General features: G+C 42.9%; 2 protein-coding genes across 7 annotated transcripts; one reads left to right on the forward strand and one right to left on the reverse strand.

The window, feature by feature from the left end:
- The first annotated feature begins 8,962 nt into the window (after window positions 1–8,962).
- Window positions 8,963–16,178, forward strand: cfap300 (cilia and flagella associated protein 300). 5 transcript variants are annotated; one of them, XM_068575450.1, is made up of 8 exons: window positions 8,963–9,042; window positions 9,149–9,195; window positions 9,307–9,388; window positions 9,537–9,606; window positions 9,729–9,886; window positions 15,351–15,523; window positions 15,654–15,720; window positions 15,848–16,178. In XM_068575450.1, the coding sequence occupies exons 2-8, from the start codon at window positions 9,188–9,190 to the stop codon at window positions 15,977–15,979; spliced, it is 690 nt and encodes a 229-aa protein (XP_068431551.1). In that variant the 5' UTR covers window positions 8,963–9,042; window positions 9,149–9,187; the 3' UTR covers window positions 15,980–16,178. The 5 variants fall into 5 exon arrangements, with proteins under 5 accessions (XP_068431551.1, XP_068431552.1, XP_068431550.1 ...); XM_068575451.1 differs by having other exon boundaries at window positions 8,974–9,042; window positions 9,146–9,195; XM_068575449.1 differs by lacking the exon at window positions 9,149–9,195 and having other exon boundaries at window positions 9,005–9,042; window positions 9,255–9,388.
- A 437-nt stretch (window positions 16,179–16,615) lies between these two features.
- LOC137784627 (potassium voltage-gated channel subfamily KQT member 4) lies at window positions 16,616–59,298 on the reverse strand. 2 transcript variants are annotated; one of them, XM_068575447.1, is made up of 15 exons: window positions 58,579–59,298; window positions 33,235–33,325; window positions 32,099–32,225; window positions 31,805–31,980; window positions 31,046–31,171; window positions 30,404–30,514; window positions 30,201–30,296; window positions 30,015–30,103; window positions 28,873–28,998; window positions 27,810–27,863; window positions 25,921–26,144; window positions 25,735–25,831; window positions 20,879–21,010; window positions 20,609–20,747; window positions 16,616–20,140 (listed from the first exon to the last, which is right to left on the reverse strand). In XM_068575447.1, exons 1-15 carry the CDS (start codon window positions 58,878–58,880, stop codon window positions 19,943–19,945), a joined length of 2,088 nt encoding a protein of 695 aa, XP_068431548.1. In that variant the 5' UTR covers window positions 58,881–59,298; the 3' UTR covers window positions 16,616–19,942. The 2 variants fall into 2 exon arrangements, with proteins under 2 accessions (XP_068431548.1, XP_068431547.1); XM_068575446.1 differs by lacking the exon at window positions 27,810–27,863.
- Window positions 59,299–59,991: the final 693 nt, after the last annotated feature.

A 59,991-nucleotide genomic window follows, 5' to 3' on the forward strand; every position in this document is an offset into this window, starting at 1 on the left:
CCAGATATCAGATCAGCGGTGCTTCCGTTTGTGAGGTCATTTCTCTGAAAATAGACCGAACTGTGTAGACTGAGGACACACATGGCAACAATAGAGCCTATACAGCCACAAAAGGACCCTCAGCGGATGGACGCTACAGGGAAAGGCAACACACACACTCAAAAAAAGAGAGTTGTGTGCATTTACAGATGTATTTGTATTAGTAAGGAAACATAAGAAAGAAATATTAAACATTGAGTTGGACTTGACAGACACATGTTGTGGGCCCAACACACATAGACACACACACACACACACACACACACACACACACACACACACACACACACACACACACATACAAACACACACACACACACACACACACACTCCGGAGGAACAATCTCTCTCTTTCTCCCGATTATTGCATCACAATCCTCCCATGATGCAAGGCAGCAAGACCAGGAATCCCAGCTGCACCGTGTCAGGGTGGAGGTCTCCTCTCCTGACCCCATGGAGGAGTGGACACATGTCCATATCCAGCCCTCTGGTGCATTTCCTGTTCCAGGAACCTGCGGAAGGACTGCAGCCAATAGTTAATAAGAATATGTGTGCCGGCAGCACACGTGTGTACCGAGTGCGGAGCGCATCAACAATCGTTCTCTATTTTTCTGACGCAGTTAGCAGCAGGTGTATGGAAACACACACCCACATGGTCGTGTTGACGAGAAGAACAGACATTTGGGAGGCCATCATAATTTTCATGGTACTGTTTGTTCTTTCTTTTCTGCAGCTGGAGTTACGGCACTTGACAGTTTTGTTGCTGAGAGTAGTTAGTGTACTTTTGTTTGGCGGCTACTTGCCTCAAACAAAACAACCAAAACACAAACAACTTCATGGGCTGGAATATGAGACACATATAGTAGTCGCCTTTCTCTATGTAATCTTCTCACTCAGGTCAGTTTCTGGCTCAAATTCCTTCTCATGTTGACTAAAACAGGTGTCAATGCTTTGAGGGGATCTGCATTTTGCTTTTGTTCAGGATATCTCAAAGACAAAACACCTGTCCCTCAGTCAGTACAGATAAGAGTTGGATGGTCGAAGGAAGATCATTTAACTAAATAACTGCATGGATGTGAAGATCAATGTAATGTCGAGGTTAGCAGATTTGAAATGAAGCTAAGAAGATGTTTGTCAATTCCTGAAAATGACAAGGATGGTAACAACGAAGTAAAAACACTAGAGATACACACTGTGCGCACACATACACGTATGTCAGTATCAACTTTATTGGCGATGTGTGTGTACACCAGTGGCGGGCCGTGCATTTCCCAACGAGGCCTGCTGTCTGATATCGTATACATAAATACACGCATGAAAGGATGCTGTTCGTCTCCATCAATGTCGACCACATTCATCATCATGTGATGAAGAAATTGATTGCTCAATGCAGGATGTCAGTAAAGATCCGCCTGTCTGTCACCACTGCCACCCTCACACGTCATGTCTGAAATGGTTCAAATCAATTGCGAAACCACTGACTTGCAGATTGATTTTTGCTGACTGAGAAGTGACAGATTCATTGGAAAAACTGAATTGTGGAAAATCTCTGAACTTCCTTCAAGTCTGCAAAACATTTTTTTTTTTCTAAGATTCATGAATAACAAGCTCAGCAGATGCAGTTTGAGTGGTAGAAAGTATATGCCAGTCAGAGTTATACTCAAGAGTTAACATCACTTGTTACACTTATGTTTAGCACTGTGTCACTTAGCATCCCAGTTTAGGCATCAACCCAACACTTTATATTATGTATTTATCATTTAATGAGAAATAACAATATATTTTTCCATTGACAGTAATTTCATCACTTGCACAGCTTTCCTTGAAACACTAAAAACTCCATTCAGGAAAACACTCGCACTCATAATGTAAATCATAATCTTCATGCATCGTCTTTCCATCAATCAGAGAGCAATCCCTATAAATCCCTTCACAAATATATCGTTATTTTATTACTTAAAATTAGATATTGCCAGTGCCAAAAATGACAGATTAAATAAAGTCAGTGCCTTGAGGTGCCTCTTTGTCTAATTCAGTGCAGACATGCAACATTCTGTCGCCAAGTGTATAAATTACTGTATGTGGGATGTGGAGGCTTGTTTCTTTGATTACTTTGTACTTCACAACTGTGCACACACATCCCTGATGTATGACGTGTTTTAATGGAAGTTCTAAAATATTACGGATTGGTTGAACAAACTGTGTGGAAATCGCAACTTCTTAAGTGAAACATCAAAAATCAATTCAAAGACTCTTTTGGGGGGAGAGATTATTTGACGTCCAAGGGAGGAAATGTTACATTTGACAGAAAAGAAAACACTTGTATGAGGATCTGGCCAGATTTGAGATGCACATATCCTCTGGGAGAAGAGAGGAAACGCTCCTTGTAGATTCTCCCTCCAATACACACCCTCTCCCTGGCCTGTGATGTCATCACCTTGCTTTAAACAAAACAAGAGGAGGCATCAGGTGGTGCACCACTCCCCGGCTCCATCCAGCCACCCATCCATCTCCACAGGGACCGACCCAGCTGAGGTGGTCGATCAGCTCTGCACTCATCCATCCATTCACTGAAGGTACTCATCCCTCCTAATGGAGCATAATACATCCAGCAGGCCTGTCCTATGGACCACTTTAAAAAGGCTCATCAAGCATTTAAAACTGCAACATTTTGAGACAAAATCCATTCAATGGAATCACAGTTGGGGCGTGTCAAATCCAACTTTGGTAAACATTGACTCGGAAATGTGTGTTGTTGAGCAAGAATAAACCGTCTCAACACCGTTGACCTTCGACGTTACAAAGAGCAAAGTTGAGAAAGGTGATGTAGCATTTTACCAATGTCCACATTTATTTAACCTCTTGGAGTATGATCTGCTCCTAAAAGGAGGAATGTGCATAACAATTTTGCATAAACTGTTTGAATGTATTGTCCCAATAGCAGCCAAGCAACCAACCCAACTCTGAATAAGGGCTGGGAAACAATTAAAAATGCAGACTTATTATCTTTCTATATAATCATATCATGATGGAATCATGTGTCAGATCACAATTACGTTGCCGACATCATAGTACAAAGTAAAAGAAATTAAAAAAAGAACACAAAATGGTATTTTTGCACCTCATGGTGTACAAAAGTGCGAAGTCACTTAATCTTTATTAAAGAAAATACGGCCCCATCAAGTGATATCCTATGACTCATTGCCGCGTGACTCGTGTACAGCTTGATTTCTTTGAGACTATATCTTCCAGCGGGGAGGCGGGTTTGGCCTGGAGGAATGGATTGTGTTGTATTTGGAGCAGATCGAGGAGCAGAGGGCCAGCAGTGAGCCTTTAGGGGGCGTCGGCATCAGCAGCACTCCACACCTCTCTCGCGTTTATCATCTGGTTATCCTGTCTAACTTGCACGACTGATACACAACAGATCTACTGATCTCCACAGATATTCAACACCAAATAAACATCTCATGGTTTAAATCTATTTTAATGTTAATTCTGCTCAAATAAAGATTGTTTAAATGGCTTACTCCGTGTTATTTTAGGCCAATATAATAATTAATGTATTATATTTGATCTTCTTCTTTCTCCAGGAAGTTGTTTAAATGAACTCTGCCCTCAGTGCTTCGTGTTCAGTCACAATGGGAGTCATTGGCTACAGGAAGTGTGTGAGTGTGTATTAAATGAGCATACAAACATGTGTGTTGCTTCAGAGCGCTGCGTTGGGTCCAGGCAGAAGGCCGCTGACTGCTGGAGCACAGCGCTTGTTGTTTACCGGTCAGTGTCAGTTTCACAGCAGCGAGATTGTCGCCCTCGGAGGCGACAACAGGCTGGCAGAGGCCTGAGATCACATTCCTGGACGCCTGCGGAAAATCCTGCATCATGTTCCATGTCAGGCAGAACCGTCACCACGGAGACCAGGACAGAAATGGGCTAAACAGAAACGTCGAGAAGCGAGAGTGTTTGGGTTGTCTCACGAATGTCAAGAGGGTGAGAGTCATCGACTCGGAGCCCAAGAGAAAGTGTTGTTAATGTGAAATGCACTTAATGTAAAATGCAGTTTGGAGCCACATGTTTTTAAATGGAAAGCATAAACAGCCTCATGTGAATGAAACTAGAGCACTTTATCGCGACTTCAACTTCATCTCATGGTCACTGAGTGTTTGGACTCAAGATAATAACAACAACATAGTGACTCCCTCTGGGTTTTGTTCATTTGTTCGAAAGGATATTTCTGTTTGTTTCATTATTTGGACAAAAGAATGTGGAAACCTGATGAAAACGTTTTAGTGTTTGAGTTTATTTCACGGTGTAACGTGTAAAAAAATTTAAAAAAGTAAAGTCCCATTTCAAACTATTTTGTTATGTATTGAGGAGGTTTACAGATGTTTTTGTGATTATGTTGTTTTCTTTCCAGAAATAATGGGACACCTACTCACTACCATCCACACACCGTCTTGTTCTTTTCCAGAAGAATAAGACCCGACTGTATGTCTCGACTAGAGCAGAAACCGTGTACCTCATGAACAAAACATGTAATCTTGTGATGACTGGAAAGTGGGAGCAAACATTCAATGTTTTCAGAGCTAACTATAATTTCATGACGTGAATTTTTCATCAAAACATAAAATCTCTACATTGTACAAAAAATATTGCTGAAGGAGATTTTTTGAGAGCTTCTTAACCAATCACAAAAGGTATATTTAACGCTGTGATGTTCAGGTGACAGCAAATGTATAGTTTCAAAACTCTACAAATGACTACAGAACCATGTGGATTGACAAAACTCAAGAGAAAAATATATTTGTGGTTTTTGGAACACCATATATGAAAATAAAAACCCATTAGTCCAAACCCATGCATCTGCAACTGTAATGATCCTGACCTGTGACCCCTAAAGATCTGAAACCTCTTTGTCTGCAAAACCACATGACTAATCCTGTCAGACCCTCCTCACTGACCCCTTAGAGACCTCAGGACCATCACTATCTGATTGCAGCCCAGGTTATCCATCAATACATTTTAGGTAAAGTTCCTGCAGCAGAATTGGGTTCTGAAGACACAGTTTTGGTGAGTAGACACAGACCAGACAGTCTCACAGATGCTATCAAACGCAGACACATTAGCGAGCGTCTTATCTATCTTTTTCTACCTGTGGCCCCTTCCCTCTCCATCCCACCTGTCTACTCCTTCTTCTCCATATTCCTCCTCCTCGGCGTGTCACTGCACGACTCCTTCATGAATCCCAGAATATCTCACAGCCCAAATAAAAGAAGAGAGTGTGCTTGGAGGAAGCCATAACAAGGCAGTGCAGATGTCTGATGTTCCCATTCACATCACACCTACACTATGGCGGTGGTCTCAACCTTCAGAAAGATCCTAAAATAAATCTCAGGGTCACTAGAGGATTGCAGGGTGAAGACTATAAAACACTTTTTTTTTGGTGAAATGTTTTGGTGTCATTTAATGTCACGCTGAACATGCATTTCAGCTGCTTTCTCTGTCGGGTTAAGCTGCTCTAAACACACATAGACATATGCACATACACACAACCTGTCAGCGGGAAGGGGGTGAGGTGAAGGTGACGTAAAGGTGAGGTAAAGAATACTCGAGTTGACAGCAACTATAATTGTTTTTGTTTCTTTACTGAAACATTTGTGAGACCAAAAAAAAAAAAAATCATTAGCAATAAATCTGCTCAACAAGCAGTCATGAAAACAAAAGTGAAACCTAATTCAATCGGCGCTCTCTTTCACCACAGCCATGCTTACACAAACACCATCCAAAAGCATTTTCATTTATTTTTTACAAACAAGCTAAAACTGAAGCTGTCATTCTGTTTATCTTAGTTTGTTCTTGTAAAGTTATCTGCTGGCTGACACAAAGCAGACAGGAGCACAGAGGAATGCCTGATACTATCTCATGTCTGTGCGCTTCACAATTGATGATTATCATTTATAAACTTCATTAAGAAATGCTGTTTATTTTATTGACATGTTAGATTTGTTTCTCGTTACTTTATATTGTGCCTTTGCTGTTGTAAACATAACTGTCACTGCTCTAGAAACAATCTTTGGTGATATATAAATAATAACAATCATTTTGTCATGACGAAGAAAAGAGTATTTTAAAAAGTCCTTGCACTTTAATAAAATCATAAAGATATCTATTCTTACGTGAAGGCCACCGTAGTTCTCCGACATGCTTGGAAAGGGACGGGTGAGCCGAGGGTCATGTTGTTTCTTGCTATCTGCAACCTCACCACTAGATGCCACTTTAACTTTATCCCCAAGTGAACTATAAACACACGAACAACGACTCCCTGTTTAACCGAGATAAACCAGAGGGTCACTGTGTTAAGGTCTGTATTTCCTTTTGACATCAAACACACTAAAATATCACAAAATGCCATACAAACACAGGGGCCGAGCGCAGAGGGACAGAATAAGAAAGCTCCCTTTGGGACACACAGTATGCACTGCCTGACCCTGAAAAGAATGAAAAGAGCTCAGTAGCAAAGTTCACTCACCATGACATCATGAGGAAAAGTTTCAGATATGATACATTCATTATCTAAATACTCCAGCATGGTTTTTCCATTGCACTCCAAGCCTGGGCATCACTCTTTCCCTTGGTACTTCTCTCTCAATAACGGTTGCATAATGTATATTTGTGTACGGTCTACTTTCAAGCAGATCTAAAGATTACGAGAATATTGTACTAAAGTATTATTAATTCAATGCACTTCGATAAAAGTATAAAGTCCATCAGTTAAAATGTATTCTGAGTAAACAATACTGAGTTACATTTTTAAAAAGGTGTTAAAGAACATCTTTAGTGGTAAAAATAAATTGCATTAAACGTCAATAGTGGACCAGCATCAGCAACATGATCTGATGTCTAAACTAATAGTATCCTTTTTATAGACCGGTTGAAGAAGCTTGTGTATAAAATTGAATTTACCACAATTCTTGTGGTGCAAAGAAAAAAAGTATCAGAGTGAAAAAAATTTACTGACTCAAAAGAAATACAAGAAAGAGTGTGTCTCCACCTTAAAATGTGCAGAGGACATAACCTCCTTGTCACATTCACTTATTCCTCTCCATCGTGGAGATTATTTGGACAGACAATAAAGGCTGCTCTGACATGAGGCAGAAATGCTCCCACCATGCAATTGTTAGCATTCAACAAAGGTTTACATAACATTTGGAAGAGGTTCAATATCTGCCATTCAATCTGTGTAACTGTCATGAAAACATACGATCATAGACAGCAAACATTCCTCAGCTGTTACATCTTCTCACCAGCTTTGCCTTCCTGCCAGCCACGCTTTTCCGTTTTGATCCTGAAAGATCTAATGAGCATGAATCAAGTGCAATTACCACATAGCCATCTGCAGACAATGAAGAATAACACTTCTGCTTTAATGACTTGACTCAATTATGTCAGGTTATAGCCTGGCTGTACAGTATCAAAACATCAATTTGGCACAATTTTCTCTCCCCTTCAATCTCCTCTTTGGGCTGTAACAGCTGGATTTGGTCCCATATTTGGCCCATCATCCTCTGCATTAGGTTTGTCACCGTCTAGACAGACTACATTATCCGAGACTGTCTGTTTGTATTATGACAGTATAGCATTTAAATACAATTGAGTTCATTTCTCCAATTATAATCAGTATTTTGAGGATGGTCTAATATAGCTCATGGGTTCATACAATGGTCTTACATCATAATACGTTGCATGAGTCTAGGCAGGCAGCAAAGGGACAGTATTACATTGTAACATCTACAACCTGCAACTTGAATTAACTGTTAAATGAAAAGACCAACGGCAATGAAATTAAAGAGGCAACCCTACATGGTTACATTACCATGACTTCGGGATGTCCAGGCCGGATATTCTTGGCTCTCCTCATGGGGAATATCAGGGCCTGGGCGTCCTACTGGAATGTGGATCAAAAGGGCCCAACATCCTGCACCATCCTGGAATGTTTGGAATGAAATGAGGATTTGAGCCAGGATGAATAATAAAATGTAGGAATCTGTAGAAGGAGTAGTTGGTGTGTGGGGGTAAACATGTGTATGATGTACAAGCACTGACGCATTTGCAGCCTATCATCCTTATCTGGTGAGAGGTTGCAGAAAACACGGTGTCCTTTGGATGTGATGAGAAAAAAAAGCAATAATCTACGACTGCCCTTTCTGCTCACGAGGCGCAGGTGTTCTTGTGAGATTTAAGAGAATTTAGGGAACATTTAGTCGTCTGAGGCAAACGTAAAGCAAGGGGTTGGTAAAAAAAAACAAAAAAAAAACACTTGGAGTAAAATCTGTGCTTCGTTTGATGCAGCTAAAATAAAACTTTTTTTTTAAAAAACTACACAATAGCCAATACTGACTGAGAATTGATGTAAAAAAAAAAAAAAGGAAAAAAATAGGAGATGGATGTGAGAAGGCTATCGAGTGGATAAAGCTGTAACTGCTTTAACGCTTAATAATAAGAGAAATGTGCTGGACATTTTATTTTAAGAAAAATCGCCTGGTCTTGTGAACTGTTCAAACCTTTCTGAGCACAATAGTACGTTGGTGCTTTCGACTGTCACGTGGTCATCATCTGTTGATTTGATTGTTTTGTCAACATTGAATAAAATGTGATATATTTGTCTTTTAATATCAACTATGAGATCTAACTCGCACTATGACGTCAAATCCACAACCGGTTGCTTCTTAAGCAGGACAAGGGCGCCCTCTGGCGGCTGAGAAGACACGTGTCTCCTGTCCTGCAGGTGGACGTCTATTTATCCCGGCATATGCCGGTAATCAGATACATTTTAGAACAAAACACGACACAAAAAAACAACACAAATAAAGATGGAAGTATAAGTAACGACGGCTTCGCTTTTTGTCCTTTTTGGCCAAAAGCGTCCGTTGTCTTGGTAACAAGTACACGAGTCTCCGGAGACGAGGCGTCCCTCTGCTTATCTGGGAACACGAGCGAGTCTTCAAGGTTTGTTTTGTCGGCTAACAAACAACTATAAAAGAGTTCAAACATGGCAGGCGAAAAGTGGACGTTTGAACAAACCTTTTCTTTTAATAATCTTCCCTCCAAGAAGCTGTCCTTCCTACAGGACCGAGACGTTTCAAAACTCCTCATGAAATGGTGAAGTATGAAATGTAGCTATAACTCCATGCTCATGATAACTTTAGCTCTCTCTTCAGTCCGTTAACTAGCTCCTGGCTGTGTGGTGGTGTCATGGATGTGTGTGTTCAGGTCTATGCTGGGGAGGATGTCAGCTCAGTCTTACAGCTTTGACCAGTGCTTTCACCCGTACAACAGTGAAGCGTTTACACTGGTGAGACCCGAGATTGCAGTATAACTCCTGACTGACATGTTTTTTACATGAGGAATTTAATGCTGAATCAAGGTTGTCTGTCCTGATAACGTGTCCTTGTGTGTTCAATCATTGTTGAATGTGTCTGATGTCATGCTGTGTTATGCAGTGTTTCTTTAGAGATCCCAATGTGACATCCAGTCTGAGGAAGATGGAGGCCGGAGCCTGGGTGCCTCTTGGTATGTCGTGACCTCCAGAAAGCCTTTCATTACGGAGAGTAGGAAATTGATCTCATCTGCCGGACAATATTTGCTGTCAAATCTGTGCAGAATGTTTTGGACTTGTGTGTGTATATTTGTAGACAAGCCAGTGGTGTCTGTTGGCGTGGAGCCGGTGCAGTGCACTAAAGTCTCCATGGAGCTGTTTGACCCAATCTACTCTTGTGGGATAGTGAGGCCCTCCGGACATGTAGTGAAATGCTTTCATGATGTCTACTCCGACTATGATGAACTCAGACAGGTCACTCTCTCTTTGCTCATTCACCCGTCTGTCTGTGTTGCGATGACCGAGTGGCAAATTCAAAATAAACGCACTCTGGACAGACTGGAGTTGAGTTGCAACATCATTCTTTTTTTATTCTCCCCTTCACAAACAAATTAGGCTCCTTTTAAACACCCCTTTGTGACTAATTGGCCCAGACCATCTTCCAATAGGGCCGTCTCACCACCCAAAAATATGTGCTCTAAACATTTATGTTATTGTGATAACCCCGAAAATAACCCTACTAACTTTACTAACATTTAAACCCGGCATAACTAACATAACTTAAAACCCTTCTCATTTACGTCAACCAACCCAACAGTAAAACCTTGTCACTTGCCCCCTTCCTTTTTCCGCCACTTGGTCCCACCCAGAACTATACGTGGGTGCTTAGGCCTTGCAGTGACGACCCGTCGTCACACCTCCTCCTCCCTCTCCCGAGAGTACATTACCTCAATTTTCATGTACTCTTGAGAGACAGTCCGCTACCAGGTTGGCTTTCCCTGGGTGGTACCTTATCGTGAAGTTATATGGCTGAAGCGAGAGGTACCACCCTGTAAGCCGCGTGTTAGTGTCCTTCATCCGATTAAGCCATTGCAGAGCTCGATGATCGGTCTCAAGGACAAAGTGCCGGCCCAACAAGTAGTACCGCAATGATTCAACGGCCCACTTCATGCCCAAGCATTCCTTCTCCACCGCTGAGTACCTTGTCTCCCGGTCCAGGAGCTTACGACTCAGGAACAATAGAGGCCGTCTTTCTCCGTCTGTCTCCTGCAGAAGCACTGCTCCCACGCCAACCCTTGAGGCATCCGTCTGCAAAATGAATGGTTGGGAAAAATCAGGAGTGTGGAGAACTGACTCCTTTGTGATAGCCGCCTTGAGGTCTTTAAAGGCCCGGTCACATTCCTGACTCCACCTGACTTTGTTTGGCGCTGAGGCCTTGGTGAGGTCGGTGAGTATGGCTCCTCTCTCAGCACAGTGGGGAATGAATTTGCTGTACCAACCCACAAGCCCCATAAAGGCACGCACCTTCTTCTTTGTCGTCGGCACTGGATATGACTGAATGGCCTCCACCTTCCCCATTCGAGGCTTGACCACACCCTGTCCAACCACGTGGCCCAAGTACTCCACTTGCATCTGGGCAAAAGCACATTTGAGTGGGTTGATGGTCAACCCCGCCGCCTTGATCAGGTGTAGGATCTGTCTCACGTGCGAAATATGTTCCTCCCACGTTTGGCTGAAAATGACGATATCGTCCAAGTAGGCTGCAGCAAACTGTGGAACCTCCCTCAACACTTGGTCCATAAGTCGTTGAAATGTAGCTGGTGCCCCCTGGAGACCGAATGGCATAACTTTGAACTGAAACATACCATAGGGTGTCTTGAAAGCTGTCAGCTCCTTGGTTTCTGGTGCGAGAGCAAGCTGCCAATACCCCTTGCTCAGGTCCAGTGTGGTGATGAACTTGGATCTTCCGACTCTCTCCAGCAGCTCATCAATCCGGGGCATAGGGTAGGATTCAAACTTCGAAACTGCATTGAGGTACCTGAAATCAATACAGAACCGCAGTGACCCATCCTTTTTGGGGACCAACACCACCGGACTACACCACTCACTGATTGATGGTTCAATTATTCCCATCTGCAGCATAACCTCAATTTCCTTCTCAAACTTCGGCACCAGACGTTCCGGTATCCTATAGCACTTCCGCCGAGGAATGGCCCCTTCCTTCAGGTGTACTTTATGCTGGACCAGCGATGTGAAGCCAGGTTTTTGTTGGAACAGCTGCGGGTCGATTAATGCTTTGATCTCCCCCTTCCGTCCCGGATGGAGATGTGAAAGCTCAAACAAACTGGTTTCAGAGATGTCGCTGGGAAACGACTGCTCTCCCTCTTCTTTCTCCTCATCAACCGCACAGATCAGGAGCTGCTGCTGGACAGGCAGCTGATTTGGTGTTGCCGGCTCCTGAAACTCCTTCAACAAGTTTACATGGAATTTTTGATATTTATTCACCCTCTCTGGCATATAAAGTTCATAGGTGACCTTACCAGTCCGTCTCGTGATTTCATACGGCCCATGCCACTTGGTCAAGAGCTTGCTGTCCGACGTAGGCAGCAGTAACAGTACCTTCCCGCCCGGGCCAAACCCCCTCTCCCTGGCCTTCTGGTCATACCACGTCTTTTGCTTCTGCTGTGCCATCTTCATGGTCTCCTGGGCCAGTGCCGACATCTCCTCCAACCGGTCTCTCATCTTCACAACGTATGCCACAACGTTCTCCCCTTCCGACGTCGGACTTTCCCAGTAGTCCTTCAGGAGGTCCAGTGGCCCCCTGACATGGCGTCCATAAAGCAGCTCGAATGGTGAGAAACCAGTTGAAGCTTGTGGCACCTCCCGGTAGGCGAAGAGCAGATACGGCAGCCACTGGTCCCAATCTGCCCCTGTGTTAGATACAAACTTGCGCAGCATGCTTTTTAGTGTCTGGTTGTATCTTTCCACCAGCCCGTCCGTTTGGGGATGATAAGGTGTGGTCTTTATCCCTTTTACTCCTAGGAGCCTATACACTTGTTGAAGTAATTTGGACAGAAAGTTAGTTCCACAGTCTGTCAGGACTTCCCTTGGTATCCCTACTCGAGCAAACAATTGAACCAGACAATTGGCCACCTGTCTGGCTTTAACCGATCTGAGGGGAAAGGCCTCGGGATAACGGGTGGCATAATCACAAATGACCAAGATGTACCTGTTGCCTGCTGAACTCTTCTCAAGGGGCCCCACCACGTCCATACCTATTCTGTCAAATGGGGTAGCAATGATGGGTAATGGCTGAAGCTGCGCTCGGGCTACCCCCCTTTGTGACGTTAATTGACATTCCCGACATGATGCACAAAAACGTTTTATCTGGACATACATGCCCGGCCAAACAAATCTCCTGGCAATCCTGTTGAGGGACTTTTGAAATCCCAGGTGACCTGCCCAAGGGATAGAATGACCCAGCTCCATAACTTTTTGACTGAGACTCTGTGGCAACACCAAAGCTTCCTCCTTCTCCTGCCGCTGGTACAGAATGCCATTTTTAACTACGAAGGTAGCCTCTGCTAAGCAGTCTATCTTGCCTCGCCTCTCCCCCTCAACTTCTGTCACCTTACTAAACCACGTTTTTAGTGATGGATCCGCTAGCTGCAATGTCGCTATGTCCGACGGGATGTGGAAATCTAAGGACCGGGTGGGCTTTGTCACCATTTCACACTGTTTCCCGGCCGTAGCCAAAACCTTATCTCGCCTCCTCTGGGCTTTGGACTTAGGCTGCTTAACTGGCTCCGCCTCCCACTCAGCCTTGAAAAATGGTAACTCCTCCTGATCATTTCTGATTTTCTGTGCCCTAGTAGTGACCATGTTGCATGCCGTTAATGTGAGTGGATGGTCCCTCTGCTGCTCCACCCCCTCTATTGGCGCTACTATCCTTTGCTCTACCTGTACCTCTGTGGTAGCTTGGCCCTCCCCTTTAGCCTGCTGTATCAATTCTAACAATGTGGGGACATCATGACCCAGAATAACAGCGTAGGGTAACTCTGGAGCTAATGCTACTGACAAGAGGTAAGTCTGACCCCCTACTGTAAGATAAACATCTGCTACGGGATACTTTTTCTCATCCCCGTGGACACAACTAATGTTAGTAGTGGTCTCACTCCATAGTTCTCTAGGAACTATACTAGACCGAACCACTGACTGAAAACTGCCTGAGTCCAAAAGGGCCTCCTCACGCTGACCATTCACTAAAACTGGGGCCATGAGCGCTCTTTTTTGCACCGGGCCTGAGTGAGTGGGTCTGGGGACTGAACACAACAGCGAAGGCTTACTTTGTCTAATTGCTGGGCATGTGTACTGAGTGTGACCTAGGGCATTACACTGATAGCACCGTGTATCTGGCCTAGCACTGGAGAAAGGTTTTTTACTGGTATTGGGATTATTGGGAGAGAATTGCCTGCTACTGTATGGAGGCCTAACCTGAGCCTGACCACCCCTTTCACCCCCAATGGACTTACTGCGACCGGTGAAGTGGACATCACGGCCAAAGGTGGTTCTTCTGTTGCCGGCTCTGGCTGACAGGAACACTTCTGCGAGGCGGGAAGCCTCTTTTGCTGTACACGGATCACGTTCCCGGATCCACACCTCCAGTTCCGGCTCAACCATCCTCAGAAATTGCTCTAGAATCAAACACTCAGAAATATCCTGTACAGTGGAGCTCTCCGGTTTTACCCATTTGGTAAACATATCCTTCAAACGCACATACAGTTCACGTGGTGTTTCCCCATGACTAATGTCCAGTGACCGGAATCTTCGTCTGTAGGTGTCAGCTGTGATCTCATATTTAGCCAAAATAGCCTCTTTGACCATTTCATAATCTTCAGATTCTCCTACTTCCATAAGCACATAGGCACTGCGTGCTTTACCGGTGAGTAAAGGAACAAGATGAATAGCCCACTCTTCTTTCGGCCAATGGCAGACCGTAGCCATCCTTTCAAAAGTTGTCAGATAATGTTCAATGTCATCATCTGCAGAGAGCGGTATCAACCTAGGATCTCTGTGGATGTGTGTGGCTACCTCTGATTGTGGTCGCTCCTTCCGCCGGCTGGACATTTTCCCTGGACCTCCTTCCTTTACTTCATCCTCACTGCTTGGATTTTCGATTCTGCTCTCATACTCCTCCTTCATCTCCGTCATCTTCGTTTGCATCAGACGAACTTCGTGCTGCATACTTTCCCATCTTATGTCCTGACGTGTGGTCTCTTTTTCCATCCGCTCCTCTCTTGCTGCTTGGGCGTCAATCAGTGACTTCACCATACTAGTCAATTCCTCCATGTCCTCAGGTGTCCCAGCTGTTGCAGTCGGTGACTTCTCTGGCGACCCCTTCTCCGGGCTCTTTTTTTTTCCTCTCGTCATTGGTTTCTTCAATATGTCGAATGGCCTTTACCACTGCCACCAAATGTTGCGATGACCGAGTGGCAAATTCAAAATAAACGCACTCTGGACAGACTGGAGTTGAGTTGCAACATCATTCTTTTTTTATTCTCCCCTTCACAAACAAATTAGGCTCCTTTTAAACACCCCTTTGTGACTAATTGGCCCAGACCATCTTCCAATAGGGCCGTCTCACCACCCAAAAATATGTGCTCTAAACATTTATGTTATTGTGATAACCCCGAAAATAACCCTACTAACTTTACTAACATTTAAACCCGGCATAACTAACATAACTTAAAACCCTTCTCATTTACGTCAACCAACCCAACAGTAAAACCTTGTCACTTGCCCCCTTCCTTTTTCCGCCACTTGGTCCCACCCAGAACTATACGTGGGTGCTTAGGCCTTGCAGTGACGACCCGTCGTCACAGTCTGTCTCTATCTTCTTTGGCATGGAGTCAGTCCAAGTCTCCCTCTGTTCTCCTAGATGTTGCAGGAGGAAGACTCGGAGCACCACTGTGTGTTTGGTAAGGAGGAGCGAGGAGAGTTTCTGTTTCGCCTCTTCAAGCACTTGTGTGTCGGGGGAGAGCTGTGTCAGTACGAAGACACCATCGATGCTTACATCAGCACCACAAAGCAAATCTACAAAGACCTGATCAGGTGATCTAGATGGCTGCTACACTTGAATTCATTCTGTACAGCAATATAAACATGTTGACAATTATTGATCCGGTTATTAGACACGTCACAATCTAATAATAACATTGTAATTCTACCCTTTAATACACAGTGTTCAGAAGGATCCAGAGACTAAAAAGATCATCGTTGTCTCCACAGTCCTTAAAGTTTGTGCCTATGTAAGCGATTGGTTGAATGACTGTTTGTGCCACCTGCATGCAAATGCAAGAATGTAATTTGATTAAATTGGACTACACACTGTTCTTATAATTTAGACACATCTAATATATTGTTAATCCTCTCTAGGATGAATCTGGACGATGTTACCCCGAAAATCAAGAGGAGGAGCAGACGTTTGCCTATTTAATCGTCGACCCCTTCAAGCGACACGCAACCTTGTTCTCCCACTGCTACGGTGTAGGAAGCTTCACCTTGTGAGAGGCTCTGGAAGCTGGAAGTAGACTTTGTTAGATTCCTTGTGCACATGTGCTTGTAGAAACAGGTGCGCTCATCCTGGGAGTTGTATCCAGAAACTAGCTGTACATGAGGAATTCCAAGTTTGAGTTACGAAAGAGAAGGATTCATTATTTTGGTTTATTTAAATATGTCAATAAATTGCTTTTAAACAGCCTTAAAATGACTATGCATGACATCCTGCTCTAACTACTTGTTAGAAAGCTCAACAGTTGAACATAAGATATGGTGATTTAACATTACATTTCTTTTAGCTGACGCTTTTATCCAAAGCGACTTACAATAAGTGCATTCAATAATAAGTACAAACTCAGAACAACAAGAATCAACAAAATACATTTTCTTTAAACAAAAAAAACTACAAAGTGGTATATTTAAATTATAACATTTTTAATAAGCCTATCACTTTAAATCAAACATGACATATGGGCCCTTTTCAGAGCAGCCATTTTGACACCGCTCAGTAAAGGTAAACAGCTGTAATTGATCATCTAATTTGTGTCATGGCCACGCCTCTGAGCCAACATGCACAATCTTAAGGCCTCAATGGAACAAGGCCATAATTAATGTTATTAACTACACCTGTGTTTACCCTGCACTGACTGTCAAAACAGCTGCTGTGAAAAGGGCCTTTTGATTCATGAGAATAGTTGAGAAAAAAGAGCCCAAAGTCAATAAATATACAGTCCAAAGAACTTTATTGAAACAAATAAATTAATAAATTAGTCAAGTGCGCTAATTTTATCCTCAGCAGATACAATTTTTTGTATCTCTTTAAAAGATCAAATATGTGTGCATTTGATTAGAAAACATCATAAGTGCCATATTTCATCAACCAGTAGCTACGTCTATTGGAATCGGAAGACTTTGTTGGCTTTAGCTATTTTTCTTATTGCTTTGATCAGTTTCATTTTAACATCAGTTCCAATACCTAAGAGCAGTTAAAGGGCAACGAGCTGGAATGTCAAATGGCAGCAAGTCAGTGAATGATGGATGGTCACGCGTCATGAAGAAGAACAGAGTGAAAAAGAGAACGTGCAGATTGAGTCATGCATAGCATTCAGTCAGTTAGACAATCAGTGACTGTTCTTCATACTTGGTTTTCTAGACTAGCGCCCCTAGTGTCCTCAGAGGTAGTTGTGTGGAAGCCACACTTCTCTATATGACATGCTTATGAAAGGACGCGTGCCTGCAGAGTTTCCTGTGATGAAATGTCCAAGCCTCCAGATCTGACTGGTGTTAAATACTGTAAGGGTGTCGATGCGAGGAAGTCTGGGCAGAGTTACAATGATATGCTGAGCGTACGGTATAATTCTCAGAAAATATCAAAAGTTGCAGCAGTCATAAAAGACTAATACTCTAAAAAGGACATAATCAGAACAATGGTGATGGTGTTTCTGTAGTTAGATCAATGTGTTGAGAAAAAGCTATAATGTGATTCCAATATGAACCACTTCTTCAAAGCAGCTTTAATATTTAAGTTTGAGACAATAAGCCAGACCATATCAGTTAGAGAAAGAGGACATAGAAGGCACAGGTCATTTCCTTTCATGTCTTTACTCAAGACTTCACTGGAGACATCCAAGTTAGTTTTTTCTTCTATTACTGTGGCCACCACTAACAACAACATGCAATACAGTTGTCTCACATTTTCATGAAGCTCAACATTCCAGGTGACAATGAAGTGACAGCACTGTTCAGTCTAATAATGCCTCTAATAAGTCTGTTATAGCTCAGGCCGAAGAATGAAGCGTCTCTTTGAAATAAATGTGAAGAATGATGTTCCATTTATTTCCTCATGGCATAAATAAATCTAAATAGAGCGACCAATAAAGTACATTCACTGTTTGAAGTTGAAAAATGGAGCACCTGAGTCAACTGGTTTGACTGGAATAAATAAATGAATCACTTGCAGGGACGGAGTGTTCTCACTGGAAAAATACAGTATTGTGAATGTTTCCTTCGTTGAAGCTGGCAGCAATTATCTGATGACGTTAAAAATATATGTATGAGCTCTGCGAGGGGAGAGCCTGAACCTGATGCGCTGTGTGTAGTTACAGTTTTGTCATCCATGATTCGATTTGACAAAAATGCTATAACATGTATTTAAAGATCATATTTAACTGAAGTAAACATATTAACTTAAATCTTACATTCACTTTAAGAACCAAAATCATTTAAAAAAAAGAGCATTCTGCCATTATGGTAACAAAAAAATTGAGTGTTTTAACATAATTACAGTAATCAAATCAAAACACAAAGTTAAAATACAAAAAAGGTGTTATATTTATCAAGTGTCAAAGTATTAAGTAAAGGAATCGCTTTCATTGTGACTGTGTATATGTGTGTGCATTTGTGCACTCTCCAGTTTTGTCCATAAGCACAGAGCGTTAACTGTGCATCAAACATCTCCAACAAAGAACCAGAAAAGACAGAAGAGAGTAAAGTGGACAGGCAACGACAGTCAGTAACACCATTGGGTGTCAAACCTGCACCCACTGTTTGTAGTGAAGCTGTGGGTCTGGAACCATTTCCTAAGACAAGTGCATTCATGAGGATAACGGCCTGGAATTCATGCGTCGGGTCTGGACACCTTACAGGTTGTTTTCAAACTGGCCAAAAAAGTTCCTACATCATCTCCACAGCTGCTGCAAGATCACATGCCATCTGGTGACGATGAGAGTGAGAACCATCCTGTAAGAGAGATGGACCAGCTGACATGGTCAACCTGACTTGAGGCTTGATGAGTGATGAGGAGCAGTGCACAATAATGTGACATGAATGTCTACATTGGGGATCAGTGAGGTTTTATCTACAGTAACATGCATATCTGGCGGGTGGGCTGCAAGACAGAGAGGTAAAGTGGGCATGTTAAGAACACAAAGTTAGGTTACTGAACTACTCAGGGAGATACAGTCACCTTTAGAACAGTTCATGGGATTCTGCACCGATGAAAGGCTCTATCACATCCTAAATAAATAGGGGCGTTGCTTACTTAAATGCCAACCAGACAGGGAATAATGTCTTTGGGGGAATTTTTGCAAGTGGGCTTATTGGAGACAGAACTTCTGAGGGAGGAAATGGAGATGAAAACAAACAGCAACGCACACTCCACATCAGTCACTCCAATGTATTCTTCCAGCTCAGTTTTCACGCGGTATGTTTGGGTAATTAAAGCAGGATTTACACATTTAAAACTGGTTAAGTGTGAAGGTGTACTGTGGAGTTTTGGTGCTTTATGTCTGCCTGTTCAGGTCTGAGGGAGCAGATTATGTCTGTGTCAACGGCTCCTTTCGGTTCTTCATCGTATGTCTGGTGGTGTGAAATTTGTAGGTGAGACCCATTACATTCATCACAGCCATCCAAAGGTATTGGACAAATGACTGGCATGGCACTTGCAGCACTGTTTATGACAACTGAGTCAGCAGACTCTCATTCAATTGATTCAAGCAGCCAAGAAAAAAGAAAACTATGAGGGGGAAAAAACGACAAGATTTCTCCAAAAATTTACAAAACTTCAAAGCCTAAAGTCTGATTATCTACAGTTGACGCTTTAAATGAGACATATAGCATAAGCTGAGTGGGTGAACGTGGTTCAGTAGTCAAGTCATGTGCCATCTTTTCATCTTCCACCTTATCTAGTGAGTTGAGAGGCGTGTGCGGTGAGCAGCTTTGGCTGAGGCTCCTTGTCAGGTAGAGCCATCTGGTGGCCTCTGTTTGTATCAGCTCTGGAAACAAACTCACTTTGGGAAAAAGATTTGAGGGTTCAGATTTGAGATGGAAGGGTAAAAATCATCCCGGACAGATATGAAATTATTGATGACATTAAAGTCCGACTGCTCCGAGTGAGGACTCGGCTGCAGGAAGACATACTGTAAAGGGTTTTGAGTCTGTGTTCGAACAGTCCAGAGACAGCTCAGCTCACTGTCATTCCAAGTTGCCGCTCTCAGAGATGTTCAGAGTGTTAGCGGAGGGGAAGAGGTCTCTTTGGTCCGTGGGGCTGTGGTAGTCAGATGTCAGGTCGGGGTCCAGGAGGGAGGACAGGGTGAAGTGGGACGAGCCTTTCTTTAGGCACTGGGTGTAGAAGCTGAGCAGGAGGTCCACCTTGTTCTCTATAGACTGAACCTGAGCAAACACACACATACACGTGTCAAGCTTCTTTGCTTCTCGACTTCTTCAGTCTTATATCCATTCTTTTGCTTTACACCAGGAACCAAGAAAACACAAAGGTGTTCCTCTATGTACTGTAATGCACTGTACAATGGATGATAATATAGTTTCTCTTATCTTTGATCTTATCTTATGTTCAAAAATAAATGAGTACAAACACATTAAAACTACATAATTTGTCAGTATCTTAGCCATTAGCTGTTAAATCCTGTGTGGAACTGCAGAAAATAAAAATAAAAACCTGTAGTTGAACAGGGACTAATGCTAAATTACCTCATTTCCTGCTCTCAGTTAATTTCTTTCTATTTTTATCTACCAGGGTAAATGAAAGCAATCCAATGATATTTTAAAAATGATTCACATGTTAATTAAGAGAACACATTTACGCACATCACTCTTTAAATGAAACTCTTTCTTTCTTACCTGTTTCTCCACCTTGACAACACGTCCCATCATGCTTAGCTCATCTAGTGGGTCCAGTTCTGGCGGCGTTTTCTCTCCCTTTTCACTCCGCGTTTTCTTATCACTCTGAACGGCTCCTCGTCCAATTATCTGATCCACTCTTTCACACACCAAAAAAAACAAATAGATTACCATAACTATAAGAAGCCATTAGACTTACAGGACATATGTTATGAAGCCATTTTTTCAACACTGCAGTTTTCAAGCAGCAGTGCAGTCGCGGTAACATACCGCATCTGCAGGCTCTTGATACGGCCCAGCATGTCCAGGTGTCCAGCTGAGTACTGCTCTATGACGTCCTTCACATCATACGGACGCAGCGTCTCCTTAAACTTCCTCTTTGCCACGAGGAACTTTAAGATCCTACACAAACACAGCACACTCCCTGTTATCACTCCTCTGTGCGCCTTTAAAGTGCCGAACACTGCACACCCGCATATATGGATGGACAGTAAACCTTTGGAAAAATGCAAGAGAAGGACAAATGATGCGGGAGACCCTGAAAATAACAAGATTAATTACAGTCAGAGTGACCTTATCATTCACCAACAGCCCCATAAAGAGAGCAGAGTCGCCCCTCTACTTAACTGTGTGGATGTATTGTGACGATGACACATCTCCCAGAAACAGTTGCTTATCAGTGCGTGCTGTTTCAGCAATTAGCACAAATCCTAATGGGTAACACACACGCACAGCTCTATCGAAGCTTTCCTGCTCTTTTGTCAGTATGACAACCATGTTGGTGCCACTGGTGGACCACAGCTGCTCCTACTCTCAGTGCACACACACATCACCACCCACATTTCAATGTGGGGGAATCACACAAGGAATGTTGAGCCAGCACTTCTGCACCCGGCAAAGATATCACTGACATTCCTTTCTGCCAGAGTATGTCTGGCTGGGCGTCTGCAGGGAGTGGAGGATGTGCAAGCGATAATGGGAAGGGAGCAAAAGAAAGTCTAAGCGTGTGTGTGTGTGTGTGTGTGTGTGTGTGTGTGTGTGTGTGTGTGTGTGTGTGTGTGTGTGTGTGTGTGTGTGTGTGTGTGTGTGTGTGTGTGTGTGTGTGTGTGTGTGTGTGTGTGGCTTTCTTTGTTGAGTGGGTCATTTAATTCCCTTCTTATCACTTATGAGATGGGCAGTTTGGAGATGCTTCGTCTGCAGAAGCACCGGAAACATCAAATGCATGCGAGACGAAACACGCACACTGAAGCTGTCATCGCACCCGGTGAAGGATTGTGCTACAAGTCAGCTGAGGGAGAGGGAAGAGTGAGAGAGAGTGGAAGGGCAAGAAAAGAGGGATATTTTTGAAGAAACCCTATCTCACACAGCCAGATGACTAAGTCCACTATAATACTCCCACTTTCCTTCACAGGAGGAAGAAAAGAAATCACATCAAAGGTCGGGGAAGCAGAAGATCAGGAGCACTCAGCTGTTCTGAGAAAACGTTCCTCTTACACGCACATATCTGTGTATACAACCGTACACACATACACACACACACACACACACAAAAAAAGATAATGCCACAAATGCCTACACCAACACACCAACACAAAAGCATGTACACATTCACACAAGGACACACACCTGGGCTTAGTGGGACCAAGTGAAATCTGAACTTGAGAGAGGGGTCAGTTTCCTAAATAACTGTAACCTTTGTTGAGGTCTGCAGCGCTTGCACTCACAGCAGCCACATACGTACAGCGCATAGTTTTGTGGGATGGCCAGCGCTGCAACAAAGAAGGAGAGAAGGTGTGATTGAAGGAGAAGAGGAGCGAGAAAAGGAGGAGTGGTGGTCTATGGGTGGTGCCATAGCAGCCGTCAGCGCACTCTTCCCCCCACGCAGCACTCTGTTTCTTGATGACTCCTTCTTTTGGGGTATTTTTGCAGGCGGTCTTTTTCATATTTTGCTGATGGATGCAGATTTTTGCCAGGGTGGGTCTCAGGTGTGGGTAAAATAAAGGCTGTGGAGAAGGGTGGGTGGTGGGGGGACTTTGGGGACTTTTGATTTGGATCCTCCAAGGGTTTCTTCGAAATGCTGACTCTTTTTCTCGGTCAATGAAATGGCTATCTTAATACACGGTCTTACACCTGTGGTACAGCAGGCAGTGGCAGCTGGCACGGCTCACTGAAACATATTAAACCTTCCTGATGTAAAGAAGTTGGGACATAGAAACACAGCAAAGATTGGAGGGACAGGAAGTGTCATCTGTGCCCCAAAATGCTTGCATAGCGAGGGCAAATCTTTTTGCAATTCAGCAAAGGTTGATCCCTGTTAGTCTCCAATGGCAGGGTTTAATCTGTGACTGTTATGCTGATACCGATCCTACGTGGGCAAAGAAGGGTCTGATATCTGATTTCTACCTGCTAAGAGATCACAATCTTAGCACACAAGCTACAGTATGTGTCTTCAATTATTTCAACAGAGAAATTACAGCTGAAACGTTACAGAAACTGATGACGATGACTAAAAATCAAATGGTTATAAATTGTAAGCATGTCTAAACTATTTGTTTAATAAAATAGGAGCTTTATCTAAGACTGCAAACATGCAGAAATGTTTTTTGTGCATAAGAAGTCACAGTGGGGAGAGCACAGAGATATATCAGGCCTTGTGTTCCTCCTCTTCTTCTTCTCTTGCTCCCTCCGTACATAAACAGAACACTGTACGCAGCCAGGCACTGATAAACCACATGTACCTCTCTGAAGTGAAGGCTCAGCAATAAGGCCTGCTGCGAAATTCATTCATCATGAAACTCGCCCAGGCGGCTGCATGTGTGTGTGTTGCCTCAGTGTTGCACCTGCTGTTTACACACCTGTATTATCTATAGGAACTCCCTCTCTCCTATTGTCTGCAGCACAGAGCAGCTGAGGTCAGAGATATCTGCTGATTCAAGTGCAAATAAGAGGTGAGGTCATATAATACCCTATCAGTGGCATAATGAAATTAAGCGATTGTATCAGGCTGGAAAATTAAGATTTCCATTTGGTTTTGGATTAACGAAAATGTACATTTTTACCTCGCAGGAGACAGGAGTTGCTCATTATCTCCACCAGAGGGATAATGCATTTGGTATTGTGTGTGCTTTAGTGAGTGAGTGCACATCTGTGTCTGTCCACGGCAAGTCTTACATTCTGCTGCAGCAAAGTGCGTAATATTTTGGGTGGCCAGGGATAGCTGCATGCTTAAGGACCTCTTGTGTTTGCGGTGACTCACACTGAGTGCATCACCGACCCCCATCTGCTACTCTGCGCCCAGAGACACTGCAGGGACGTGGAGGAGGGGTGGGGCAGTTGGCATATTGTTAGTTGTCTGGACGGTGTGTCTGTCTAAAAGCTAAAGGAACTACCAGGACACACACTGCTGAGTACATCAACGCCACTAAGCCACGTGGTTTTTAATAATAATGGCCAGGATGACCCATTCAATGTATATATAAACACAGTTTATTTCCAGGCACGTACCCATCTTTATTCAAGAGCTTCACAGAGAGCATATGGAGCCACACACACACACACACACACACACACACACACACACACACACACACACACACACACACACAAACACAGCAGAGTGCCACTGAGACAAATGCTGTGAGGGAACAGCCCTGACATCAGGGACCCAGAAGATACTAGTCGATATAATCTGCTCTCATCAAACCTCAGTGGAGACCAGCCCGGCCCCAGTACCAGATGTTTGCTAGCAATTGTAGTTTTTTTCTGCCACCATCATTACAAAACTCTACGCTGCTATTCTGGGAGTGAGTGTGTGTGTGTGTGTGTGTGTGTGTGTGTGTGTGTGTGTGTGTGTGTGTGTGTGTGTGTGTGTGTGTGTGTGTGAGTGTGTGTGTGTGTGTGTGTGTGTGTGTGTGTGTGTGTGTGTGTGTGTGTGTGTGTGTGTGTGTGTAGGGGAAGCTGCATACGTGATATTGTTGGCAACCCAATGGGGTTATGTATTTGTGCATTTTACACAATGAGTAATGACTAATTATTTTGATTGTGGCATAGATTTGCCAAGAGAGCATTTCTTTACTCACACCCTGTCCATGATTTATGAGTACTTAGTTTATATGTGCACATCCAAGGTTTTGCTTCTCTTCATGACTGTACGCTGACTGTATTTAAAGTGTCTGGGCACACATTGTGTAAGGACATCCGTCACTGACATACTCCTGTGACATGACATCAAAGCTTGTAGTCGATAAAGAGATGACACAATGACAGAAATCAACATCAGCGATGCTCTTGATCAATTTCTATTACAGCTGTCCTTGTCTAACCTGTACAAGATCATTGGCCTCTGCACAGTCGTAATGTACTGTGATCCTCCATCTGTACTGTATTTGTGCGTATGTGTGTGGCTGTACTCTCTACTATCACACACACCAAACGTCCGGTCTGAATGAGCTGTGCTTTGCTGAGCGACAAGGTCACACAGGGGAACTAACCCTGGCTGCAGGAGGACTCAGTTACCTCTCCTAAGTGGATATTTCTACTCCGTCAGCAGAATCTGTTCACGCCAGGTCCTAAATGGACGTGGTGCATGTTCACCAAATATTGCAGGCAGTCAAATACCATGAGAAGTGCTCATGTCTGAATACACATGCATGGGTTGTTCATCTCACCAAAGTGACCTTATTCTATCAATAACCAGAGGCACAGTAGCTCCAGCTTGCACCTTAAGGAGCCTAGTGTGCAAAAAAAAGAAAAAAGCTTTTACTGCCCGAAAGTCCTCTGCTGGAGGTTTTTACATTTAAATACATTTGAAGCCTTTAATGGTACAATACTCTAAATTAGTTTTATATAATTGCATTCATATGTGTTGTATTTAACTCTCGTTAAACTAGTTTGATTTATGTTCCATGTTTTCAAATGTGAATCTTTGGGGTTAACTTTTGTAAAAACAAATCTTTTAACGTTCGTGCCCAAAGGAACTAAGAAATGTGGAAAAATAAATTCCCATTGCTTTTCACTGGGTGGGACCATTACGAGAAAGCAGAAGGACCAGTGTACGTGTACAACAATAGCAATTGTAGGTTTTCCTCTGCAGGTTTAACTATTATACTGTTGATGGCAGGACTCACCTGACAGCTCGTATGAGCGTCTTCACCGCTGGGATTACCTCCTCCATGGACACGTCACAATAGGGTTTGTCTTCCACGCTGTCCTCCCCAACCCCCTCTATTGAGCCAAGACAGAAGGAGAAGCATTGTCCTGCAGGAATGATCCTTGTTAGTGTAACGTGTTTGGATGCTGTGTCTGTTGCCTACCATCAACAGGGGGACGTGGTTTGAGGCGAAGGGAGGTGCGAAAGCGTGTGCGGTCATTAAAGCTCCAGCTCTTTTGGACCTTCGGGCTAGTGGCCTCGGGGACGTTCTCCTGGCTGGGGGAGCTTCGGACGCCCGGAGGCAGTGGTGACGTCTTGCTCCTAATGGTTTGGGATGATCGTGAATTGTTCATCCTGCTGATCCGATCCCGAAAGCCCATTTTACTGCTGATAGTGAAGATTACATCGTTAAACATCTGTAGGCAAAGTATTCTTTTTGGATCAATATAGGTTTTTGTCAACGATCACAATGTCCATGCCTTTGACCTTAATGGAAAACTAAGCCGTTAGTTTAGTGGAGGAGCAGAGCGGCAGTCTGAGCTTGTTAGAAAAGAGTTAGTTAGTTAAAGTGACACAATAAAACATGGCCTCTGATTTTTATCATCGGAGAAACTCATCAACAAACTGACAAAACAGGGACACAAACAGACATTTGCATTTTGTCTCAACAACAGACTAGCTGACATATCGTAAAGGCAGTTTTGTCCACAGGGACCACGCAATATTGCAAAATAACTGATTCTGCCGTGCAGATTTGCTAAGTTAATGTGCCTATCATAGCACCTGATTCAGCAAAATCGGATTGAAACCTGATTCAAGTCTTGCAGTAGTGCTGGGCCGGCGGAAAATGTTCCACCCAGCATCACAATAAAGACACGCTTTCTTAATCCCTTCAACGGAGTGAAAAAGCATCAAAACCTCGGCTTCAAAGTGCAGCCGTGCAGAAGGTATCTCTCATTAAGTACTCTATACCACTCACAACAACCCAACGCAGGCCGGTATGTGATGTCATCTATTTACAGGAGGAAAGCTATTTGGCACCATTCCCTTGAACAGAGTGACTCCTAACGCGGCTGTTATGGCATGCTCTTGAGACCACTCCTTCTCTGCAGCCACTTTCATGTTACACACCGTTACGGGTCCGTGAGGCGAGGCAAACTTCATGCACCACAGAGCAATTCCAGCCCAGTCGCTCACTCCCACATGTTTACGATGATATACTCTTTGTTGTGCGTGTGTGTCAGCTGGGCATTTAAATAAAAAATTAAATAGTTATGGGAGGTTAGTGGGAACAGCATTTCATACAACAAGTTGAAATGTTTCAAGTAGACCGGAGGAGGAGAGTGAAAGAGCCTCGCATGCTGTTGGGAGGGCAAGCAGATGATTTGTATACATTCAGGACCATAAACTTCACTGAATCTCTCCAAAAAGAATATTGCATGCAAACAGAAACATTTTAGCACTTAAAAACCTTTTAAAAATACAGCACACAAACATTCTGATTGTTTTGAAAGGTTACATGACTAATCTCAAATAGGAGATCATGCTGAATCATTTAAGCCTTTTCTCCAAGAAGGGACTATAAATGAGCCAAAACAACTAAACTGAAAACATAAAGCAAGTCAAGAGCAGGGAAATTCTTTTACGAGATGAAACATTTGACGTTAGCTCACTGGAAACAGGTGTTTTTGTCACATTGTCAGAAAACATTGAGGACTTTCATGGTGTTCTCATCACATGGCTTAAACTGAGTTTCAAGCCAAACCAAGCACGGTCAGTCCTAGTCTCTCCAGCAGGAAGGTCTGAGCTGGAACGCACGATCAGAAATGATGCTCACAGCATTTGTGGACCAGAGTACGGTGCCTGTTTGAAGTGTTTCATTGAGAAGTGCAGGATACGGCTAAACAGTAATCAAACATTTAGAAAGCCGCTGCCCTTGTCCACAAATGTTTGAGTGTTTCAGGCAAGGTGAGGGGGATGCGCGTTAAATGATAAAAAGTAGTGTTATAGATCTTTAGCGTGCCCCGTGCACAGGCTTGTTGCCATGGATACCTCTGCTTGCGGCCACCGTGAATCCGGAAGAGACCCCGTTTTTTAGAAAGTTGACTGAGGAAACACACAAGGCAGAGGGATAGAGGGTGAGGGGAGGAGAGGAGTGGAAGAAGGGAGGGGGGAGTGAAGGAAGACCAGAAGTTCTGGGACACAACCTGGGAGGATAAAATGAAGGATAACACCAGGGAGAGCCGGTGAGGTGTGTAAATCTCAATAATCCAAACAGCCCTTTCCCTTCCTGATCTTGTTCCTTAATCTAAAACTGAAAAATGTACTTCCGAGATGCAGTTTGGGATTATGGAGACGCAGCCGGTGAGAAGCGAGGAGGTGGGTTTGAAACAGGTGGGGAAGATTCATGCAAAGGGAGTAATGTTTCACCGGAGTATATTCATCACGACAGCCCGTTAAACATGATGGTGGGACAGCAGATCCTCAAATCGAAGACATTTTCTAACAGCTAAACATGTATCGTTTAGGTGCTTCTTTCCTCTAATGCATGCACAAGTCCACACATACAATGTACATAAGCCGCCCTTTGCTATCTTGGCTTTCGTTCATGGTTTATGCTAAAGATGTTATGAACCTAATGCAGCAAAACCACTCTAAGTATCAAATACCCATTAACACACAAGCACAGCGCATGACTTGAAGAACAAACCTGCAGGGAACTTCTGCCTTCCTGAGAACAGATGAAGGATGGAGGATGGATGGCATGGAAAGGACACAGTGGAAATAAAGGGAAAGAAAGAGGAAGACAGGGAGAGGCAACCAGTGAGTCAGCGGGAGGCGGTGGAGAAGAGTTTGAGCTAAGCAGACAAAGATGCAGAGAAGCAAAGGGGAGGGTCTGCAACACAGTGGTCTCAATCAACATTAGTGACACATTGTTAGATACACGACTCATCCATGCAGAAAGCTCCAGAAGCAGTCAGCGTTGATTCTCTTTGTACCCCTGTTGAATGTGTTCTTCTGTAAGTCCCTGTTGTTACTGTTTTGAGTGGAGGCAGACATTCAGCCACCTGTCTGTATGTGCTGTGAGGCTGTAAGAGGTGGCGGGGGTGCGTACCTGTCCCCTGACAGGTAGGGGAGGCTGTAGGGCCGCAGCCCAGACAGCAGCGTGTGGTAGGAGTTGTGGAGGACCTTCTTGGTGTTACGCTGTCGCTGGAGGTGACTGAACAGTAGCGTCAGTTCTCTGACACCCCCACGTGCACAAATAAACAAACAAAAAACACATGACAAATGAACTTAAAAAAACACATGACAAATGAACTAAAAAAAAACATAGAATAAAGAAAAACTCACAAAAAGGCCAAAGCAATGGTCCAAACACTCAAAAGAAGAGGGACACTTGAGAAAAAAGGAATTTTAATAAAGTATTGCAATGTGAAAGTTTTCACTTGATGTTTCTATTATGTTGGACGTTCTCATGTTCCCCTCCTTTTAAGCAAATCAAAATTAGTCAAATTAATACATGAATGCAAAATATAAAAAAACTGCATGGAACAAAAGTAATGAAAATCAAATTGAATAGTGGAGGCCAAAGCATTTAGAGGGATTACTAAAAAATTATAATTTCGAAATTAGAGGAAACACCATTCCTTTTTACTTAAAGGGACATATCAGACTTCTTTTTAGGTTCATATTAGTTTTATGTTTCTTTTACTTTGGCCCTCTGTCTGAAACGCTCCGTTTCAGCGCACCATGGCAGGGCGGTCCTCAAGCCGTGGATGCACACGCTCCATTTTGGACATTATAATCTAACGATTATAATCTAACAAGTCTGCATGTGACATCGGAGGGGGAAGCCAAATCTGAATAGTTAGCTGACCTAAGCAGCCCACACAACTGACTGGGTTGTCTTACATCAGTTTGTGGGTCGGTAGGCACCCCAGATACACAAATGTATGTGAAAACATGAGTTTTTCATAATATGTTCCCTTGAAACTACCACCACACAAATGTAACTGGATGTTGTTCGTCATGGACAAAAGGTTGTATTTCTGAAATGTGTTGTGTGTTTTAATAATATTGCGAAAGTATAAGCAGGATGAATAAAAACACTCCTTATTGGACACAATCCACTGTTACGTGATGCTACTCTCAAATTGCAGTTTGGATTTATTACAACACGTCAAAAGATTGACCAAAAACAACAACTGATTGCTGATGGTTGAATCCACTCAGCTTGTAGTCGGATGCAACACTCACCTGAACGTAGGCAACATGCTGTCATAGAAGTACCATGTAGCTGTCAGATAGGAGTGTTTGGCATCTGTAGAGTAGAGACGCCATGCAGCCTAAAGAATTACACAGATACACACAAACATGAAGGTAAATCTCAGCACTTGATTGCGACATATAAACGCAGCATGAATGGCTCACTGCAGCTAGTACCTGTATCAAGTTAGCAGCAGGCATCCTCCTCTTCTCAAAGTGCTTCTGTCGATGCTGCTCCTGCACCTTTAAGGCGAAGCCTGACCCCAGAATTCCCTAAGGGTCAGAGGTCAAAGTTAGGAGAGCAACTGTGGCAGAGTTGAGGGGAGCCGCTGACAGGGCTGTGGGTAAATATACAGATGTGAACATACAGAGGGACTTACAGCAGGCAAGGCAAAGAAGGAGACTCCCAGCAGAGCGAAGCCAGCAGCGAGGAGCCGTCCTTGCCAAGTACGAGGGGTCTTGTCACCGTAGCCAATGGTTGTGAGAGTAATCTGGGAAAATACAAAACAATTGGATAGGTCTTTGGGCATTTTGTATGAAAGTACAACAGCTTTACACCTGTGCTTTGTGTCATTTTAATTCTACGGGGATATTTCGTCACATGTTTTGTAAGAGTCTAGGGGTTGTTAATTCTTAAAAACACGTTACTGTTATGGATTTTGTTAAAACATTTTATAATCTTTCTCTTTGACTGAGCGTCCGTAATGATTCTCATATTAATCTGAAGTTTATACAACAGAAAACAATCTTAAGAGGTTTCTTCCCACATTTCCTGCTTGTATTGATACTACCACAATCAGAAAGAGAGGGGAAAAATGCCTAACCTCAGTTTGTGTAATAAAAAAAGAAAGCCTAAATCGGCCCAAAATGTGGCAATTAATTAATACAGCATTATATATAGAAAGAGTAGGAAGAACTATTCCTACTAAGGAAGAATATTTGCATTTTCTGTCGACCTCGCTTTTTGTTCATTTTGATGACATCCAGCCTCAGTGATGCTGTGTGTATTATGCAGTACTCACAGTCCCCCACCAGAGGGAGTCTGCATAAGTGTTGAAGTCTGAGTTGTTGTCTTTCTCTGCCAGGTACACCAGGAAGGAGGCAAAGATCAGGACCAGGAAACCTATGTACCAGGCGGTAATCAACTCCTGAGAGAGACACAGAGAGAAGGAATCAATCATCAATCTGTCAGCAACAACAACATCTTTAACATCACAATCCCTGCTGTCATTACCATATCTCTGTCATGATTATCGGCTAATTCCTCCATCATCATCATCACTTTTGGAATCTACTTTTGACTTGGCTACACAGTTCTGCTTTGACCGCTGATGCATCGATTCATCATCATCACCAACGTCCCTCTAACTGAGTTTTGCAGCTGACCGGCGGATGTCAGGTGTTTATGTCAGCACAAAGACCAACAACTAATTGCCAAAAATGAGCAGCAAAAGGGGAGTTTGGTGTCCAAGCATAATGAAGTTACAGCTGGTCATCATTAGACTCACCACATTTTCCTCAACACTGACAGTTATTAAGTTATTTATTCCATTAGTAACTCTCATGGCCGTTATCGTCATCCTTTCTATAGAACTCTCCTGCTGCTAAAATAATCAATAAAGCTGTACAGTGTGCGGCTACCCTGAATTATCCTTCTTTATGTATATGTTTACTGACCAGTGTCTTTAAATGTAGGGCATTCATATAAACCTAAGAAAGTGTGTCTTTGTAGTAGAGCATGTGTAAAAAGAGGACTATATTTAGCAGGCTGGCATTCCCACCTTGCTGTGAGCGTAAACCACTGAGCCCAGTAGTTTCCAGGTGCCTCCCCGACGGTCCATACGAACCATACGCAAGATCTGCAGAAAGCGCATGCTGCGCAGGGCTGACGTGGCAAAGATGTTGCCCTGCGTCCCAGCAGCTATCACTGCCAAGGATGCCACAAATACTATGAAGTCTGTGAAGATGTTCAGAAAGGAAACAGAGCGAAGAGGTGAAGACACAACTTTCTAATGAACGGGTATTTGACGTAAATTTGTGTACAAACACACACACACACACACACACAAACCAACCTATGACACAGAAGGGCTTCCTGGCAAATCTCAGCCGTCCCTTCCATCCACGATATCTGCAGCAACAGCCAGATGCCCAGACCCTGATGAAGTACTCCAACCCAAATACCACGATCATCACAAACTCCTACAAACCACATACACACACACACACACACACACACACACACACGGGTCAGTGACGTGCAGCAGTCAAGTGAGCAAAGAGTTTGACAGATCACCAAAACAAATGTTTCTCCACCTACGTGCACCTTTTTCTGGATGCATGTATCAGTTGTCTAGCATGTGTATCAATTCAACAGAAAAGTTATTTGTTATACTTCAAGCAAACATCCATGTGATTATGGCAGCGTAACAAGTTAGAAAGCGAACAGGAGAGTTGGGAAGTGCATTTTCTAATCTTTACAATAGCACACAAACACAGTGTGTTATATCATATAAAAGATAAAACATTAACTCTATATAATAACACTCTCAGCCTATTAACACGCCTCTCTGTTAGTATTTTTCATGACGTCTCTGTCTTTCTTACTTTCAGGTTTCTCGACCGTACAGGCAGTTTAAAGTACACTGAACCGATCCGTCATCAGGGCCAATGTTTGTGTAAGTAAAGCCCACTAACGGCTGATTGCCTGCTAATGGACGGTGATTGATCGAAGAGTGAATTGAAGGAATGTGAAAGGCAAGAGGCTGATCATTTAGTAGCATGTAAAGATGAGGACGGTGGGAGGAGAAGGGGGGTTAAAAGAGGACGAGTCAGGTTAAGAAGGAGGGAGCGAGCGTCCATTACTTTTCACTAAAGCAACTGGAGCAAGGAGTAAGAGGGGGATTTATGGGATAGCTATTAAGATGTGTGTGTGTGTGTGTGTGTGTGTGTGTGTGTGTGTGTGTGTGTGTGTGTGTGTGTGTGTGTGTGTGTGTGTGTGTGTGTGTGTGTCTGTCTGTGTGTGTGTGTCTGTGATTTCCTGCGCAGTCAACAACACTTGAATCCTCCCACCTGCTTACATGGCTTTCTGTGCCTCCGCTGGCACACAAAGCAAAACGTACGCTACCACATATGATCGCACTTCAGTGAGTGAGATGACGTGGACAAAAGGAAGGTGTTTGGAAAGAGAGATAGAGAGAAAAGGTCGTACCAGGATGAAGAGGCCTTGGTTGGCAAACTTCTGGTGTTCGGGGATGGTGGAGAACACAGACAACACCAAGCAGCTGAACACCAGCAGAAAACTGAAACACAGTCACACACGGGTCAGAAAAGACATTTCAAAACACACACCTCAAAAATCACATTCCTGGGTTTCATAAATCCCTGCAGGAAAAAAACAAACAAATAAAACTCATTTAAACACGCTTTGTTCACTCTTCGTGATTAACCAACAGAGAAAAACAAAATTGAACATAAGCAGGAAAATATTTGTTACGTAATAGAAGCACATCACACCAAGTCCAATATGGTCAGTTTCACAAGAATCAGAACAATGTCACCAAGTTCAGTTGTTTCATGTGACTGATCTTGTTTTTGCTGGATACACATGACTGGATGAAATGCAGCACCTATAAGTGTTGAACATGAGATCTGTTAAAAGGAAAAATAGCAACATGTAGATGACTTTTCCTTGGGAGACTGAGGCCCTGCAGCTCTACTGGGACAAGAATGATTGTCGCACATACGTAATGGCCACTTCAGTTGGAGAAGTACTCCAGAATAAAACACAACATAAATTCTGGTAAAATGTGTCTTGTGTTGGAGGTGCTTTCACGTTCGTATAAACACTTTGTCTCTTCCACGACACTGAGTGGAGACTGAACTCTGCAGTTTCTCATTAACTCGGGTTCAAAACGACGTGCATTACAATACTTTTGTTTCAGTTGAGGAACACACTTGTCAACATCTTATTAAATTGCCAAAACTATTCTTACATACATTTCTAGTTTATAATGCAATCCTCACGTACAGCTACTCCGCCTGTGATTTTAAAGCCGTGCGAGCTCCCTTGTGGTCAAATCTTTTTCGGGACAGGTTACAGGCCTACCTCACATGAACTACGGATGATGCATTAAGTATAATTTCAAAGTAAAAACATTTATGTTGGAAATAGTGAGCTGCTGAAAAAGGAGAAATGCTTGCACTTATGTGGCAACCGCACACTCTGTCCCACTTAAACAGTGGAAAAAGCCATTGTGAGATGTTTGACAGTGAGATTAAAGGAGGCACCAGACAGCAGTGAGGTTTTGCAGGAACAATTTGATTTCAGGCAGTTAGGATGTAAAGCCCATTTGGGGATTGTCTCTGTCAATAAAGGTATCAGTTGTGTCATTTTATGTTAGTTTTTATAATTTGTTCTTTTTTTATGGTTCTTTGTGTTATTTATCACATCAACTTCATGTGAGATGACGAGTAGTGGTTGGTAGGAAGTGGAAAGGAGGGATTAACTAAGAAGAAAAGATCACTGAGGGTCGAGAACAACACTGGGTCTAATTGGTGTAAAAATGTTTTAAAAATCTACCTAATATTCCTGTAAGTGACACAGCAAAATCATTATTCCGGCTAATTAAGATCTCAATAAGATCAAGAGATGCATGAAAACACTATATAAAGTCAGACAAAAACAGAAAAGCAGATAATGCATGTAAAAAAAAAAGTCAAATCAAAGTAAGTATGTGCTTCCTGTGGTAGATAATGCAGCAGCAAGTGTGTATATATATAAGTGTATTTATATATATATATATATATATATATATATATATATATATATATATATATATATATATATTGTTGTGTACTTCCTTTATTTTTTATAATGGCATTATCTTTTAGTTGTATCTACTTTTTTTGACAAGGACCGGAGCAGCTTAAGAACATATCTGTGACCTCAGCAGGATGTTGGGTGAAAGAACAAGAGAGCAGGAAGCGTGCACACAGACACACAGCAGCACTTCCTGCTTCTGTGCCATGTAAATCGTTAACAGCAGCGAGGGATCAGCCGGGCGACAGCTGCAGGTCCAGCTGGTCGAGAGAACACTTGTTGGACGCTAAACCAATTCTCATGGTCTCACACAATGGTGCCCTTTCTCTGCAATCAGTAATGCGATCAACTTACCATTACTTATGTGTTTCCTCTAATGCGGCCCACTGGAGCGGTTCCTAAATATGCGTCCTGACCAGTGCAGGAGATCAGCGTGCCTCATTCACATGTCCTCAAGTTTCAAACTTGTTGTGAAACTGTTGCAGTTTGGTTTAAGTAATAAAAAAAAAAGAGTTGGTTACATTTATCAAAAGATCATGGTGTGTGTTTAAAATAGAAGTAGAGATATAGCTGCACAGGTTATCTCAGGGTGTGTGTCGTGGTGGAGATGGTGTGTTGTGTAGTCAAGTTTGAGTCTTGGAAAAAGGTTGGAGAGTCATGCATTATATTTGGACTTTGGCCTTTGGCTTCGAAACAAAATGTGAATGTTGAGTTATTTTAACCTTAGAATCAAAGTTACCTTACTCAACATACTTAACTATGTCACCTACGCTACATGTTAGTTCATTACTTTTATCGGGTACCTAACTAACATCACTTACCAAACCAAACTGCGACTGTTTTGAGGACGTATCATAGGAGGTGTGTCTTGTGGCACTATGCACCTGCAGATAGACTCCTCACGGGACTTTGTCGCTCTTTATACAACTTCTAAATTATCTGACTCCCTCCTTTCCTCCTGTCATAATTACTACATGCAGTAGATTTCACTACCAAACAATAAACGTAATAGCTACAAGCTGTTTGTACAAATAAAGTATGGGGTTGTTTTTGGGGAGGAAGGACAGTTTTGATCAACAAGTGTCTCCCTGGGCTCATGTGTGTGAAACTAAACGTTTTTGAAGCATTTGCATTCAAAAGCTGTTTTAAAAAGGAGTGCAAAATGAGTGTGTAAATGGTAATCCAAATTAAACAGACAAATTTCAAAGAATAATCTAAAACTGACAGAAAAACAGGAAGTGGTTTTGCAACTGACAAACAAAGTAATACATCCGTCAGCAATCATTTAGAAGAAGAGGAAACTAAAGGAAAAGACTTTCCTCTCAGACTAAAACCCTGAGGGTTTAAAACTGTCTTCTCAACCTTTTAATGAAACATTAGGCTACGGACCCCCATTTCTCTTCAGGGACCTTCAATTGAAAAGTTTTTGGTCGTTAGATAAGATTAAGACCAGAACTATTTCATTGTGAACATTTGAGGAGAAAACCGAGAAGGAAGTTAAACGTATGATCAGAATTGTCTCTCTCCTTTAGAGTTAAACAGTGAACATGAGCTACTCCCCATTTTTCAGAAACAGTCTGAAAAGCCAGAATTCTGCTTGTTTCATCTCAACAACAAACCAAACCAGTGTTTGGTCACGTGTGATGAGTCAGTGAATGAGCAACTTTCTCTCTTTTTGTTTTGTCTAACTTGCTGGCACAGTTTCCAGAAGGCAAGACACAAATATAAAGAGTAAGTTGATCTCAGACAGCTAGAAAGACACTAAGCCTGTATAAACAGACACCCCCAGATAACGACTGTATATTTCTCAGATGCATGCACAGAGGAGGGTTTGTGTTTCTGTTTGTTTGTGAAAACACACTCAGAAAACTCTCTGCAAACAATGCGTGTTGGTCGTTCATCAACTGAGTAATGTGCTGACTAAACTGTCTCTCTTTTTTCTCTCAATTAACTTAAAGCGCTGTGTGGATTTCCATAAGGAGGTGATTAGTTGGGACATCTCAGGTGGTTTCTTTCACCGACTTTTGCTTACTGACAGGAAACAAGTCACAGATAGCCGGATCCACAGCTCGGCTTTTAGAAAAGGCAGACGCAACATTCCCGTAGAAGTACGTTATGAAAGAAACTCTTCATTTCCCTGAATGTAATGCTATCACTTCCCTACAGTAACCAAAATACCGCAATGAGTTACTACAAGCACGGGTCATAATATCTGTTCATGCAGCAGTTGGCATAATAACAATGTCGAAATCTGCTGGGTGTCGTGTAACAAACCCCTCAAACTTTATTTCATTCAGACCACGAGCGCGCCTCAAATCACAATATTTGCCAAACTCTGCAAAATATCATTTATGTTGAAGTCCTCCAATGTCAGTGTCCGGTGTCGTTTAAAGTGACGTATGAAGCTGCAAAAAGTCAAACATGACTGATGATTATTGACATGGTATTTCTACCACTGATGGAATGAAATGGGTTGTATTCTATATTTGGATTGTTGTTAATTCAAATCATCAAAATCAAAATGAGTTAATCCATCTCTATGGCTCGTGGCTCTCAGCTCTGAGGATTGTTTGCTCCTGAAAACATCTAAACTGCCTAATATTAGTTATTGTTGATCGACATCATTTCTGAATGGTAATTCACACGCGTTGTCCAATTTGATCACGTAGTGTTACGTGTTCAGGTGAAGCTCCTCATAGTGCATGTAGCGAAGTGACCTGAACAGCCACCAAGACGTCGCCTTGTTGTTTCCAATGAATAACATGTTTTACAAATAAACAAATACATTAACACATAAACAGACACACGTATTAAACGGATGAGGAGACATTTAGGCAAGTGCCCGATGCATCTGAAGACGTAATCACATTTCTGCTGAGGGCACACCTTCATCCCAGCACCCCCATCCTCCATCCCTCCTTTCTTTCAGGCGAAATGTCAATTAAAAGCAAAGCGTCAGTCGAAATCCACCAAATCAGCAAGGTTGGTCTCGTGGGGACATCGGGAAAAAAATCCGCTCAGCCCTGAGTGCTTTACTGACGCGCCTCAACAAAATATAAGATTAAGACATTTGGAAAGAATTCCAAATTCATGATATAGAGATGACAGAACTGAAATATCAGCATAAATATTGCTCTCACGGACAATACAACAATATAAATCATTACATATCTGTTGAGAAATAAAGATTACGATGCCTCGGCTCCGCCTGTTCAACACCATATAGAACATGTGACCCGACCTGGAGTGAAGTCAAAGTCTGTGTCTTTCTACGCATTAGGACATGTTGATGTGAAGATGGTGTAGTAAATCAAAAAGGCCGCCATGATTCAATGAATAAAATGTAACAGTCTATTGTAACAGTAAAGAGGTCTATGGTAAGGCGGTCTGCATAAGTAATTGCTCCAGAACTTTAAAATAGAATAATGCATGCTCTGCTTTACACAGAATATCTGACTTTCCTCCAAAAAGTCGGCTGAGCGTAATTTGTCTCATGGACACTGTGGAGAATCAGGAAAAATGCAAGCACAGTGAGACAGAGAGAAAGAAAGAATACACATAACTCTTCCTCTATACTGTACAAGTGTTACTCATTCACATCCTAGATGCAGTATCTCTCCCCTGAACCGCTACGCAGTACCAGACTGTTTGTATAAAGTGCATATACAACCTGGCTCATGGCCTGTGAAGCGCCGGTGGAGCCGACAACAAATAAATGTACAGCGGCCTAACAGGCAGCCAGATTGCTTTAATGGAAGCTGGGCCGGGTGCTTTTACTGCTGTTTTCCTGTAAGCATACACAAGTGAGACGGGAGGTCTCACGTTACTTAGACTGTGAAAATAATTTAGTGAGATAAATAGGCATAACCAATGCTAATAAACACATATGACATTGTGTATTGCTGCATTACACATTGTGTGTTTCTGTATGTGTTTTCATGCCGGTCCAGCGGAGCTGGACTGTGGGAGAGTGCACCTTTGATTCAATCACCACTGGATGATAAAGCAGCTATCAGTTACACACAACAGAGGAGGCGGAGGGAGAGAAGAGGGTGACGAAGAAGACTGAGAGGGGAGATAGAGAGAAACAGATGAGACTGAGGTAAAAAGATGTGAAGACAGATGGTTGAGGATTCAAAGAGAAAGAAAGAAAGATGCCACGAAAAGAGTAAAAACAAAAATCAGAGAAAAGAAAGAGCAGGTGAGGGATGAAGTTTAGCATAAAGTGAAAGAGCATCGCATGCAGTCCTCATTTTTACCTGTACCTGTACCACCTGTACATGTATGTACAGGTGGTACAGGTGCATGTACCTGTACCTACTGCATGTGAAAGTGCACGTGCATGTGCAGTGCCAGCAATGATCAATGAGGCTCTGGCGACCGCTTTCAGGCATTCAGGAATTGACCCGCCATCTGTGCACACGCTGCAGTTGCACAAACACGCAAACAAAAATACGACGGTCCAATTATTGAACTCACACTTGCAGTGACACCTTCCACAAGGACACACACAGGTAAACATATAGACCTAATTCAACAAACACACCTAACAAGCTGATTTAGAACATGGGCTTTATTTATAGCAGAAGCTGAAAGACATATACGTATGTCAAATGTCACCTTGGAAAGGCAAAACATTACACTCTTACTGTGTTTAAAAAAGTGCAACACACACACACACACACACACACTTCCGTTCACAATGCTAACAGAGGCTAAACGCTAACAAACAAGCCATGAAGAGAGGAATTATTGAGCTGTGTCCGGAGAGAGTGAGGAAAGAGGTGAGTAAGTGGAGAGGGAGGAGGACGAGTGAGTATGTTGTGAGCAGAGGGAGAGCAGGGAGGGAGAGGAGAAAGGTGGAAACAGTAGAAAGATATTAATAGCGTTTCTCTCTCCTTAAATAGCGACTGCAGTCGAAATGTGCGCAGGTAGCTGCAGAGCACATCGCAGCACAGCTCAGAACAGGCCAGTCTCCCGGCCCGTTACCCCCCACCCCCACCCTCTTCTCTCTCTCCTCCTCATCCTCCCCCTCCTCCTCCTCCTTCTCCTCCCCCTTCCTCTTCTGGGACAGCAAACTTTTTGCGGCGGGAACAAAAACCCAACACACAAACAAATCTGAGATGAAAAGTGCTTTTTCACGAGGAAAGAAGCTGAGTGAGCGATTCAGGGGCTCTCGTACTGGCGCATGCCCGAGGAAGAGAGGGGGAGTGTGTGTGGGGTACCTGACATGAGTGTTGTGTAAAAATGAGAGGAATGAGTGTGTTTTCCTCTGAATGCCACAACCTTCAGGAATAGTACGTGAATAGATTAATAATTTACATAACCGAGAGAAACAGCGTTGTGTCACAAAGGTGCAGCCTTGGCAGTTTTGCATCACAAACGCCACTAGCGGACACTATCACACAAATAATTTGCTTTATTACATTAACAGGCTCTTCACATGCCACTAAAGTGCCACGCAATCTCCATCGCAGGCACACTACTACTGTTCAGACGATCTCACACACACATTCACACACTCCACACCAAAGAGCCACAGACTGCCATGCTGTTCCATTGTCTGTCTGCAGATGATGCATTTTAAACAGAGTGCCAATTAGACTGATACATTTTCCTTGCTGGAGAATGTCACTCCCAGTCACAGCAGCCATGAAAGTATCTGCCAACGACACACACACACACACACACACACACACACACACACACACACACACAATGCCTGCACACAGTCAGCCAATGTTACATCACATCATAATCGAGTCCTTTATCCTTTACTTTTGATTCATTGAAACTAATCCTTTAGTTGCATAAAACAGCAGGTAAACAAAAGGCTTCTGCTGCTCGTCGAGTGTTTGTCCCTGACCGTCGCACACTGCGATATTGAAGTATCACACACAATGGATTAAGACTGCAGTGCTGCAAAACAAAGTTCCCGGAGTCTTTTAAGCAGCTGTGAGGATTTCTGTGATTTATTTCTGCCTTCAACCAATACAAAGAAACATTTCAGCAGCTCTTTTCCAGAGAATGAGGTTTATTATACGAAACAATCTATGAATTCCAAGTGTTTCAATTTCCAATAACTACATTTAATGGTCTCTTTTTGATCTGGCTGTTTCTATACTTTTATGGCATTTTTCCAAACGCAATCGTTTTTGGAATAATTAGACCACAAGCAGGACAAAAAAGACTAAATTTACTTTTCTTGGTTAAACTGTACAAGCAATTTTCATAAATATAGTCTTTAAAACATGTTATTCAAGAAACCAGGAACGATTATTTCACTATTTTCAACTGCAGTCAGCGTAGCAGGTGTTTAAAACCCCAACACGTTAACGCCACACCACCCGTCTACCTTCAGCTGATTATTTGGAAACAACAGTATAAAATATGCATTTCACTGTTGATGACAAACATAATCACATGGACAGTTGTTCACAACTCTGGACCAAAAGATATCCATCAGAAACTTCATCCATTACGATCATAGGGAACTGGAATCAATCCCAGCATGCACTGTGTGAAGGGGAAGGTATACCTGTGGCCCGGCTATATCAGACAAAAACTGTGAAAATTATGGAGACGATAATCCAACGAGCACACACACACATCTGACACAGCAAATATTTGGGCTAAAATATAAATTAGATGAACATCACAACAAAGAAAACAACTCACAAACGTAACTTCCAAATACAGTAACACAACACCGGCCTCAAACACTGGTCTCGTGGTTGATGGTCTTGGTGTGACCCTCCCAAGCGGTGTGGCTTTTTTCCGTCTTTACACTCCGTCATCGCACTCAGAGCATTTTCTCTGAGTGTCTCGTACACTATAGTGTACATGACACAGATGGGTTTACATGGTAGTGACTTGTAAGCCTGTTGCATCTCTCACAGACACTTAAGGGGGCCTTGTGCGCCGCTATCAGCTGCAGAGGGACGTGACAAAGTGTCGGTATTCGACGGGCTGGGGATGAGCACAGGAACGGAAACAATTATCTAGGAGCGCAGAACATCAGCCCACAAGTCTTAAGAAAGTCTTGGAAGAAAAGCTGATGTGCGCCGCAAACTGGAGAAATTGTCTTTCAATTAAAAAAAAAGGAATATAAAGTTGTACATGTGAAAGTGAAATGTGTTTTATAGAGGAAGAGAGTGGAGGAATGTCATGTGTGATTCTGTACACACTTATAGACTGTAATCTCATTTAGTTAAAAAAAATAGTACACCTCAAACTACAGCCAAAGGATTCATATCTGCATCATGAGTATTATGAAGCCCTCCTCTCATCATCAGCCAGACGTGTGCATCATAATCAAGCAGCATGTCATAGCGTCTAGAAACACATACCCTCCAAGTCTGTATCCAGAAGCTGCTCACAAACACAAATAAATGTATATTAGAGATTCCCGTAGCAAAGAAGGCTGGTGGTTTCCTGTCACTGTGCGGTACGGTCGGTTAGAGACTGAGGAAATGTGTCCAGTGTGGTCTCAAGTCTAACCAGTAAATGGAGCGAAGTGAAAGCCTAACCACGTAGGAAGGATACATCCACAATGTGGGGAAGGCTTCATGTGTGTGCGTTTGTGTGTGTGTGTGTGTGTGTGTGTGTGTGTGTGTGTGTGTGTGTGTGTGTGTGTGTGTGTGTGTGTGTGTGTGTGTGTGTGTGTCTAACGGGAGCTGGATTAATAGTAATTAAACACAATTTAATGCTGCTTTGACCTGGTGGGAGTATCAGATGAAGGCAGTTAATGGCATCAGGACCATTCAGTGTGAAATCGTCCATATAAATCATAGAAAATGTGTGTGATTATGGAAAGAGAGGCTGGAAATATGAAACCGTTTGATTTATTTGCACAATATTAACATCAGTTGTCTACTAAGCTGGAAGAAATGGTGTCCATCGTAAAGGCCTTATAATCAGGCGTAACCAACGACCCATGCGCGCACACACACACACACACACACACACACACACACACACACACACACGTCCTCCAACTACAGCCCAACACAAATCATACAGATGCATTCCATTGTTTTTGATGCCTTTTTTTTTTTTTTTGCTTCTGCTCTTTGCTGCTCATGGACTTGTCTGTACTGAGCTGCCTTGGAGATGCGACCAGGGTGTAGGCGAAGTGCTGAGAGCGCTCTGACATTTAGCTGTGGTATTGTTACCGCCAGCTAGCCAATTAGCACAGAGTCCACAGACCCCTTTAGTAGGTGTATGGGCTCACACTTCACACACCAGTGTGCTTCTATAGCGCTGACATTTCACCATTGAACCAGTGAGTGAGCTCAACCTTCACACAACTTGGATCAGCGGGGCTGGAGGTTGGGGGCGGGTCTTTGTTGAGACCTAATAGGAGACAGAGAGAATACTTCGTACCTCTGAATATAAGGTTGTATCTGAATCAAAGTGTTTTGCACTAATTTAAAAACTACAACTTGAAGGCATAGCAGCAGACCCACCATGTGACTCGCCAAAGGTTTATTGGAGGTGAATTTCAGGCCAATCATCATTACTCTGCAGGTCTAAACTTGTTACCAAAGCAGCGGGGATCTCCAGTGATGGATTGCACGGGTCAGAGGCATCTCTCGAGAATTGAGACACAACAAAAAGAAAGCGGTGACTGTAACATTTGAACTTGGGGTTAATGGGATCGGCATCACCAGTTTAAAAGCAAGCGGTGTGAGAAAGTGAGCCGGCTTCACACACAACACTGGTGGTCAGCAGATCTTGAGGAGGAGCTGACGTGATTTAGAGAGGAAACATGAATCTGGTGATGTTACGGCCACCGTTAGTAACAGGTTTGAGGGCATTTAAGGAACCGTAGGAAAACAATCCATGGCACTAGTGCGGTAATGCTGTTTGTGCAACACATGTTAAAATCACAGCTGGGATTGGCTCCAGCACCCCGCGACCCTAATGAGGATAAGCGGTTTGGATAATGGATGGATGTTAAAACGCCACATATTTTAATTAAGGTCATTCTCAAAATAAAATTGTGTTTGAGACAGTCGACAATAAAGACAGACCGACAACCGATATCAATAATAATTGACAGTTACTAAATATTTATCGGTGACAATGTTTTAAAATCCCTGTTGTGCAACCATGTTTTGAACCACATTTTTTGCCATTTGATATAGAACATGTTTCGTAAAATCATGGACGTTGCATCCACATGGCACACGCCCCCGGATCAAGGACATCCCTAACAGGGAATATCTACTGATATCGAGGCTATGCAATTTACCTGTCAGTCAAAAGATCCTGAGTGACCTACGCCTTCATATAACTGCTACACAAACATTAAGTATTAATACCTAAACAGTCTGACTCTTCCTGTTGTGTTTACTAGAAAAAATACTTAATGGTAGTGGCTTGTGTGGACCAAGGAAACGACCCTGAGACCCTAAAGCTTCCTTCTTTGATGGTGAACCATCTGTTGGACAGATACGCAGTCGCTGAGTCCTGAGCCTCGTTATCTGTCTGTTAACGCTATCGCTGCTGTGGCAGAAGTCAAACACTGGTACCCAGGTCACATGACGTGTTACTCCTCAGTCCAGTGTCTCTGCTGCATGCCATCCCTGATTGTCAGACTACATGTTTGAGTGTCTTTGTGTAACTGTCAGTGTCTATATGTTTTGTGTATTCATAAGACAGAGTCCAGAGAAAGGCTAAAATACCTTGGAACAGTAATTTCTCCTTAGTCCTCACGTACCTGCCTTTACATTGTCATGGGGGTTGTTCTAATAATACTTATACTGATACTGCACTTGTCTCTATAGAAATCCAATAGTATTGAGTAAATATTTGATTGTCGTAATATTCCAGTCAGAGTATTGAAGACCACATGAACTTGGAATTGTTGCAGATCCTTGATTTGCAATTAGAGCAATCCAGATTATTATGAGATTTTGATTCAAACAAAGCACAATTATGAGCTAAACCTTCATTATGTGAGCTCTCGTCCAACAGAGTATTACAGAAATAAGTATCAAGATTAGTCATTCTGTGTGCGTCAAATTCAAACCCTACTTGTTTATGTTATGTAACTTAAAGACAGTAACATCGAAGCATTTTTGCACATATTTGTTGTGTTATGGTGTCAGTATATTGAATATTGATACTGAGAATTTTTTTGCTTTTCCTTGTACATTGAACAACATCTAAGACAGTGTGCACAGATAAAACATTTTTGTAGGGTAAAGGGTATTGCTCCTTATGTTCTGCTGCATCCGCTTACAGCTAACAGCTAACATATCGCAATGTTTTTATCAAATGCAAACTGCACAACTGTATCACTGTTGACCCTTGTTCACTGACTGAATATAGCACAGGAAGTACGTTTTCAAAGCTTGGACATGACCTTCTGTTTGCCTACAATTTGGGTCATAAATATCTCATCTATGAGCAGTGTCATGTTATTTGTTTCCCCTCTAACACACATCCCCTCTCGGGAAACAACCCCATGAAGAAAGATAAAGAATATGTATTCTTTTCTAAAGTTTTCACTTTCCCTCCTCATTCCAAGTCCTTACTTTGTGTCATTTGATTAGACACTCAAACGTAACTCAGTGCATAACCACACAAGACTGCAGACAACAACACCTTTTACACTTCCAAGATACCAGTATCACAAATACTGATTATGTGGAGTTAATGACTAAATTACATAGAGATAATGTCTAAAATGTACCTTTGACCCCTTTACTCCACTTAAATCACAGTTGTTACATTTCTTCCAGCCTTACACTCACTTTCCTATGTTCACCCTAATTTCACCCTAACTTCTCTCCTTTCTCCTCCCCATGTGTCCTCTTCTTCTCCTCCTTTCTTTAATGTAGCTTAAGTAGAGTGGATCACTTATGGGCCTCTCAGACACACCCTCTCCCCTCCTTAACTCATTACAGCCAATTAGCTGACAGGCCAGGGAGAGGAGGGAGAGATAACGCTCTTCTGAATTATTTATCCATCTGCTGAATATCATCGTACCTCCTGCTCTCTCTCTCTCTCTCTCTCTCACTCTCTCTCTCTCTCTCTCTCTCTCTCTCTCTCTCTCTCTCTCTCTCTCTCTCTCACTTGACTCTTCCATACTAAAGACCAGAGTATACTTGAAAAGAGTTTGGACAAAGTACTCAACCACCTATATGAGCACAAGTATTTTCACAAGCAGGGTGAGCCACAAAAAAAAACGCAAAGTTGTTTCAAAGTTTGTCCGATGCCGCCCTCAATTCCAGCGTCTGTAATTGGGATTGAGATGCTGTGCAAACATCACCACTCATTAAATTATTCTATATTTCTTTGTTTGCCTCCTATCAACACTAAACTCATATTTCCCACAACTGATAAAAGCGTTTTGAAAACTCTCCGGACTGGAAAATTCGCAAAAAAAGCAGCTTTGTGTTTCAGCGTGATCAAGGAAAAAGTTTTTTCGGACACCTGTAAGTCTGTAAAGTAAGGAACCTGCTGTTACCAGTGTTATCAGTCATCAGGCAAATGTTATCATTTAAGTGTCACTAAGATGTATTTATGTTATCTGTTAATTGACTTGCTGATTGTAAAACTGTGATTTAATCGTATTCAGATTTATATGAGTGCTGTGCAATGCTGACACACAGCTTTCATTCACATGACGGGTATCATGAAGTACTCTATTGGCATCTGTATCCCCTTAAAGTTACTGCGACTGGCATCATAAACGACACTTAGCCCCAATTATTACACCCCTGAATGATTGTACAGTCAGAGAACGTCTTCCTCACTACTTCTTCCAGTTGTATTGGCCTCATCTGAGGTGCACTCTGGGACACGGGTTGTTGTTTGGACACCACAAGGTCTGGCAGTCGGGGGCTGGAACAATTGATTGAGCGATGATATTTAGCAAAAGGAGAAAAGAGAAACAGAGAGAGAAAAGACAGAGAGAGAGAGAGTGCTAAGAAGAGGCAGAAGAAGAGGAAGAGGGAATATATATTACAGTAAGAGATGTATAAGTAGAAAAGCAGCGGGTCAAGAGAAAAGTACCATGACCACAAGGAGTGAGTATCAGTCAGACACAGACCGAGATAATGAAAATGGTGGATAAGAGACTGAAAGAGGTGTTTGAATAATGTATTGGACAGACAAGGGGACAGTGAGACGAGGAGAGCCAGAATGGAAAAAAGCAAGAGATGAGGTATCGTCTGTGAGGTCTCATCACACACTTGCTGACATTGCTTTAATCTCGGGGCCAAGAGAAGACTAGAGGGCTCACCGACACACACACGCAGACACGCAGACACACACGCAGACACACACACACACACACACATACTGTTGCAGAGTGAACATGGTTGCCGGCACGTGGGAACAGATTTACTGTGTGTTTGTGTGTGTATTAAGCAGCCTTAGCAGCTGGGTTTTGAGTAAAAAAAACAAGAATCAAAAAGTTAGGCAGGAGTCCTGCATGACATCATAACAAACAAAAATGAGGACAGTTTGATGTGGCAGGTTTATGTTTATGTTTGTATTTCATACTTTGCCTGAATAAATTTGTTATTCTTTATTAAAATTAAAAATATGTATTGACATGGACTGAAACCTTTTCATCCCCAATCACCATTCATTATATTCAATATCTGTTGTAAAAAGGGAGTGAGTTAGTGAGATGTGAGGCCAAGGCTGCAACAGAAGCAGCAGCAGATGTCACAGGGGACACGGGGGACAGGGACAGGATGACGTTTGGACAACGTTTCTCCCCCTCCTCCTCACAGTGAAGCCCTCGTGTAGTGAGCAACCATGATGAAGATACAGAGAACGAATACAGGCTTGAAGAAGATTTGCAGGAGAAGATAGAAAACATTCTGATGTGAATTGACAGAGGAACTCATACTCCAGCAAAAGGAAAGGAAAAGTAACCGTCACACAGGAGCAGAGGAAATGACACGGCTCAAGAGAAGCAATTGCGTGAATAAGGCATTTAGAGGAGGAGGGGACGGAGCACAGACCGACACCATCTCACAAGAGTGTAATTATGGCTCCGTCGTTAACATTTGATTATTGTTTATGCTCTTCATGCCCACAATGCAACATGCTAGGCATTTGCATACACACACACACACACACACACAAACACACAATCTCCATAAACTTACACATGCATGAATACACACTGTTTTAAAATGTGCACATGCCAATCAAGACTTTTCCTGACAGCGTGCACACTCATGAGCAATGACACACATAAACACACACGCACGCACACACACACACACACACACACACACACACACAAACACACTCACACACGTATATGCACACACGTTGCAAAGCGTTTTCCGCACACAAGGCAGACCTTATTAATACGGTCCCACTTTGTGATTCTGTTTGAGCTGCGTCTCCATGGTGCTGCTTCCTCACATGTTTATAGTGACTGCCGTTATAAATTAAAATGATCTTAACAACACTTAAGATGGGCCTTGCATGCTGGTGCAGCCAGGCAGGGACAGCGGGAGAAAGACACAGAGACCTGGGCTATCCCAGGATCTAGAGAGACAAGAGACAGACAACGAGCAAAAAGAGCAGGAAGAGAACTGGCCGAGAGAAAGGAGGAACGAGGTTTGCTCCAAACTGCAAGTAAGATGTAAAGCAGATACAATATTGAAAAAGCTGAGGAGGCCTCGACAACCAGGCATACACATCAGGTACGCCTGCAGCCATGCAGCCTCCTCATCCTGACAACTATATGTGCAGCGCTCACGTGCCGGATGGGGTAAAGTTACAAACACTTGACAGAGAATACAATCCAACACCAGAAAAATGACTGAAGAGCTGAAGCTGAAGAGACACTGACTGATATACAGAAGTTGTTTGGACCTAAACACATCAGAGAGACTGGCCAGCCTCTGCAGGGACATGCACTTTTATATAGCTTTCAAGCTTATATTGTAAAGTTTTAACAGCTTGAATACACATGTGTACTTGTTTTCATAAGAAATGGTGGTTGTGCGATTAACCACCTACATGCAGTAAACCAGGGGACTATATTCATGTGTTTACAGTGAGAGGTTTTACCATAACATTAATCCCAAAGCTCCCCATTTAGCACATCTTGGTATATTAGGCCTTTGTGGGTAGATCAATGAGCAGGACACATTTATGACAAGATTGTTGCATCAACGTAATGAAGATTAAACATTTTATTCTTCAGGAACTTTATTTGCTTGTCTAGCTGAAAACAGACGGACAATTTCGCAATCGATTTTTGGAATCAAAAGATATGAAATATCATACATCCTGGGAGAGGATTGTATCCATATCGTTCATATCATTCCTTCTGACCAAGAATTAGCTACATTACTACTTACATGATATTGTATCGGTAGCTGCAGTTACTGGAACAACCAACTCGCAGGTTGTCAAAAGAACAACTGCCCCACAAACAGAAATGGGGTCTTTTCATACACAGCTTATCGTCACAGATTCGCATCGTTCTAACATCTGATTCGCTCTATCCTGTCAGGAGGAGGAGAATCCTGTCTTCTCATCTTTTCTCACAGACTGGGACGAGCAACGTGCCAATCTGTTTCCCTAATGTCAATATACTGATAAACAGGTGTGGGTGTTGAAAGGTGCAGGCGTGCAACTAGTTTTCTCTTGAGAACCGGACGTTTCAGAGACACAAGTAAAGCTGCATAATGTTTACTGACCTCGCTAACCTAACCTGAACTTTAATAGACATGCAGAATATGAAGAACATCGACATAAATTAAGGATTTATATTATGAATATCCTTTCATGCGTCAGAGTCATTGTCATGTCGACTAGTAAATGAGACAGGATGGAGTGTGCTTTCCCATATGAACTATAGTTTCCACATTATTCAGCATCTGCTTATAATCGGCGGTGCAGGTGCAGACACCATTAGGGTCAAGTGTTAAGTGTGTTGCTGAAAGATAATGCTAAGGTTCGAGCTACTGATGGATTTCTAAATGCGCTTTTAGACTTTGCAGCCGTTGATGACACACAGACCCTGCCTCCTAGGCCGTCTTCATCCCTTTTTCTCACCAATGAACACCTTAATGAACACACTGCTTACGAAAATTCATTCAATCACTGATATTTCTTGAGAAAATCATCCTAATGTTGTGTGGATATTGCCGAGGATGGTTACTGTACAAATGGTGACAGTGTGCCCGAGCTGAGAACAGTTCTCTGGAACTGAGAGATTTAATAGACAAGCACTTGGCCGGGCAACTACGCATCTACAGAGGGTGACGCAATACATTTACAGTCACAAAAGAGTCAGACTTTACTGGCAGAGTTGTCTATCGTGGCCAAAGTCCTAATTGTCCTGTTTTACCGAACAGCTGGGCAGAAAGGTTTTGACAGGTGATTTAAAGTAGGACAGTGTGAGAACCAAGTTGGTGGCAGCGCAGGAAAGTGTTTCAAGAGAAAGCTCACAGAGCAGTCAGACCAAGAGGTGTCGGTTGAAATGTTGCAGTGACACATAGAGGGAAGGTAATGTTGATCAATCAAAACTTTTATGTTGTTGAACTGTGTCAATGGGAAGTGTCATACAATAAAGCAACTCAATTTGAATCATTTTGGGTAGAAAGTGAAGAAAAACGATGGCTAAAAATACTAATCTCACCTAATTAGCGAACAAGTGAGCATACTGACGTTCTTTCTACTTATTTACATCATTTTGTACAACTTGTGAGCAAATAAATGGAGCCTATTGTTTAGTTTAGTCTCTCCTTTGAGAGCTGGTGAGGCAGCCAGTGACATAATTACAAGACTTTTTGCATGTTTATGGAAATCTGTGAAAATGTTTCAACCTGCTTCATTCATCTTGATTATTAAAGAATTTATGAATCAAAACCACAATTTTTGAAAACAGGCTTTGACATTTTGGTGTTGTGAGACCTTCACAGAAACAAATCATCCCAACCAAACACAATGTTTGCAGTTGTTTATTAAGTACGTTATCCCATCTCCTCAGCATCACTGTATTGTCACTGTAAGAGAAAGTGTAGTTTGAACAATAATCCACAAAATCACTAAAATCATCCACAGACGGTATTTTGTTTAAATGAATGACTGCTATGAGAAAATGACACAACAATTTGTCAGTATTTGCAACTCCTGTTGTGCATCTACTTTAGCAGAATTGCCACCTCTGCATAAATTGCAGATGCTATATATTACGGAGAGACAGAGATTTAATAATAAGATATACAGAGCGAAGGAGCTGGGACACTGCTTCTGGATTATTCTGCTTGTGCAAGTAGATCTGATGTTTAGAGGGTCTTGACTATTTAAAATAAACTCTTGGCATGCCACAGTATTCCTGGCCCACCTCAATGCAATAACATTACATAAACACAGATTAGTGTAGATTAGATGGTGTCAATACCACTGCTGATCATCCACCTGCAGGAGAATAAGACCAGACTGTTGTCTGCGGCTCAGGGCCTCTGCTGAGTGTGTGTGTGTGTGTGTGTGTGTGTGTGTGTGTGTGTGTGTGTGTGTGTGTGTGTGTGTGTGTGTGTGTGTGTGTGTGTGTGTGTGTGTGTGTATGTTTTTACATGTTTCATATTCAGCCTTTTATACGTGTTCTGCACTGTAAAGTAAATGACGATAATAATAATAATAATAATAATATTAAACGTTTGTGTGTTTTTGTGTGTGTGTGTGTGTGTGTGTGTGTGTGTGTGTGTGTGTGTGTGTGTGTGTGTCATTTTCCTTCCTGTATGAAGGTGAGCAGAGAGAGCAGGACCCGATATTGGGGGGAAACCTGATGCCATTCCAGGACAGATAGTCTGCTCTCCAGGGAGACATATCTTGCTCCGAAAGGAGAAATTAATATACCAACTAACCTCGACTCTCCCATCTTTCCATCTTACTCCTATTCCCTTCTCCTAACCTTCCCTCACATGCACACACAAATCACTTGTCCTGTTATAAGCCCTTCCCTCCTTTGCAGGACATCTAAGCCATCAACACCTCCACAGCGGATGTTTCCTTTACTGTTTCTGGACATACCGTATGCTCCTGACGTCTCCGCCCACCTTTTTCTCTCCCTGTTGGCTTTAAAGAGACTACCTTTCAATCCCCATTAGCAAGCATCTGCCCTGCTGCAATGCCCTTGAGCAAGACACTGGATCCCTTCCAGCTTCAGGGCTGCTATTGCGGTAGGGGACAACGGAAAGAGAATTTTCCTAGGGATCGATAGAGTATCACATTATCGTGTTTATCATTCTTCCTTAGCAAAATCAAGCTCCCTCCTACTCCGTCCTCCTTCTTCTGTTTGTCCTCTGTGTCACACTTTGGTTTTAGCAGGAAGCAAAACACTCTCTGGAAAAGTAAAGCCACCGCAAGGCAGGCAAGAAGATTAAAGCAGTTGCTGCAGACTGTGGATCAGGACACATGACATGATATAAGACGCTCAGCTGGACTGAGACAATCACAGAGGCCCCAAGACATGTACAAGGTGATGCAACAACACAAATAAAGTGTAATTATTGTGTGATTAGTGTAACCTCGTGTCTGTATTCAAAATTATGTTTTGAAATGCTCAATAAAATTTTCTTCTCTGAGTTCCTGCACAATCCAGTCACTCTGAATGTAATCTAATTATCAGCTGACTGGACGTCGGTTCCTCCTTCACTCAAATCAAAGGAAAGGCCAAAGATGCTCTATATGGAAGAAAAATTAGCAAGAAATATGGAAGATCCTTTTGTTTCTTTAACTTTATTGATTTAATATCAGAGCTTTTGTGGCACTGATAATATAAATCTAAAAGATTTTCCACTCTGATTTCCACTCTGTTAAATAAATAACACACATAGTTAGTCATAACTGGTACAGCCTCTTGCATTTTACTGATATAGTTCATCTTGTTGTTAGAGATTTCCATCATGTACTTTATATTATTGTTGAGATTACATAATGAATTATGTAAAGACAGAGATTGATAATATAAATCTAAAATTTCTGTAGATGCTTTTCATATTCATGTGTAGTAAAGTTCAGGTTAGCGAGGTCAGAACAACGCAGCTATGCAGCTGTAGTTGTGTCTAGGAATGTCTGGTTCTCAAGGGAACTTTAGTCAGACGCCTGCACTCCTCAACACACACACACACACACACACACACACACACACACACACACACACACACACACCTGTTTATCAGTATGTTGACACTAGAGAAGCAGACTGGACGTTACTCGTCCCTTTCTGTGAGAAGAGATGAGAACACAGGATTCTCCTCCTCTTGACGGGTTAGAGCCAATTAAATGTTACTTTGCTCGTGATATGTTGATGACGGAAAACCGTGTATTAAAGAGCTGAACTTCCGGCTGTTCGGGGTGTTGTTTTAGACGGTCAACCTGCGTTGACTGGACGACTCCCTGCTTTTGCAACTGCAGAGCTTGGTACTTTACTTGTGATCGAGGAAATAAATTACGAGCACAAGAGAAGTTGTCGAACTGAATTCTTCTGGAGGCGACACCAGGCTTCCAATAATTGATACACACTAACAGCACTCATTGTGTTTTAATCCTCCACATTTTAAAGACATAGCTGATCTTTCCTCTCATACACACAGTTATTTAAGGAAAAGACAGGAGGAGAGGAGAGAGACAGTGAGGGAGAGGAAGTCAATCAGACAAATAAGAGGTGATTTTCCCACTCAGGAGGAAAGGGGAGGGGAAATGATGGAGAAGAGAGGGAGAGAGAGACGGGAGAGCAAAGCGTTTAGGCCATAAAAGATTTTTAATGGAGCAGAATTTACACAGCCTGCTGAGGTGAACAGATAAAAAACAAACAGCTGCGGTAATTGAACAACAAGCATCCAACCTGCAGTCCTGAGCAGGTTAAAAACACACAGTGTTGACTGACTTTCACCCTCCACCGTTCATGGTGCCACCTCCCGCTCCACTCCACCCTTCTTTCTTAGTCATCAATAAAAACACATTCATGCGCTGACTGAAAAAGAAAAAAACAAAACAAAAAGCTATTCTCTGACTCTACTTAGACCATCAATAATTAAAAAACAGCTTCAACACCAAATGCGTCAGTGTATTTTGAAGGATACGAAAGCAAAGGATTTCAGTGGATTTTGTTGCGCATGGTGGAAAACCTGGAAAAGCCGACCTGAAAAGCCGGCATGTCGGAGGTGAGAGTAGATTAGCTGACTTAGACCGGGTTCAGAGGGAGAGAAAACTGCAAGGATTGAGGGAACACATTCAATAAACAAGCTGCATGTGCCAAATGAGTTTTATAATGTCAAAAAAGAAATTCACCTTCTATGAAAAGCGTGAGAGCTACATTCTGCGTGCAGCTCTGTTAGCACAAAGGACCTTTAACCATCGCCATATACAGTACATGTTTCAAACTGTATCTTCAGTAGATCACTCAAACCATCAGTATAAAGGTTATGGAGAGCATTAGGCTGTGAGTCCTGTTGTGGGTATCTCCCTCCACATCTATAAATAATGTGGCTTAATGCTCAAGCTTTCATAAACAAAAACCATAACTGAGGCTTGTGCCATAAAAGGTTTAAGTAAAGGGATTCCCACACATCGTGGACACAGAAGGCTTCATCTGGCAAAGATTCATGAAAAGTTTATTTTATGAAGCCACTGTTCAGATCAAAGGGAGGGAGAAATAAAGAAGTCGGCTTCCGCTTCCCTGTCAGATTAATGATAATTTCTTTATCGGCATAAACAGTGCATTATTAAAAGCTGCAACCGATTAGCAAGCACGGAAGTGTTCTCTCATCCATTTAATTAATGCAAAGTGTTTACGACCAAATGTGCAGCTAGCAGGAAAAGCCTCTTGAAGTGATTTAGTATTGAAGTTCCAAAAGACAAAGAGAATGACCAAAACCGAAGCAGCGCAGGCTGAAGATATCCTCACGACGAACACTTAATCCCACACTTTCTATGATGCGACTCAGTCTTTCTGTAAGATCCTTCATCACTGGTAAACTCTGCAACTTTATTTTGTAACGCTGGTTTTCTGGAGACTGTAATCCTTAGAAAAACATCGGAAGCAGAAGTTTCTCAAAACCTCCTCAATTAGCCCGGCAGGAAGGTCAGCACAGAGCTCCTTATAAAACAACTACTTGTAAAGATATTTCTCTCCTCTTCAGTAACACTGATGATCGAGGTCAAGTCTAAAAACTCTAAATAATATATGACCGGTATATTTTTACCCTCCTTGGAACCATCAATCACTCTGGCTGATCATTGTTCGGCCCTGATTTTCCTGTCCGTCCACATGCACTATTACTGAATATTTCAGACAAGGAGGGGGAGCGCTGCACCGAGCCAGAGACTAAGATGGAGTGTGACAACCAAGATCAAGACATGGCATGGCTTGTTGGGTTTCCACAGTACTAACATTAGTTGGACATTGCAGTGACCTGATAGGCGACTGATAGTCTGATGTTAGACTGGAGTTCCACGACCCCAAAGGACCTCTCGCTGGGATAAATTAGTACAGGCATAAACAGGAGGGCTCATGTGATGATCTATATGTGGCACTGTCTATGGTGGAAATGGTTGAGAGGTCAAAGGTGAGGGGAAACACTCAAACAGATCCCTCTGAATGTTGTCGCTCGTCGGGAAGGTTTACCCACAGACGCACACATAAGAGGAACAACAGTAGCTGCGACAATGAGTTGATGAAGCAATTTGAGCACAATTATGCTAAGAACTCCTGAATTTAAAGCAATTGTTGAGATAACATTTGAATGATTCTGTGGTTCTTTTCTCTGTTGTATATCATTGTAGACTTCATATCTGTGGGCTTTAAACTGATAGTCGGACAAAAGAAGAGATTTGATAATTTACCCTTTCCTCTGGGAAACTGTGTTATTGCTTTTTTATACACTAAACAATGAACCAATACAATAATCATTAGTGGCAGTCCTCACCAACAGCTCCTCAGTAATACACACAGTAACACAATGAGGGCCGCTGCTTGTCTGAACCAGCTCAGACAGACAGACCAACTTTCCTCCTGATGTTTTAGTTTTACAGACGGTGGACCAAAAAGAAGCGATTCAAAGGTGCAAAGAGTTATTTTACCGTGAGTGAGTGAGTGAGTGAGTGAGTGAGTGAGTGAAGGGACTATAACAAGCTGCGCTTTTCACTTCACACACCATTTAAAACAGAGCCTCGGAAAATGCGAGGGTCTGCAGTGGCGTCTTAGCAACAGATCGGGTTGGTGAACCGAGGAATTCTTATTCACAGACGTTTCCAGGAACACTATTATCTCCTTTAACAAGATACTGCATCCTTACAATTCCTCCCTCCCTTTCTTTCTTAGTGTTTTAGTCGAGTCTGTTCATCTAACTAATGCCAAGTTCCCAGGAGGGGAGAGGAGAAACTGAATTAGCATACAGCTGTTACAGTGCCAGGAGCAGGTGTTCGAGGAAGTGTCTCCTCCACAGCAGCCAGTTGACATAGATGTAAAACAGATTACAGTAATATAACCGTAGCCGTTTAGAAGGCAGGATGTTAAAGTTGCCCTAGACCTTTATCGAGAGGGGAATCTGTCTCTACGAGGATGCATCTTGTGTGCAGCTGTGACAGCAACAAGGAGTTGTGAGAACTGTGGTGGGACTTAAGTGGGAGCCCGTGGAGAGACATTACAGTGGAGAGCGACTTCATGCCTTTCCTACACGCTCCAACACACACCTGTGACGACAGGCTCTCTGGAAGCGGCGCATCTGTTTCAGCGTCCCCCATCACGATGCAGGACTAATTAAAGGTTCAATGGAAGTTAGCAAAGCGCCCTACACAGCAGTGTATGGCTCAATTTAATTACAATAGATCAAAGCCCCCTTAATTGAGCTTCTTCATACAATGTGTTTCCCTCACACACGGTACAGCGCTCAGCATGGCGAGCACCTCACATGTAATGAATCAAAACAAGTGCACAGCTCAGGATGATACAGTATCACGGGAATGATCCACTCAGCGACACACATGTGCACTCAACACACATCATGTCAGAGTGCAGAGACTTTTTAAAAAGCCTGGTGAGGGTACAATTTGCACTCTGTTAAGGCGGCAACATAAAACCATCCATCCCAGAGCCGGCTCTATTCCAAAGTCAGTCCAGCTCCGTCTTTGAGGCCGTGGCATCTGAAACATGATCTGGGCACCTCAGAAGGCCGGCCCCGGCCTCTCCGTCAGAGAAAAAACAATGTCATGGCTGCCATCCCCTTCGACACCCATTAACATCAGGGAGAATGTCATCTGCAACTGCCCTGCAAAGGCCAAGGCTTTTATTGAGCAGCATGTTAGTCCTGTGTGTGCAAAGACATGTTCGCAGTCCGATGGGAACGGAAAAGGCAGCAACAAATAGAGAGAAGTGAAAGAGCTGAAGGTCAAAGCGAGAGTAGCATTTTGCTGATTCCCACTTACGAGTGTGTCAACGTTATATGATGAGAACACATATGGGATGTTCTGCAGTGGGATTTCCCTGTTATAAACACGTGATGGCATTGGCAGGGAGACGGCTGTTCTTTTCTAAACAATGACGGTGAAAGCACGGCCCGGTCCAAGGAGCTCCCACACATAATGCTCTGTCCACTATGTGCCAGATGGAGGACAGCTGCTGGGGCACAAGTGGTCTGGGTTTCACTTGAAAAGACAGTGACATACACTGACGCTCTTGGAAAACTGTAAATAATCACTCAGTGAACTTTAACTTTTTTTCAACACCATTCAAACACAAGTGTTCTGATTTAGTCATTTGAGGGGTTACATTTAAATCTGACACGGGTGCACATTCAAACAAATGACAATTCAGTGCAGTTTGGTCTGGACAGATACAAGCTGCATGTTTCACATGTTAGTTTTGGGCTGTTGGAACAGCCATTGCTACCAGTGAGATCACGCTTTTCCAGTGTTTACATGTTGTATACATTATACTGCATATGGCACGCGAGTACTTGAAATGGTAAATGGACTGTACTTGTATTGCGCTTTTTCTATTCTTCCAACCACTAGAATGCTTTAACACTACATGTCATTCACCCATTCAAACCCACTTTATACACTGATGCAACGTGCCACCCGCCCATCCGGACTAACTAGCATTCATACACATTCATACACATTCATACACATTCATACACAGCTACGGGAGCAACTTGCGGTTAATGTCAGTGACAGCAGAGGAGTTGCTTCCTTTGAGCTCTATGTTTTGTTCAAGATTATTCTTCATATGGTTAAAAAGCTGTCATGTAATAATGAATTCAGAATGGATTCAAGTATTTTTTACGAATGCATGATTTACTTCACCTGTCATAAAAATACTGCGATGAACAAATTCAGTCTTAGTTTCAGTTTTTAACCACACTTACAACTCTTATTTCCACGTTCAAACGTAGTTCCTTCTTGGTCCTCCTGGAAGATTTAATCAGACACAGACGAGGGAAATGAAAGAGAAGACCTCGTGCTGTGATGATGTATGACATGTAAGCGCGCTAACTGCAGCCGAAGCAACTCTGCCTGTTTAATTGGGAAATACATCATGTGAGTGATCAAAACACATGATTGAAAACAAGTGTAATGCCGCCTCCTCGCAGCACGTGGCTTATCTCACTGACTTTATTCATCTTCATACAGTTTTTATTAGATCAAAAAGGCAAATGTTGAGTTTTAGATGTGCTGCACTTGGTCACACACCAATGAAAACAAACGGGGACGATGACGGTATACACTTACATGAATGCGTGGTAGATGAACGCCCATCCTCTTGGTCGCTCCAACACGTTGTACATGCAGTTCTGCAACTTTCTGTAGCGTTTGCTGGAAACGGACGAGTTGGCCCGGGGTCCGGGCGGCCCGGGCCGCGGGGTGCCCAGCAGACCTGTGCGGTGAGACGGGTGTCCGCGCTCCGGGCTGGACGGCTCGCTTCTCTCCGTGTGGACGGCGGTGAGAGCCACAAACTCGACCCGCCTTTCGTCGTCCGGATTCGGAGGCACCAGCATCCTGATGCCGCCGTTGTTGGACGGACTTCCTAGCATGCTGCGCCCGGCACCACTAAACTCTCCCGTTTGACTTGACACTTTTCACTGGCTCGTCCGCAGCAGCGCAGAGCAAAGTTTGGACCAAGTCATAGTCCGGGTTGTCTCGTCTGTAAAGTGGACTAATACTACTCGGCTGGTCAAAACACATGGGTGGACACCATCCCTGCGGTCTCGGTTGAAATACTTAAGGTGTTAAAGTTATCTGTAAACCAAGTCCCGGTTGCAACAGAACAGATGTACATTACTTAAATAAGTGCGTCGCACTGACACGTGACCTTCAGCAATCATTGTTAAGAGTCAAATGTGAGAAGTAAAAAAAAAAGTAATTACACATGCACTTACTCCAAGAACAGAGTGAAAGGCTTGTTTTCCCTTTGCAGAAATAACCCAAACTGAGTCAAGTAAAGAACATGACCATAAATACACTGAAAAGCCACAGAGCAGGTGAGCGCAGTGCTCGCGCAGTGGATCTGTGTCCGCTAGAAGCAACTATATCCGAGTCTGTCATTAAGTTCGTCTAAGCTGTTGTTTGTACTTTGAATTGTCAGAGTGAGACTCACCCAGTCGCTAACATCAGCCTGCTCTCTCTCTCTCTCTCTCTCTCTCTCTCTCTCTCTCTCTCTCTCTCTCTCTCTCTCTCTCTCTCTCTCTCTCTCTCTCTCTCTCTCTCCCTCACTCTCTCTACTTCTGGTGCGTCTCTCTGGACAAGCGCTCGGAAGTGGAGCGCGCAGAAGTGAAGACCATCAGAAGAATCGCAGACTACCAACTCTAAAACTCCAAATAAACGCTCGTCGATGTTCGCATCTGGTTTGTAAACGCGTACAGAGACGCCAACTTTCTCTCTCTCTCTCTCTCTCTCTCTCTCTCTCTCTCTCTGACGGCCAGAAGAAGAAGCGCGGGCGAGAGCAGAGGACGCGGTGGTTGCGCGCGTGGGAGGCGCGCGGTACCGGGGAGAGAGAGGATGGCCGGACAGTCCTCTTCGAGGTGTATGGTAGAACTGATAACTAACACAACTGCAGCTGGTGCATACCGTAATGCTTCAAATATTACAAAGTATCTACAAGGATCAAAGTTCATCAGCTATACCTTCTTTGATATTTTAAAAACA

The sequence above is a fragment of the Clinocottus analis genome, unplaced genomic scaffold (genome assembly GCF_023055335.1).
Source record: "Clinocottus analis isolate CAN_PGR_092001 unplaced genomic scaffold, fCliAna1.0.p SCAF_14, whole genome shotgun sequence".
NCBI classification, from domain to species: Eukaryota; Metazoa; Chordata; class Actinopteri; order Perciformes; family Cottidae; genus Clinocottus; species Clinocottus analis.

Excerpts from the sequence above, each read along its gene's own strand:
- cfap300 (XM_068575448.1), top strand. The coding sequence starts at position 9,086 with ATGGCAGGCGAAAAGTGGACGTTTGAACAAACCTTTTCTTTTAATAAT. Across the intron at positions 9,196-9,306 it reads TCAAAACTCCTCATGAAATG|GTCTATGCTGGGGAGGATGT; the intron begins GTGAAGTATGAA and ends GTGTGTGTTCAG. Across the intron at positions 9,389-9,536 it reads ACAGTGAAGCGTTTACACTG|TGTTTCTTTAGAGATCCCAA; the intron begins GTGAGACCCGAG and ends TGTGTTATGCAG.
- LOC137784627 (XM_068575447.1), bottom strand. The coding sequence starts at position 58,880 with ATGCTAGGAAGTCCGTCCAACAACGGCGGCATCAGGATGCTGGTGCCT. Across the intron at positions 27,864-28,872 it reads CCCTACCTGTCAGGGGACAG|TCAACTTTCTAAAAAACGGG; the intron begins GTACGCACCCCC and ends GTGTTTCCTCAG. Across the intron at positions 20,748-20,878 it reads ATCAAGAGCCTGCAGATGCG|AGTGGATCAGATAATTGGAC; the intron begins GTATGTTACCGC and ends GGTGTGTGAAAG.